At 40.0% G+C, this 70,323-nt stretch overlaps 5 protein-coding genes across 9 annotated transcripts; 2 read left to right on the forward strand and 3 right to left on the reverse strand.

Annotated features, from left to right (window-relative positions):
* Window positions 1-6,733: 6,733 nt before the first annotated feature.
* nhp2 (NHP2 ribonucleoprotein homolog (yeast)) lies at window positions 6,734-9,123 on the reverse strand. Its single transcript, XM_058414760.1, has 4 exons — window positions 8,853-9,123; window positions 8,593-8,662; window positions 7,591-7,696; window positions 6,734-7,451 (listed from the first exon to the last, which is right to left on the reverse strand). Exons 1-4 carry the CDS (start codon window positions 9,004-9,006, stop codon window positions 7,326-7,328), a joined length of 456 nt encoding a protein of 151 aa, XP_058270743.1. The 5' UTR covers window positions 9,007-9,123; the 3' UTR covers window positions 6,734-7,325.
* A 2,849-nt stretch (window positions 9,124-11,972) lies between these two features.
* On the reverse strand, window positions 11,973-17,975 carry grpel2 (GrpE-like 2, mitochondrial). The gene is made up of 4 exons (XM_058415302.1): window positions 17,810-17,975; window positions 15,605-15,764; window positions 15,272-15,353; window positions 11,973-13,984 (listed from the first exon to the last, which is right to left on the reverse strand). The coding sequence occupies exons 1-4, from the start codon at window positions 17,887-17,889 to the stop codon at window positions 13,659-13,661; spliced, it is 648 nt and encodes a 215-aa protein (XP_058271285.1). The 5' UTR covers window positions 17,890-17,975; the 3' UTR covers window positions 11,973-13,658.
* A 2,364-nt stretch (window positions 17,976-20,339) lies between these two features.
* Window positions 20,340-43,441, reverse strand: afap1l1b (actin filament associated protein 1-like 1b). 3 transcript variants are annotated; one of them, XM_058415300.1, is made up of 19 exons: window positions 43,308-43,441; window positions 33,371-33,496; window positions 33,189-33,287; window positions 33,010-33,098; window positions 32,533-32,644; window positions 32,327-32,443; window positions 31,323-31,513; window positions 31,067-31,246; window positions 28,409-28,501; window positions 28,239-28,317; window positions 27,107-27,262; window positions 26,093-26,304; window positions 25,866-26,011; window positions 25,578-25,650; window positions 23,474-23,582; window positions 23,210-23,377; window positions 22,871-23,046; window positions 21,988-22,116; window positions 20,340-21,899 (listed from the first exon to the last, which is right to left on the reverse strand). In XM_058415300.1, exons 1-19 carry the CDS (start codon window positions 43,330-43,332, stop codon window positions 21,873-21,875), a joined length of 2,307 nt encoding a protein of 768 aa, XP_058271283.1. In that variant the 5' UTR covers window positions 43,333-43,441; the 3' UTR covers window positions 20,340-21,872. The 3 variants fall into 3 exon arrangements, with proteins under 3 accessions (XP_058271283.1, XP_058271282.1, XP_058271284.1); XM_058415299.1 differs by lacking the exon at window positions 43,308-43,441 and adding an exon at window positions 36,427-36,542; XM_058415301.1 differs by lacking the exon at window positions 43,308-43,441 and adding an exon at window positions 36,427-36,541 and having other exon boundaries at window positions 32,327-32,413.
* A 3,107-nt stretch (window positions 43,442-46,548) lies between these two features.
* Window positions 46,549-56,877, forward strand: LOC131369545 (porphobilinogen deaminase-like). The gene is made up of 14 exons (XM_058416306.1): window positions 46,549-46,863; window positions 48,784-48,837; window positions 49,086-49,158; window positions 49,395-49,444; window positions 50,764-50,819; window positions 50,956-51,033; window positions 52,368-52,445; window positions 52,570-52,645; window positions 52,780-52,893; window positions 53,171-53,209; window positions 53,334-53,453; window positions 53,590-53,643; window positions 53,885-53,971; window positions 54,828-56,877. Exons 1-14 carry the CDS (start codon window positions 46,828-46,830, stop codon window positions 54,999-55,001), a joined length of 1,089 nt encoding a protein of 362 aa, XP_058272289.1. The 5' UTR covers window positions 46,549-46,827; the 3' UTR covers window positions 55,002-56,877.
* A 1,056-nt stretch (window positions 56,878-57,933) lies between these two features.
* On the forward strand, window positions 57,934-65,359 carry snx12 (sorting nexin 12). 3 transcript variants are annotated; one of them, XM_058415787.1, is made up of 6 exons: window positions 57,934-58,284; window positions 60,575-60,670; window positions 61,199-61,323; window positions 62,880-62,970; window positions 63,929-63,939; window positions 64,605-65,359. In XM_058415787.1, exons 1-5 carry the CDS (start codon window positions 58,117-58,119, stop codon window positions 63,932-63,934), a joined length of 486 nt encoding a protein of 161 aa, XP_058271770.1. In that variant the 5' UTR covers window positions 57,934-58,116; the 3' UTR covers window positions 63,935-63,939; window positions 64,605-65,359. The 3 variants fall into 3 exon arrangements, with proteins under 3 accessions (XP_058271770.1, XP_058271771.1, XP_058271769.1); XM_058415788.1 differs by lacking the exon at window positions 63,929-63,939 and having other exon boundaries at window positions 62,880-62,978; window positions 64,618-65,359; XM_058415786.1 differs by lacking the exon at window positions 63,929-63,939.
* The last annotated feature ends 4,964 nt before the right edge of the window (window positions 65,360-70,323 follow it).

Below are 70,323 nucleotides of genomic sequence, written 5' to 3' on the forward strand. Positions count from 1 at the left end.
ATATCTATACTCATCTACATATATGTAATAATATCTAATATATGTATATCTAGTGAGTGTGTGTGTGTGTGTGTATTGTGAGTGTGCATAGATAGAGAGGGAGAGAGATATTCTTGTACTAATACAGAAATAGCATGTACAATAAGTTCAATAGTTCAGTAGTAGGTGAAAGTTCAACAGTAAGTCTATAAGCTACAGAACTTTTGGGTATCTCCCCAGTTATAATTCTCCTGCCCCAGCCTGCCTCTCTTTCGCTCCTTACACAGCAGACCCCTATAACTCATCTCCCTGCCCGTATCTTATGTTACCAGTCCCACGGGTTTGCCTCGAGATGTCAGAGTAAACAAACACACATAAACACACTCTCCAGAACATCACCATGGTCACAATACCATGAAACCCCAGTTTCCATGAATTCTATCGCCTGGAAAGAAGATTACAACGGATTTAGGGTGTAGGTTAAAAAAAAAAAAACCCTCTTGACAGCTCAGAGATAATGCTGATATTCTCAGTGATGCTTGCACTGGGTCAGAGAAATTGTAACTGTCTAGATACTTCAACTGTCTGAGATCCACAAGATTAGATTAGAATGGTGTGTTGAAATAAAAGTTTGTGACTGATCGTAATTCTGATCACAAGCATGTGACACGCGGTACCTGGATTTATACCACGTCCATTTGTTTTAAACCTTTTGGAAGTGTGTGTGTGTGTGTGTGATTATGTTGTGGTTACAAGGCGTAAGAATACAATGCAGTGAAAACAAGGGGTCTAATGGTGTCTAAGAGTTTATAAAACAAACAATAATTCAGCCTGCACATGCGGAGATGCGGTACGAATAAGGCTTTGAATCAGTGCCCAAAAAATAAAAAAGGCAGCTAGAAAGTTAACAGAAAGTGTTGGGTGAAAGCTGATAAAATAGACATGAAAGTGCGTCAAACTGCGTTACAACACTGGCTTCCAGACACACATTTACATATGCTGATGACACATTCAGTTCAGATCGCACCGACTGTACTGGGCCATGGTCTTCAGTTAAAGCCTGCAGCTGTGTGGAGCAGGGGGGAGGTGACTGCTGCTTACTGTGGAGAAAACCAAAAAGTCAGTCTCCATCATCACTGGCCACAAAGTCTTAAATGTCCTAGATCCTTCCACATAGCCCATAGCACCTGCGTGACCTTTTTAGCCTGGTGGCCAACTGTCTTTTAGTTGCCTTTCAGTCAGCTTTCATATTTATATCAGTCTAGGTAAGGATTAACATATCGGATTATTATTATTATTATTATTATTATTATTATTATTATTATTATTAACCATTGACGTGTTGTTCTGTTATTCATGTTAAAGCACATTATTGACTCATTCTTTATAACTAGGTGGGGGTTGTAATTATTAGATTGTTGAAACAGTTGGAAGACTCTGAAACCTAACCGAAGAGTCAGAATATCAGCAGAAGATTGATTCCAGTCTGACATTAATACCAGCGTAACATGAACCGAAATGTCTGACTTGCTTTGACCGAACGTTTAAAGTTAATGATTAGCGAGGTGACTAAAAGCAAAAAAGATGCTTGTGTCAAACGGGTGCTTGACACCAGGAGTTCATCGGTTATCAGTAGCTTACTCTACGTTAGAACAACAATAGATGGCTGCACTGATCTCCGATGGTGAGTGTACTGTTTCAGTGCACTCAAGTGTAGACCTGAGCTGACAGGAGTTTATGATCTGCAAAGCTGTCAAAGTCATGGAACAAGCCCCCACAAGCCTCCAGTGAAAGGAGAACACGTTGCCCCAAGGCTGGCCTGCAGACGCTCGCATAACTCGACACACACGCATATACTCTCACACACACACACACCATTTAAATGTCAGTCTTATGCAAATAAAGGTCAACCAGTAGTTCGTCTAAGTTTGACACCAACTTTTACATTTACGTACTCAACTGTCAGAACTGTTGTCTTCCCACAGAAAATCCTTATCATGATTTACAAACCTCGCTTTGCCCTCAGTACCAATCAACAGCGCAGAGAAGCTGCTGAGAAATTGTTCCGTTGACTGAAGGAAGCGCAGCACTGCATCTGTCCATCCTGTCCCCCAGGAGTAACAGAGTGTTTGCTGGCAGTCTTCAGACTCGGTTTCAGAAGATGATTAAAATCAATAAATCTCTTTCTACACCTGCTTTGTCACCTGCAACTGGCTGCGACATGCACTGCACCAGATTAGGAGGAAGAAAGTGAGGCAGAGAAAGTGAATTGCGCACCACAAGAACAGGCGTGGGGAATTTACTATTGGCTCATTCATGGTTTTGAGAGTAACTAAACTATGAAATGCATGATTATTTCCTGTGGATCAGAACTGCGCAGTGAGGCCCCCCTTTCGCTCTCTGAAACTGGTGGACGGCTGTTAAAGTGATAGTACAAAATGTGGAGCCAAAGTCAGGGAGTGGTAGGCGGTGAGGGTGTCACGATGGCGCGTGCTAATGCCAGCGAGACGAGGACAGGCGGCAGGTGCTCTGTTGACACAATAAACACTCACAAGGACAGTGCCAAACTCCAAATAAGACATCCCAACTTCCAAGAAGTGCTGCAGCCAGGCCTGGGCTCAGAAGAGGAAGTGTAATTACACACGCACAACATCAACTGCATGATTCAAGTGCTTTGCCTGCATCCTCCGTTCTTTTCCGTCTTACACGAGCAGCCTGGTACGTTAAGCGGGTCAACAGAGCAATGGAAAAAAACCAGAGGAAAATATGAAGAGATATGAAGTAGATATAAAGAGAGAGAGAGAGAGAGATAGAGAGAGAGAGCTTGGGGTTGTGAAAGAGTACAGTGCTTTGTAACTCCGAGCTTGTTTTGAATTACAACATCTTGATCACTGAGGCTTGTCACACATGAGCAATCATGTGAAAGGTCTATTATTTACGATGTGACAGAGAGAACAGTTAGAGCATCTGCACAGAACCTTAAATAAAAAATAAAAAAAAGGATAACCAAACAACACAGAAGAAAGACAGTATGAAAATCTTATGGACATTTATTACATGATTTCCTCACACCTGACAGAGGAACTGACGTAAGCTTGTTTAGCTGAAGAGTCTTGCTTAAGGGCACAAAAGTGACTCTATGGCAAGTTCTGGGGCTTGAACCTATAATCATCCGCATAGAACCTTAACCAGAGACCACTTCCGCTTAATGCTGAGCTTAAAACCCTCGAAACAGTGCACTAAACTAAAGATATCTGTTAATGAAATATCTGGTACACCTTCGTGGTGTGTTTTTCACTGTGGAAAATAACTATAGTGTTCCTTAAGTTCCTATTTTTATTATAAGTTACACACAAAAAAAAACATGACAGTGGGGGTTAATGAAAGTAGACACTCAGAGCTTTGGTAAATTGTAGTTTTGCTGTATTACTGTTTAAGTATTTCTGTTTTGCAATATATTCAAAGAAAAGTAAAATCAAATGTTTTTATCTGTGAAGTAAACGGCGATATTAAACCCATTTCTGCTTTCTGTGATCATCTAAGCATCTAAGATTTGAAGGCTTTATCTTCAACCTCTTAAATTACGCTTAAGGTAAGAGGAAAGAAACGTCTCACACAGAAAGACAAGTCCTGACTCATTTCATATCAGACTTGCCGTGTTAAAATAATCCATTTGTAAATAAACCAATTGAACTAATTGAAAATTGCCCCCTGAACGGAAAACCAGTTTTCTGAGAGCGAATTTTTAGGGAACAAATGACAACACAACCAAGAAATCCTTCTTGTCACCTAGAAACCTTTCTCTGCCCGCATTCAACAATGACAAAGCATAACAGTACGTTCACCAAAATACCGCCTAAGTCGTTTAGTAAACTGTTGAAGCTATGGGTGCTGGCTATGTCATTGTGCCCCTGGACAAAACTGACCCAGGGGTGTTTAACTCAGAGCTGTGTGTAATGTTGAGAGTAAACAGTGCAGCACAAGCCTGTCCACATGCCTGATATGTCCTTTTGACCGGGACTATGATCTCCATTCCTCATAAAAGTGCACTTTTCATGACGTTCTACATCTTAGTGTCCGTGAAAAGTACAGTGTCTATAAATCCACAAGGTTTGACTTGACACACACACAAAAAAAGAAAGCTGATGCTCAGTTTTGTTCTTCATGAAAAGAGGGTCCTGCTCCTTGATCCAAGCTTCCACATGCATCATCAATTCACTGAAGCTTAAAAGTAATGAAGGTGGCATATTCCTCAGTTATAATCCTCTGTGATCATAGAGAACATTTAAAACAAGAACCAAAGTGTATCTCATGTGTTTTCATCCAATGGAACCGTCTCATCCAGGGGGCATATTTCGTTTAATTCCACATTTTCCCCTCAATAAAAATCCTTTAGAGTACAAATCCTCATGATGAGCAGTGCTACTCTCAGGATTTGAAGCGTCTGACAGACTGAGAACTCCTCTCTTGTGCTTTTATACATGATTTGGGTAAAATAAATGCTAAAACACAACAAACATCATGAGACCGAGACCATTAATGACTATTTCAGCATGAGCTATTTAAGATGTCAACAGACAAAAACAAAGCGCCAGGCTTGAGAGAAATGAAAGCCAGTAGAAGTGGGGTCTGTTTATCAGTTTCAACAGCTAACACACAGATTGTTTCTGCACTAAACACAGCCATTCTATCCTAATTGTACTCATTGTGTCATCGTGGTCATGATTGTGTGTGTGCACAGGGAGAGCAGAGGAGAGGACTGCAAGAGAGGATCGTTTTTAAAATTCTTGCATTTAAACCATCTTAACTAAGTGTCTGACACTTAGTTAAGATGAGCAAAATGAGCAAAAGAGAGAAAGGACAGGGATAAGGGTTTTTTTCCTGACTGACACGATGCTGCCATCAAGTGGACTAAAGCACTGACAGACCAACAGGTGTTTGCTTCACTCTGACCAAAACCTGACCACACTAACCCAGGCAATGTATATACACAATCCGAATAATAATTTCACTGTAATCAAACAATTTAATTATTAAATAGTTATAATAAATTACAGGTGGGTGGCACACTGATGCAGTGGTTATCATTTTATTGACTATGAAAATGGCCTTCTCAATCTCCTAATGTGAATCCTAATTTTAAAAAATGGCACATGTACCAACAATCATGTTCACTGTATGTGTTTTAATCTTTTACCTCATTTTACAGAAGTGTGCCAATAATTCTCAGTGGGCTCTGTGTATGATGTGGTTGATGATGGTCCAGGTTAATTGGCTCAAGTCTAGATCCAGACTTGTCTCATTTACACGTCTAATGTATTGAGTAGTATGTATTAGAGTACTGTATAATAATATGCTATGCAAATTAAAACGAAACAGCGGTGTATTTTTGACATAAGTGGCCTGGGAAAATGTTTATCGTAGTTTAACAGTGATAGACGAGGAGCGAATGGAGGTCACGTGACTTCCGGCCGCAGTACGGAGGCTAGACACTACTGTCCTACATACAGTTTCTGCGGCACCTACATACAACCGACCCTATGGTTATCAGTTCATGACATTTCACTAAAACCGAAATAAAAAAAAAACCCGATTCGTTTATACCCAAGTAAATAAATCCCGTGGAAGTGCGCTACAAATTTCTCAATAGCTCCGAGCTGGAGCTCCATGTCGTCTTTCCAAGATGGCGGCTGCTATAGTGGTGCAAAAAGAAAAGCACGAAAACGGGCGGGATTTAGAAACCTTTCTAATATGCCGTAATATCGCAAGTCATTTTAGGGGTAATTCGTTCTGTACGTGTTTTTTTTTTCTTTCCTTATCATTCACACTTAATTACCAGACAGAATAATGTAGTTACAAATAAACCTAAGCACTAAACCATCCCATCGTATTCACTATCTATTTACACCAAGCAGGCATAACATTATGACCACCTACATTAGATCCCTGAACGTGAGCCAGCATTAACTTCTTCAGCAATTTCAGCAACAGTAGTTCATCTGTTGGATCGGATCACACGGGCCAGCCTTTGATGAGTCTCGGCTGTCCATGGCCCTGTCTCCTGTTCACCACTGTTCCTTTCTTGGACCACTTTTGATAGATACTGACCACTGCAGACCGGGAACATCCCACAAGAGCTACAGTTTTGGAGACGCTCTGATCCGGTGGTCTAGCCACCACAATCTGACCCTTTTTGGTCAAACTCGCTCAAATACTTACGCTTGTCCATTTTTCCTGCTTCTAACACATCAACTTTGAGGACAAAATGTTGACTTGCTGTCTGATATAGCCCACCCACTAACAGGTGCCATGATGAGGAGATACTCAGTCTTATTCACTTCACCTGTAGTGCTCACAATCTTATGCCTAATTGGTGTATATCCATACAGAAGCCCAAAGTTTCCCAAAACCTGTCCCTGGATTATCCCACGTCCTACACACTTAATCAAAATATAGTGTTTTCACTGTTCTACACACACCGAGTCAATCGATCAGATCATTAATTAACAGCCTAGTGGATGTGTGAGAGCAGAAGAAACACTTATATAACATTTATATAAGTATGGAAAAAAAAAAAAAGCTTAAGTTTACACTTTTCTGTTTTCTTAGGTCACATCTGAAGCAGTTCATGAAGTCTTTTTCAGATGGCCTGCTGTAGTCTAACCATTCATTAAAAAGTTATACACAAAAGAATAAAGCAACATAAGTTAATACAGAGTATAATAACCTTTTCTTGAGTATTTTACAAACAATGAACAAACAATGAGTTGATTTATTTTTCTTACACTTTATAGCGATGTTATTACACTCAGCTTTCACAGTTAACACAGATGATGGACAGATTATGGGCAACCTGTCAAAATGTGTTACATGTACTGCCCCCTACTTCGAATCAACAATGTGCTGGCATAACCATGGGCCATTTTTTTTGCACAAGAGTTAAAGTTAATTAACGTGTTTTAGAAAGCACCGATTTGAAGATTTTCCTACATATCTTCTCAAAAGGCCCAACAGTCCAAAAACAATAAGATATTCTTCCAAATAAAAGCAATAATCTAAAACAGATGCTGAAAATAGTGACAAAACAAACACTCTTAATACAAGAGGACAGATTCAACCCATGTTTCAGCCAAAAAAAATATATATATAAAAATGAATCGGTCACTATTTCTGCTGATCATACGAGAAAACCTGAGGTCATTGACCAAATCAACAACCTTCAATAGTCCATGAAGCACAGAGGAAGTGAATTAGGTGGTATAACTTCTAAACATCCCACCAATTCAATAATGACTTAATGTCTAAGTCACATACAGTGTGCATGTTCACGCAGAACAAGCAGAAACTCATAAAGGCTTGGGCAGAGCAGAAACTTCCTCCAGACACTCATCATAAGCCTCCTTGTATTCTTCATGTGGTTTGATCATGATCACACAAGTGGGCCTTTTTGAACCAGCTGAGGATCCCAGGTCCTGGAAAGAAATAAAACGCACACGTTAAGTCCGAACGTATGAAAAGTGTTTCAGTGGTAGGAGTTTATGAAACACATCATTAGGGCAGTTAGTCAAGTCATGATTAAATGGATATTTCAGCAAACATTCTATCACTGACCACTTTCGATGGAATGTAAGCATAGGGCAGATTTCTGTCCTCACACATGATGGGTAAGTGGCAGTACACATCAATTGGAAGCGTATCTCCGGCGAGGACCACAATCCTGAAAAGAGTAAGAATACTTAGTGATGGAATAAATGATATATTATGCCAGAAAACCGACTTTCACCCTTTAAAAAATGATGTTGCAATATATGGAAAATGTGTGATGCAAATACTGACTGGTTAAATCCACAACTGTGGTTGATATCTGCACACACTACCTATCTATCTGTCTGTAACACTTATTCAGCACAGACCCATTCAACAGAGGGACAAAAATGTGCAGTGGGTGTTTTTATGTTAATGTATAGCTTGATCTCATCTGGATTAAAAACTTGGACAAATGGGAAAATTGACACTAAAAAGTGGTTTGCATCAACTAAATCTCTTCCACTAGACTTGTAGTAAACAGTCTAGGCCTAATTTCACTGTCAAATGCAATAACTTGGTAATGAGGGTAAATAATCAACTTCAACTAAACACAGTTTTATATAAACAACTAAAAACAAATGACAAAAGTATTGTTTATATTATAAACCATCTGAAATTTGCTCCATCTCTGAAATATCTGCATTATATTCATACAATACAACCTGGTGCAAAAGAGAGAGAGAGAAAGATAGATAGATAGATAGATAGATAGATAGATAGATAGATAGATAGATAGATAGATAGATAGATATTCTGGAATTTCCTTTGGGATCAACTAAGTATCTATCTATCTATCTATCTATCTAGAGAGAGAGAGAGAGAGAGAGAGAGATAGATAGATAGATAGATAGATAGATAGATAGGAATTCTTCTCAGAGAGAGAGAGAAAGATAGATAGATAGATAGATAGATAGATAGATAGATAGATAGATAGATAGGAATTCTGGAATTCTGGATCAACTAAGTATCTATCTAGAGAGAGAGAGATAGAGAGATAGATAGATAGACAGACAGACAGACCCTTACCCCTTTTCTCCCTTGTTGATGAATTTCTGTACTTCTTTCACTCCTCGGCGGATCTGTTTCTGCTTGGCCGCTGAAAAATAATAATAAAAAACATGTACATGACTAATAGCTTGAATTTCACTAAACATGCAATAAACTATTTTTGCTTAAACGCATGCGATATTTTTTCATATTTCAACAAGAGTGCGGCTTCAGTTCCTATATTCTGTTCGGAATGATAGTTTTAGTTAAATTTATAATAAGGATGCAGAAATTCTCACCTTTTTTCACACACTTGTACAACTTCTTGCTTAATTTGCGCGAGGCCAGCGGGTTAGCTATGGGGTTTATATTAGCTAGTAACTCCTGGTAGGATTTCTCCGTCCCTCCCGTCTCCTCCTCGGCAGCACTCTTCTCTTTCTTCGTCTTGGTCATATTTACAAGAATAAAAATAAAGACAGAAACTTTAACAAGTTCCCTCAACGATTGTTGTTTCTCTGAAGAACACACACGTGCTGCATCTACTAGTGTGCTTCCGGTTCTCGTTCTCAACTTCCACACACTGCCCCCTAGCGCCCCGGGACAGACCACCACCCCCCCAATCTATACTATATTGCCAAAAGTTTTGGGACGTGTGCCTTTACCTGCACATGAATGTAATATGGAGTTGTCCCGCCCTTTGCAGCTATAACAGCTTCAACTCTTCTGGGAAGGCTTTCCACAAGGTTTAGGAGTGTGTTTATGGGAATTTTTGACCATTCCTCTAGAAGCACATTTGTGAGGTCAGGCACTGATGTTGGACGAGAAGGTCTGGCTCACAGTCTCCACTCTAATTCATCCCAAAGGTGTTCTATGGGGTTGAGGTCAGGACTCTGTGCAGGCCAGTCAAGTTCCTCCACAACAAACTCACTCATCCATGCCTTTATGGGCCTTGCTTTGTGCACTGGTGTGCAGTCATGTCGGAGTTCAATTCAATTCAATTTTATTTGTATAGCGCTTTTAACAATGAACATCGTCTCAAAGCAGCTTTACAGAACATAGGAAACAAAAAAAATGCAAAAAGTCCTAGATGTTATACAAAATCATCCCTAGTTAGCAAGGCTGTGGCGACTGTGGCAAGGAAAAACTCCCTTAGACAGTATGTGGAAGGAACCAGACTCAAAAGGGAACCTCATCCCCATTTGGGTGACACCAATGAGTGTGATTATAAATGATTATAAACACCGAAGAGTGTGTCCTTTCTGCAGTTATGTACAGTCTACAGAATGTTAGTGTGTGTATTAATTAGAAGGTTGTTGTCATCCTTGAAGTCCACATAGTGTCAGCAGCGATGCTTTGATATACCCAAATCCTCACGAAGCAGAACCCAGCTGGAGCTGGTCCATCTCTGGATGCCTCAGGATCCTCGCAGAGTTGGCCTCTGTCTACTGGAGCTAAAAACAAGTCATTTGTGATTTTAACTAGCGCAGTTTCTGTCCTATGATGGGGCCTGAAACCTGACTGAAATTCTTCGAAGATGTTGTTTTCCTGTAGGAAGGAGCATACTTGAGCTGACACCACCTTTTCTAATATTTTAGATATAAACGGAAGGTTTGAAATCGGTCTGTAATTTGTTATTTCATTAGGGTCTAAATTCAGAAGAGGCTTAATGACTTAAAGAGGTTTAGGGACGTGACCTAAATATAGCGAGGAATTAATAATGTTTAGAAACGGCTCTCCAGCTGCATGTATCACATCTTTCAGTATTCTAGCTGAAATCAGATCTAACAAACACGTTGTTGATTTAGCCGTGGTGATAAGTCTATACAGCTCTTCCTGTCCTATACCTGTGAAGCATTGTAGCTCTAGATGTGGAGCTTTAGACTGGACTGGATCACTGGGATACTGTCAGAGGGTGAACATCCATTATTTTGTTCCTTGTACTATCAATTTTTTCAGTGAAGAAGTTCATCACTACTAAACTGTGATGGAATACTCTCTCCAGATATCTGAGGTTTTGTTAGTCTAGCCACTGTACTAAATAAGAATCTGGGATTATTCTGGGTTATCAGTTTGCTCAGATGCTCAGCCCTAGCAGCTTTTGGAGCTTTTTCGCTCGAGGTTACGGGTTGCCCTCTTGAGGGCGTGAGTATGACTATTATACCATGGTGCAGGTGTTTAATCTCTGACCTTTTTTAATCGGATGGGGGCAACAGTGTCTAGCGTGCTGGTGAAGATAGTGCCTATGCTGTTAGTCACTTCATCTTGATCATCTGCATTTAGGGGTCTGGTAAGAATTTGAGACAGATCCGGCAGATTACTTGTGACTTTAGTGGTTGGATTAATATTTCTACCAAATCGATAACCTGGGGAGACGCAGCTAATATGTTCTACAGGTAGAGTGTACACCACAAGGTCTGTGATATCATCAGTTTGAGGTAGAATATCTATATCAGTGACATCAGTTCCATGTGATATCATTAAATCTAGCGTATGATTAAAATGATGACTTGGTCTAGTAATGTTTTGTTTAACCACAAAGGAATTTAGTAGATCCAAAAATGCGAGTCCTAAAGCATCATTAGCATCGTCTACATGAACGTTAAAGTCTTCTACACTTATCAAATCAAAATGAATCAATAAATCTGACAGTAGATGTGCAAATTCTTTAAGAAAATCAACGTAGGGCCCGGAGCAAGATATAGCAGGGAATTATGTATGTCAGTAAGGGCAAGCACTTCAAATGAGTTAAACCTGGGTCCTGTTTTCTGAGTAACGGTAAGAAAATTGTTATAGATGGTTACAACACCACCTCCACCACCAGTCTGATGGGGCTCATGCTTATAGACATATCCTCATTCAGACCAATGTAATCATTTGGACTAAGCCAGGTTTCAGTAAGGCAGAGTGCATCAAGACCCATGCATCATGAATTTCCCTTTGGGATGAATGAAGTATCTATCTATCTATAATCTGAGATCATTTCATTAACAATAAGTGCTTTAGGTGCAAGGGATCTAATGTTGAGAAGCCCAAACTTTAGAAATAGTTTTCTTGGTTGCTTATTAGACCCTTTTCTGGTTTTATGGCGATTAGGTTATTTTGAGCACTATTCGGGGAACAGACACAGTTTCTATAAGACGAACTACGTGTGACAAACGGTCATCCCCAAACTGTTCCCACAAAGAGCATGAAATTGTCCAAAATGTCTTGGTATGAAGCTGGAGCATTAAGAGTTCCTTTCACTGGAACTAAGGGGTACAGCCCAACACCTGAATTCAATGATCTGGAGGGGTGTCCCAATACTTTTGGCAATATAGTGTAGCTTATGAGTTCTATTAAAACATGAAAAGCACACTTGTGTTTGTTGTAACGTAAATGTTTTATAATCAGAGCGACACTGATAGAATACGGACAAATAATTACACGCCGTTTTACATTTTAATATTACTTTAACAAACAAAAAAAATAATGAGTGAGAAACATGTCATACATCACTGATATCATGCACACAAAATACAAATTTCCCATATGCAACTTCAGGCAAAGTCTAATCCACACTGGACTGTGAACTACACCAGACTGTAAAACTTAAAGATTGCATAAGTTAAAATATAAATATAAACAAACAGGGTTTTTCTCTACCTCGTGTGGACTTCATATACCAATGTAAGGTGCACCGTATGTTCGAAGCTAGACGATTATTCATCAAGCAAACGCTAAGGTGTGTTATTCTGACAATCCTGATCCATCATTAAGGCACAAAACCATAAATGTTTACAAATTGTCAGTATAAAGCATCATTACTCATTTTGTCCTTCTTCTTCCATCATATAGAGGGGAAATATTCTCCTAAATAGAAATATCACCATAGTGCAAGCCTTTGTATTAATACTAACAAGGGGGTGTTTAACTTTTTGATAACTAAGGGGGGGGGGTTATCCCAAAAATAAACAAGGTCCAGTGAGTGACGCTAGTTTCAATTTAAGGTAGAAATAAATATAAGCCAGTTTTCAGAAGGATTGGCCTCTTTTTTTTCCCTCATATATATATATACACAAATACTGTCTTATTTTCAGTACCAAATGAACCACAAAAAATAAAAATTATATATATAAAAAAAAGGGATAATACAAAACGTAACAAAACAATATGTTCAAGAATCAAACCTGTAGACTGCAATAAATTAAAAATAAAACCTTATTGTAAACTACACAAATGAACAAGCATCATAGGCCCTATTTAATTTGGCACCAAGAAGCTAAAATCATCTGATAACATCTTTTCATTTAATAAAAGGAAAAACAGAGCTATGTGAATGCGTGGACCAATCTTCAGACACGATCAAGAAACGAAGCTTATTTTGTGAATGGCATGAAAATTGCATGCATATTAGGAGATCTGCGTGGCTGGTATGAACGTGTATAGATTAGAAATAGAGATTAAATAAATATATTGTTAGCAACACATTCAAGCGATGGGGGGAGAAAGAAAAAAAAAAAAATCAGCCTGTTATAGACATGAACAGCATGTCCGTGTAGCTCAATTCAGTATGAAAATAGTGAACCTGCCAACACTGGGCAGTTTACTGAGGTCGTCAGGGGCGGATCAGGCTACGTTGGCGTTCGCATTATAAATGAAACGCGGCCAGTGCATCTCACACCACCTCCAAAAGATGCCTTCGACCCCGTTCACACTTGTACTCGTCATCGCCCACGTGTGCTCTGATTATCCGAGGCAAATGTTATGATGCAGTGTTTCAAAAATGCTATATTTATATTTACATATAGTGTGCGTGTGCGCGCACACATACATATTCCCAAATTTCCTCTAGGGCAGGGGTGTCCAATCTTATCCAAAAAGGGCCGGTGTGGGTGCAGGTTTTCATTCCAACTGAGCAGAAGCCACACCTGAGTCTACTGAAAGCCAAGATCAGTTGATTAGACAGTTGGAATCAGGTGTAGCTTCTGCTTGGTTGGAATGAAAACCTGCCCCCACACTGGCCATTTCTGGATAAGATTGGACACCCTTGCTCTAGGGGATCAATAGTTTGGATGAAAGCAGAAAAAGGACAAGAGTTAAGTCAATACAAAGTTATTTGAGAGTAATCAAGAGTCCTGCGTTTTCACAGCGATCCCCACACTTGCATGGCGAATAGTGCGCCCATGCAGCGTGTAACCGTCTAGCTTCACAGTGGCAATGGTACCGGGTTCGAGTCCTTCAGCTGGCGTATGGCACACTATCTGATGCTGGTAAGGGTCGTATGCACCGCCCACAGGACTCATCTTCTCCAGCCCATGCTTGGTAAACACCTGCTGCAGTTTGTCCTTTATTTCAGTCAGATTCTGAGTGCCCTGTACGACGTTCATGCCTCCTGCAGCATTGTCCAGCAGGTCAGCCACCTCCACTAGGTCACGGCAGAAACTTTGAATTCCTTTGAGAGCCATTTAAAAAGAGAGAGAACCATTAACATTTATGCCGGCAAAAAAAAAAACATTAGACATCTTTTCACTGGAGAACTTTAACCACAAACTGCTCCTCTTGGTGATTTTCTAGCACCACAATCACACCAACAAGAAGAGAAATCACAATTGTGATTTGTTTCAGATATTAGAGACAATAATTTGTACATAATGATACCATTAAACATTGGGTGTGTGGGACGGATCATCCGACTTCACATTATTTCCTACAGGAAAATTCACTTTGCTATACGAGCTTATTGGATTACGAGCACTTTTCCGGAATGAATTATGCTCGCAATCCAAGGTTCCACTGTACATAACTGGTTTTGCATGGCAGCTTTCAAAAGCTATTTTAAATGCTTGCAACATTTCTGTTTTTGTTCGAAACAGTGCTCCATTTCCTAAATACACTATATTGCCAAAAGTTTTGGGACACTCCTCCAAATGATTGAATTCAGGTGTTGTGTTTCAGGAGTTTGGGCTCCACCCCTTTGTTCCAGTGAAAGGAACTCTTAATGCTTCAGCTTCATACCTAGACATTTTGGACAATTTCATGCTCTTTGTGGGAACAGTTTGGGGATGACCCCTTCCTGTTCCAACATGACTGCACACCAGTGACCAAAGCAAGGTCCATAAAGACATGGATGAGTGAGTTTGGTGTGGAGGAACTTGACTGGCCTGCACAGAGTCCTGACCTCAACCCCATAGAACACCTTTGGGATGAATTAGAGTGGAGACTGTGAGCCAGACCTTCTCGTCCAACATCAGTGTCTGACCTCACAAATGCGGTTCTAGAGGAATGGTCAAAAATTCCCATAAACACACTCCTAAACCTTGTGGAAAGCCTTCCCAGAAGAGTTGAAGCTGTTATAGCTGCAAAGGGCGGGGCAACTCCATATTACATTCATGTGCATATAAAGGCAGATGTCCCAAAATGTTTGGCAATGTAGTGTAGCATTATGTATAAGATTTACTCTCTATGTTAGGAGGGTAAATCATTTAGACATTAACCCTAGAATTTGTTGAATATGCACTGGAGGTTCTACACAATGTTTTCACACAGCTACAAATTTCCCAAAATGTGCACTGTGTATAAAACAGGCTACTTTTGCAGACACACACTTCCCATTTTGATGATGTCAGCATGCGGATGAAAAGTTCAGTGCATTGCTAACTTACTAAAAAATAAACAAACATTATATAACCGTTATCATGCATGCACCAGTGGAAAGGTGGCTCAAAGCACATAGCCTTACCAAAGGTCTTTGCGTCCTCCACAAACTTCTGAGTTCTTCTCCGAACGGTGTCCGAGTCAGCCAAGGCTCTTTTGTAACGTTGCTGTCAAAAACACAGAAACTTCACATTAATTCAAATTATGAATCTACTCACAGCTTGTACAGGTGATATTTGCGTCGTTACTTGATTTGACCGAGAGATCGGGTCACCACAAACATTTTGTAAGCAAAAGTCTTACAACGTGGAACATGCAAGCTCACATCGATGTCTTTAGAGTGTATTTATTCATTCAAGGGGATACTAAACGAAGGAACCTTTCCAAATAACCGCTGTAACAGACAGAAGTAACTCACAGTGAGATCCCGGACCTGCTCCTCCAGCTTATTGGCTTTCATCTCCAACATCCTGACATGTGTTACAGAGAGACTCTGCTCATCATCACCATCGTCATTGTGGCAGTCGTCTCCCGTAGTGCGCCTCTCTGCAGCGGTGCTGGAGAAGCCAATACGAGTGCTAGTGTACAAAAAGGAACAAAAAAACACATATTTACTCAAGTAAGAGTGTTCTCAGAGGTTAATGTGTACAAAGTGATAAGGACACTGAGATAAACAACACCGGTTGGCTATTAACAGGAATACAGAATCGTGTATATGTGGACACACAGCGAGGTCCGTGAATATTTAGACACTGACAAACTTGTTTTAGTTGTCTAACACTGTATTCTGAAAAAACGAGGGTTTTATAGTACTTTATACAAAATCTGGCCATCTGTTATGAAGAGTATTTTCTTCACCAGGGAACGAATCTAGCACAGTGCTACCAAATAGTTGTAATGTTATTGCTATCCCTCTGATTAGTTTGTTTGGATTTTTCAGCCACGTTACAGCTTCGATTTATCGGCAGTGACAGCCCTTTAGACTTCACATGGAGAGTACACAGCAACACAACACTTGGAAATCAAATCTAGACTTTTCCAACTTCAACATACTGTCGTAGACTGATAAGATAAAAGAATAACATTGTCGATGTCCATGTATTTTTGGACCTTCCTGTATACAAAGTCCCCTCTGAAAGTATTGGAACAGCAATAAAAATTCAGCATTTTCAGATGTTTCAGTGTGGACAAACAACTTTTGGGAAAGACTGAAAACGATAAAGTGGACACTAAGCGTTTTTTTAGACCCGGGTTATAGTGCAGACGTAGCCTAAACGTGTTGCTGAATCTAACAGCCATATTTAGCAGAATTAAAACATTCGTAAACCTGGAAAAAAAAGCCATTCTATCTATTGTCTAGTGGATCTGAAGGACAACAGTGTCCCCAACATCAACCGCTAAATTATAAAGCGCTTATCAGTCTCACACCCCCTTAAAAAACAGGTTTACGCCTAATTCTCAGCCTCGCTTCAGTGACTAAATCTCATAAGGAAACTACGGATTTGTGCTTTCTGAGTCCTGCAGGTCCTTTGTCCTTAATGTAGTCTCCTGGAGTTTGTTCCTCACCGCTGTCACACATCCAAATCTACATCTGTAAAGCTGCTTTGTCACCAGGTCTATTGTTAAAAGTTCTACACAAATTAAATCGAATTGAATCGGTCAGGTAAAACCGAGCGAATAGGTCATTTTGTCACTATGGACAATTTGTCACCCCCCTTTACACTGTCCATTAAGTGAAAAGGACCTCCCACAGGGCTACTTTCTCAACACAGCAGTGACACCGACATAGTGCGCGTGTGTGTGTGTGTGTGTGTGTGTGTGTGTGTGTGGTCCTGGTATGAGTTTATCAGGCACAGCAGTATTGCTGGCAGTCTTAAAATACTCAGTGTATACCGAATGCCAGTTTATTAGGCACACCTTGACTAGACATTCTAACTTAAATAAGAGTATATTTCACTTTTACATTAATACATTACCGTCGTTTTAAATCCGGATCACATCTAATTTTTTTAAAATAACCTCTACGAAAAGGTAGACCGGATAGAAACAGCAATGAAATTACAGCCTATAAACATGTTTGCACGTTTAGCGCCCTGTGTTGAATTACGTGAGCTAATGTTGCTAAGGCCATAACATTACTATTTTAAGTCTCGAGACTCGGCTAACTAGCAACGTCGTAAATTTACTGGCACCGACTTCGAAATAAACATGTTATCAGGACACATGCGGGTTAAATTTGCAAACCGGGGTGTTTTGTGGATAGTTAGACATTTTACATTTGGTTTAAAGCTCGTTTGTTGGTTAGCCGTTCCGATTCTGTTTATTTAGCTAGCCGACTAGTTAGCGTTACACGTCCTCAGCGATTAGCCTCGTGAAATAAGGTTTTTATAATAAATGCATTTTCTGATGGTTATCGCAACACTATGGTTTACAAATACGTTTATATATATGAATATAAATGCATTTATATATAAACCCGCTAGCTTATAACGTTATCCATGTTATTGAAGGTCACACAGTCTAATAAAGTGGCGTACAAGAGTGTTAAAAAACAACTATGTGAGTTAACGGATTTGGATATTTACATCTGTCTATAAACAACAACAAAAAAGCGTTTCCTTACCTGACTCTGCAGAGTTTTGTCGGTAAAGTACCTAAATGGATCGCTTTTTTCCCACACAAAGACAGAAAGCAGACGGCCATTTGTCGCAAGCTCAGTTCGCTAATGCTACATCAGGGTCTGAGGTGGCGAGGACGTGTCTCATTCACACCCTGAGGAGTGCGCACTTCAGCCAGCACTGCGCCCCTGGCAGACTTTAAACCAACAAAGCTGACCAATAACGCGCTGTTCTGAGAGATGTCCGAGGCGAATATGTAACTGACCATCAAAACGTGACGTTTTGTCATGTGTCAGTCAGCACTGACTTATGGCTTGTGACTGTAATTTTAGTTTCATATTCAGACATTTCGGGGATTTACAGTCACGACATCTGGTCTTAAAATGGAGACTCACTCAACTCCCAGTAGTTTCTACAGCAGCTGCATGATATTGTACAAGCCATTTCAAATGTATTTCATATTAAATCATTAGAGAGCTGTGGAGAAGGTGCACAATACTGCAGATTGTTTCGGGAACAAGCATCTTGAGTGTTCAGAAGCTATTCTGACCATATAGTGGAGGTGGTAGCTCAGGTAGTTAAGGCTCTGGGTCGTTGACCGGAAGATTGGGTTAAAGCCCCAGCACCGCCACGCAAGGCCCCCAACCCACCCTGCTCCAGGGGTGCTGCATCATGACTGACCCTGTGCTCTGACCCCAACCCTTAAGGATGGGATATGTGAAGAAAGCATTTCATTGTGCACTAATTTATATGTGACAAATAAAGACAACTTCATTTTTTCTTTCCAAAAAAAAAAAAAAAAAATCCATTAAAACTCTATAGTAATAGTTCAACTGAGAATATTTGCTAGAAGATGAGAAGAAGAGTATTTGCTTTATAAGGAGATGTGTAATGTTGTCCAAATTGTTTTAGATCAAGTATTCAGAATGAATATTTTTACAAATAAAAAATCCATGACATTTTGTAATAAAGAGTTCAATTCACTAAATTAAGACGTGTAGCGCATTAGGTGCACACTGTGCCACAACTTGTTTCTTGGATTGTCATATTGATTATTTATATAGTGATTATTTTTTTCTATATTAAAAAACAATGCATTACTTGGGAGCAATTTCTTTGTTTACATTCCTTGCAAAAAATCAATTTTTGTACTTTATCCTATCTATAAATCAGAGTAGTGACACAATTAGGCCACTATGATGCAATACATTTACATACATAGACACAAATATATACAAACAAATAAAACAAACAAATAAAAACATGGAAATATTCGAACTACATTGTGATATACATAGGATTCAATTCAGCCGTGCATTAATGATTAGACTGATTACCTTGAGGACACTGAGGGCCATTCTCAGTATTATAGATCTACATAGAAATCAATATATTCTCAGGATTATAAACAGCATCAATTACCAGAAACAGCCAAAGGTCCAGCAACTGAAATCTAGTGAAGACACAAAAAATATGAACGTTTATTATGAATGAATATTTCATAATATGAATGAATATTTACTAAATAAATTGAAAAAAATGTATATGGCGCAATTCGTGCTCAAAAAGTCACAAGAAGTCTCAATATAATAACGTCAGAGAGTATTTTCCATATTCCCTGAATCATCGTGGCCTTTTGTGTATATTTTCCGTGAGAGATTTTCTGAAAACATTCACAATCTAACCAACAGAGGAGAATAAAGTTTTATCAGAATAAGAAATTAATAGTTAATCACTTTCTGGAACCATAACTAACTATTTACATATTTACAAAATGCTTTAATTTCTATGAAGTATAGTGACCAGTGCTCGGTTGTTGAGATTGTAATCAGTGATTGGTCGTTGAGAACAGTGTTGATCAGTGATTGGGTGTTTAGTCATTGTGAACAATGGTGATCAATGTTTAGTCGATAAGAACAATGGCTCATGCAAGAGAAACTCTCTCAGTCTTTACAAACCGTTGGTGAGATAAAGATTTGACCAGCAGCTTTTAGAGCAGAACCGAGTGCAGTACAAATGACTAGCATTTTTATTTATTGCATTTTATTTATGATTTCTACCATGTTCTGTTCAACAGTATTATCCTTCACTTGTTTTTTCATGTTTTTGGCACAGTGGTGATGAATCAACAAATGAATTAAATCTTAACATTTATTCCTGACCTCAACCCCATAGAACACCTTTGGGATGAATTAGAGTGGAGACTGTGAGCCAGACCTTCTCGTCCAACATCAGTGCCTGACCTCACAAATGCTCTTCTAGAGGAATGGTCAAAAATTCCCGTAAACACACTCCTAAACCTTGTGGAAAGCCTTCCCAGAAGAGTTGAAGCTGTTATAGCTGCAAAGGGCGAGACAACTCCATATTACATTCATGTGCAGGTAAAGGCAGGTGTCCCAAGACTTTTGGCAATATAGTGTATGTTTCTTGCAATTCTTCTCATTTTACTTGGGGCATTTTTAATGAGTTTTCTTTTTAATTGGTGTTGTAACGTATTAACTAAAGCCTCAACAAATGGCACCAAACAATTTATGGTGAAGCTATATAACTCATCTTTATTTGTTCAAAATGTAACATTTATACATATTTGCTTGAAGACACAGACCCATATATCAACATTGAGATTATGGATATGGTTTTATGTACAGTGATAAAAAATAAATAAATAAACACCGTCAATTAAGTGCCATAGTGTAAAAGAAAGAAAGCAGACTTCTCAAAATGACTTCTCAAAATGACTCACTAGATACAGAGTTTGTGTATAATAGAAAGGCATGCCATGACACTCTATTCCAGTCCCAGTGGAGGGATTTAATAAATTCAGTGCTGTAAACACAGACACAACACACTGCTGCTGCTTTTATAAAATCTCTTTCCCTTTTTTAGCCTTCTTATACACCGACCAGGCATAACATTATGAGCACCTGACCCGTCCTGCACTGTGTATTCTGACCCCTTTCTATCAGAACCAGCATTAACTTCTTCACCAATTTGAGCAACAGTAGCTCGTCTGTTGGATCGGATCACACGGGCCAGCCTTCTCTCCCCACGTGCATCAATGAGCCTCGGCTGCTCATGATCCTGTCCCCGGTTCACCACTGTTCCTTCCTTGGAGCACTTTTGATAGATACTGACCACTGTAGACCGGGAACACCCCACAAGAGCTGCAGTTTTGGAGATGCTCTGATCCAGTGGTCTAGCCATCACAATTTGCCATCCCTTCGTCAAACTCACTCAAATCCTTACGCTTGTCCATTTTTCCTGCTTCTAACATCAACTTTGAGGACAAAATGTTGACTTGCTGCCTAATATATCCCACCCACTAACAGGTGCCATGATGAAGAGATCATCAGTCTTATTCTCTTCACCTGGCAGTGGTCATAATGTTATACCTGATCGGTGTATTTTCCATAAAATTATAACTACAATACACTTTGAAAATACAATCTTTTTTCATTTCAGCATCTTTGATTGGTTTTCTCCAAAAGGGTCTATTAGTTTCTAATCCTCTTGTGCAATTTATATGCCTGTATAATTAATGATTATTATTATTAGTAGTATAATAAACAGATGTGCTTTCTGTCTTTGTACTGTGTGTGTATGAACAATTTGTGTTTTTAGGCACTGCTCAGAAGAGAGTGTTATTACTATCTACTGTCTCAGATGATGTTTTGCCTAAGATCATAGTGACTAATTATTAAGTATCATCAGATAATAGATAAGACAATAGGCTCATTGTATTTCTGGTTCAATTTGTATGGGAACTGCTAATTAGGTGGCCAGTATGGCTGAATGATAATGAACAGTTAACCAATATGCCTAGTGAGAGAGAAAAGAAACAGAGAAGGAAAGCCTCTGGCCACAGGTGGATCAGTAGTTTTGGAGCATATATATATATATATATATATATATATATATATATATATATATATATATATATATATATATATATATATATAAATTTTACACAATCAGCTGCTGAATCCCAGGAATCCACTGACTCGTATCAGTCCACTTTACTGAAGTCTCTTCAAACAACCAAACAGTCCTTACAGACTTTACATCCAGTCAAGTCCCCTTCTTTGATTCCCATTCCTAAAGATAGATAGACAGAATATATGTAATATTTGTTGGATTGCAAGTCTCAATTTGTTTGTTTAATTGTTAGTTTTTGTAACAGTACCTTGGCTTTCTGCATGACATTTCCTCTGGTGGACGCACAGATGGAAGGTGGACGTTTACGCATCTCAACTGCACAGTTCACAGGTAAGGAGGCCTCAACGTAAGTCGTTTCAACTCTTCTGGCATGAACCTGTGACAAAGGATAGTAACAGGGATAAATTTCTAATGCATAAGGCAAAATCTAAGCACAATACAACATGAAATGCAGCTTTATTTATATATCCAGAAGTCCTTCAAAAGATTAATTTGATTTTCAATAAAAGTTTCTTCATTTTAATTCCCTATTTCAGCTCACTGTTATCACCAATAAAAATGGTTAACAATCCATCAACAAAAGTTGGTCAAGGAAAGGGGTTCTGAAAGTTTTTGGTGACAGAGACCCTTTTATCTGTAAATAAATTTCTCATAACCTTTAGCACAAATTGATATGATGACCATAAACCAGTGTTTTGTTGGTTGCTGTATCGTTAAAGCCATAACGTTAAAACCACTGACAAGTGGAGTGAATGACATTAAAATCCCACCACTTTACAGATGCCACATGTTTACTGCAAAACATTTCCTGTGTAATGTAATAAGTATATCCCCGTGCCTGTGTGGGTTTACTCCCAAAAACATGTACATTAGGTTGATTGGTGATTCTAGATTTCATATAGGAGTGAGTGTGAGTGTGTGTGGTTGTCTGTCTATGTGTGTGTGTGGCCCTGTGATGGTCTGGTGACCTGTCCAGGGTGTACCCCTGCCTTTCCCCCAATGTGCACTGGGATAGGCTCCAGCAGATCCCCATGACCCTAATTAGGAATAAAGCGGGTATAGAAAATGGATGGATGGATGTAATAAGTATGCGATTTGAGACAAGGTTTCAGGTTTTGAAGAACACACACCCTGTTTGCAGGTTTGCTCTCAGCAGGAGCCCCCAGCTCGCCACTCGCCACAGACTTCTTCAGATTCTCCTTCACTTCAGTGAGACGCAGCTCCAGATCCACTCGCTCAGCCTCCTTCCCTCTGCAGCTCTCTTCAAGCTGAGCCAGTTGCTTTTCCAAATTTTTCTGCCGTTCACCTATATTCACATCGCACACAAAGATTTAGAATTATATGCCACCCTTTTGCCAGTAGGTGGCACCAGCACATAGTAACCTTTTCATGTGGTCGCTCATGCATGGCTACCAATTTCACTACTCTTGAAACTTTAAAATGTATTGATGTTTTAGTTGTAGTGTCACCTGTGGCATCCTTAAGCTGCTCTTTCACCTCCTTTCTCTCTTTGCGTAGCGACACCAGCCTTTTTCTGATCTCTTCCTTCTCTTTCTCGAGCTGCTCTTTCTCGTTCAGGTATCTCCGCGCATCTTCTTCTGCTCTCGTCTTCCCGTATTTACCGTACTGAGTCACAGCTGAGAGGAAAAGATAATCAGATAGTAAGACAGCAAGATAAGTGACCGGTATTCATTCAGAAGGCCGGTTTATTGAAGAAGTAAGTGGAGACTCACAAGAGCCGTGTCTTTTCACTGTGACTTCGGAGTTGCTCTTTGTTCTGTCAGTGCTGGAGAAAGAAGAGCGCTTCACCCGAGTGCCTGATTTGGGCTGAGTCTCCTCTACCTGATAAAGTCATTATGGCAGATGGAGAGAGCAGAGAGACAGGATTATTTATCACAGACATCATGAGTAGGAGTAATAGGAAACAGGATTTATTAGAGAGTGTGGGGTAAAGATGAATAGGCGTTGGAAAGAACATTGAAAAAGCATGTTGCCAAGTATTACACTTACAAGCAATCATTATTTCACAATGTACGCATGTCAGCCTGGGGAAACACTAGGGATGGTAATCTTTTGACACATTCATTTCTGAAACATATTTCTCCTTTGAACGTTTCTCAACCAGAAGTAAGAAGTTTTATTATTATTTTAATAACTGTTTGAAACAAGTGAAAAGGTAAGATCACATTTACCTTCTCAACCAGCTATGCTGTTGATTTTTACCACCAGTAACTGATTATAATTAAATCGATTTCACTACAACTATACAGCTACCCAACAACCTTCTCAAGCATGGCATTCACCGTATGAGGAAATCATGCTGAGTTCTAAAAGATTTTAGTCATCTTTACACAGACTGACTGGTTTTTATTACAGGTTATCTTTTGAGGAAGATAGCTAAAGTGAGTAACATTTTTAAAACGAAAGGAAACAAAAATGAAATACAAATTTCTGTCTCACTGTGGTGACAAATACACTATATTGCCAAAAGTTTTGGGACACCCCTCCAAATCATTGAGTTCAGGTGTTGTTTTTCAGGGGTTGGGCTCGGCCCCTTAGTTCCAGTGAAAGGAACTCTTAATGCTTCATACCAAGACATTTTGGACAATTTGTGGGAACAGTTTGGGGATGACCCCTTCCTGTTCCAACATGACTGCACACCAGTGACCAAAGCAAGGTCCATAAAGACATGGATGAGTGAGTTTGGTGTGGAGGAACTTGACTGGCCTGTACAGAGTCCTGATCTCAACCCCATAGAACACCTTTGGTATGAATTAGAGTGGAGACTGTGAGCCAGGCAAAAACTGGGACGTCTGCCTTTACATGCATATGAATGTAATATGGAGTTGTCCCGCCCTTTGCAGCTATAACAGCTTCAACTCTTCTTGGAAGGCTTTCCACAAGGTTTAGGAGTGTGTTTATGGGAATTTCTGACCATTCCTCTAGAAGCGCATTCATGAGGTCAGACACTGATGTTGTGATGACGAGAAGGTCTGGCTCGCAGTCTCCTCTCTAATTCATCCCAAAGGTGTTCTATGGGGTTCTGGTGGGCAGTCATGTTGGAACAGGAAGGGGTCATCCCCAAACTGTTCCCACAAAGAGCATGAAATTGTCCAAAATGTCTTGGTATGAAGCTGAAGCATTAAGAGTTCCTTTCACTGGAACTAAGGGACCGAGCCTAAACCCTGAAAAACAACACCTGAACTCAATGATTTGGAGGGGTGTCCCAAAACTTTTGGCAATATAGTGTGTATGCAGTTTCTTAAAGTATGAAATTTCTTAACCCTAACCCTAACCCTAGGTATAAAAACATAATCTTATGCCAAACAGTTTTTTTGGCATCCAACTGTTTTTTTTCTAGACTGCTACACATAGCGTATAATAAAAGTAAGATCTTTATCTGAAGTACCGTATATCAGTTATACAGTATAAACATAAGAATTGACCGCAAACGGCATCTGTTACACAACAACACTTAATACACAGATGCAAAAATGTCTTCTACATACTTTCAAAGCATTTCTTGAGCGCTCTTATTTTCAGACTAAAGGATATCAGTTACTGAATGTTCTTAGATAAGATTACCAAGTTGGAGCCCATGTGTTAAACTAAAGAAAACAAAAGGCTGTGAAAGATGTAGGAATGTTAGCTGTGTATCCGATTTCGATGAATCACAACAGTGGCCTCGATTCAACAATCTCTCGCTGTTCCTTTAAAAAACGTCAACATGAACCATATGGTGGTGAAGAGAGAGAGAGAGAGAGAGAGAGAGAGAGAGATGTGGCATTTCTGAGATTGAGAAGCAGATTTACATTGCATTTGACATGTTTGTCATACCATCACGCTCTCATAAGGAACTTCATCGTAGGTGCGAGAGTCTGTGGAAGCACTGCTGGAGGAAGTGGCCCAGCTAGAAACATCAGAAAATATAATCGTGTTATGACATTTTTGCTCCAAGAGCATTACAGATACAGACAAATGAACAAATATTTGAGTGTACAGGTTTAACTTTTCAACACACCTTTATAAATAGTTCAATAATTAATGCAAAATGATAGCCAAGTTCATCTTCATTTTCTCTCCCTGCATTACTCATAGAGTGAAAACAAAAGAAGCTCTACTAACAGGAAAGAATGTCGAGCTGCTGATTTGATACTGCTGATTGTGTCCACATCCACGTAGTCATAGTGCAGAGCCTCTGGGGTCGTAGCACATCCTGCTTCCGCCAAAAGCACGCCAAGCCAGCGGCCCATCTCTTCCGAACAGCTCGCCTGAGACGCACGGATTTACATTCAAACTTTCATTATAAATGAAATTGTATACTATAAACAAATGCCAGAGTATTGTAGCACCTCCAGAGCGGCCACTTCGCTGCCATCTCGCATTATACGGAAAGCGAACGGGTGCTTGGGCCCCAAACCGGGTAAGACCTCGATACCATGAAGGACCAGAGCTTTAACGTGAGTGTGCACGTCTGATCTGTCTTTGTGGAAATACAGAGTGCCGCTCCTCACACAACACCAGCGCTCCTTCCAGCACTGGTTTACCAGGACATTTAGATAACCTAAAAGGACAGAAATACTTCAGATCACACTCTCCAAATTATTAAAGTGTTATTAAATATTATTCATTTCGTATACGGTTTTTAACAACCTTATGTTATTGGAGCACAACTGACCAAATTGTACACATTAAACAATATATTGCCATGTTTTTAATTTTTGTTTATTTTGCAATTATTAAAAAAAACTTGATTTATTGTTCAGATTTTATATATACATATACTATATACTTATATATACATATACTCTAATATATATATATATATATATATACATACATACATACAAAAAGTATATATACAAAATTTGAGCAACTAAATAAAATCATGAAATAGACTAGCTAATATTGTATTACGTTAATTACATTATTAAAACATAATTTTAAAAAATTATATAGCCATATTTTATTATTATTATTATTATTATTATTATTAGCAGTAGTAGTATTTTTAGTAGTAGTATATTTATATATTTATTTATTTACTTATATTATTATTATTATTAGTAGTAATATTTTATTTCTATCTATCTATCTATCTATCTATCTATCTGTCTATCTATCTATAGGATTTTTTTTTTATTCAGAGCTGACCTGCCTAAATAACAAACTATGCCCTTAATTTAACTTGTGTGAGGTGATGAGAGCTGAGAAAAAATTTTTCTTCTAAATGTAAAGAATATTCCCCACAACTTTTATTATTTCCACCCGAACAATTCTACATGCTGGTGCCAGATTAATATGAGGATCTATGCTCCTGACAGCAGCATGCCGACTGTGCTGTATTTCTTAGGAAATGTCCTCACCACAGCGTGGGTTGTCATCAGTGTGAGACTGGTTGCTGGTATCTCCAGGCAGAGGAGGCTTCTTCTTTGAAAAACTGATTATACGGTTGATTTTTCGGCCAGCAGCACGACTCATGGAGCCGGTCAGTTCAGAGAAAGCCCCCCTTTTCCCCTTCCCTTCAGGAGTGAAGGACAGTCGGGTCAGGAATGTGAAAACTAGCACATGGTTTTATGTAACAGAACTACATGGTTGTCTGTTAAGCATTTTAATTCTGTGAAGTGTTAAAAAAATAATTTGTGAAAAAGCCAAAAAAACTAAAAACACATTCAACAAACTTCATGATCCTTTTAACTGCATACAACACAAAGACAAAAAAAAGCATGTAGCCAAACAGATACATCCTTCCTCTGTCCCTCCTGCCATTGTCTCAGACTGAGGTCACACACACAATTCAGGGGAAGCAGGTATGTTTCTTGAACACACACACTTTGCACTTTAACCTCAGGGGGGTGGGTGATGGATGGGGGAAGGTTTCCTAGCCAAGACTTTTTTCCTCTGAAGTGTAAATAGATGGCGATAGAGTAGCATCTGCTTTGTGTGTTGCTTATCCTAAAAAATCCATCCATTTTCTATACCTACTTTATTCCTAAGTAGGGTCACGGGGATCTGCTGGAGCCTATCCCAGCACACATTGGGTGAAAGGCAGGGGTACACCCTGGACAGGTCACCAGTCCATCACAGGGCCACACATATAGATAGACAACCACACACACACTCACGGGCAATTTTAGAATTACCAATCAACCTAATGTACATGTTTTTGGACTGTGGGAGGAAAATGGAGCACCCGGAGTAAACCCACGCAGGCACGGGGAGAACATGCAAACTCCACACAGAAAGGCCCCTGCCTGTTCGAACCCGGGATTCACTTTATAAATAATTTCCATTTTGGTTGAAATAGAAAAATGTTTAAAAGCCCAAAGAGCAAATAATATTATTCTTATTCTTTCTAAATCATACAAAGCGTCTCCTAAGGGTCCGTATCATGTTCGGCGTTCTTCTGCTAAATCTATTTGGTCTTGAATTGAAATTAATAAATGCTTGTTTCTACACGCACAAACAACACCAAAGCAATACATGACGAGGGCTCACCATTTTCTCCGCTCTCCCGTGAACAGTCTCCATTAGCAACACTATCAGAATCTGAGGTATGTTTATCAGTGTGTATCATCTGCAGTCAGAGACAGAAAGCACAGCTCAGGGAGTTGTTCAGAAAACCTTCAGTCTGTATTGCGTCAGTATGTGGTCTGTAGGTGATTCACCTTCTCCAGTTCTGTCTTGCGTTGAATCATGGGGGATGAGGAAATCTCCAGTCCGGTGGTGCCATTCGCCACTGTTTTAACTTCCTGTATGGCCTAAACAGATTTATATACATAAAGAAGACAGAAAACGGTATCAGCCATGTTTGTCATGAATCCTAACTCTATCTATGATCTGATTGGATTGCTTTGCTTCCTTCCAGCTAAGAGAATTCAGCAGGAACTTTGTTGGGTCAACTGTCCAGATGGATTAACAGAATCCTGGAGAGAATGGCTTAAAGTCCTGGAAAAATTGAATAACCCAAGTATCCCTAGATGCCTTAAGCCACCAAAGTATGGAGAATTACAAATCCTACAACTAACATACATTGATGTTTGTAATAGTGGACACAGTAGAAGCTTTGTGAAATTCTTTGACAATTAGATACATCCAGGATTTGATGTCATGTGCATAGAAAAGTATGTGTAAGTTGTATTTACAGCATACACCGATCAGGCATAACATTATGACCACTTGTGTTGGTCCCCCTTTTGCTGCCAAAACAGCCCTGACCCGTCCTGTACTGTGTATTCTAACCCCTTTCTATCAGAACCAGCATTAACTTCTTCAGCAATTTGAGTAACAGTAGCTCGTCTGTTGTATCGGATCACACGGGCCAGCCTTCTCTCCCCACGTGCATCGATGTGCCTCGGCCACCCATGACCCTGTCGCCGGTTCACCACTGTTCCTTCCTTGGACCACTTTTGATAGATACTGACCACTGCAGACCGGGAACACCCCACAAGAGCTGCAGTTTTGGAGATGCTCTGATCCAGAGGTCTAGCCATCACAATTTGGCCCTTTTGGTCAAACTCGCTCAAATCCTTACGCTTGTCCATTTTTCCTGCTTCTAACATCAACTTTGAGGACAAAATGTTGACTTGCTGCCTAATATATCCCATCCACTAACAGGTGCCATGATGAGGAGTGATGATCAGTCTTATTATACTCTGTTACTCTTGATACTAGAATGCTGAGTCTGCAACGTGCAGATTCGATGATAAATTAAATAACATGGAGTAAGAAAGAAAATCAGACAATCACACCTTTTTTCCCCACCAATTTAATCACTTGATAATTCCCACCCCCTGTTAGCTCTCCTATCATGCAACACCTACGAACTGGGGATGGCAAAGGTTAACACATGCTTCCTCAGAGGAAGGACATAAAGCCAGCCAACTCCATCTTTCCAAACTCATGTTGCATCACTCTCAGTGACAGACACCCGATATCTAGTGTTGATATGATGGACAGATGAGAGAGTGCTGCTGCTCCCTCACTGAGAGCATTATCATGGCTGTGGCCTGGCAATCCTCTGAAGATAAGGCAAGTGCTTTTCCAGTGTGAACAGTCAGTGTTTTATTTTATTTTATTTTCCTACATGTTCCTGGTAGGGAAGTGACCCTTTTGGCTGGAGTCATTACTTTACAGCAATAAAATAAAATACACAGGATCGTGATTCATTCATTTCCCAAACTAAGTCATGCCAGTGCATCTGGTGGAAAACTACTATTAGTAATTTGTAGCTAAACTGACATGAACCTTTTGACATGACATGAACATATATTCTTCTGCTTCATAAACACTCCTGAAGCTGCACTTTTTCACCATTAATTTAAATGAGAAATCTTTAATAATGTGAAATGAAATATTACTATAATAAATAGTAAAATGACAGATGACAAAAAATGACAGAATCTTCTGCTTCATTTTATGAACAAAAACACACATTGCTTTGCTGTCTGGAATAGTGATGTGTCATTCGTTTTGAATGCATCCTTACTATGACTCGGAAACGAGGAGTGGTCTCAGAGAGCGATTCGTTCGTTTTATATTGACCGCACATGAGCAACATCCTATAGGTTCTGACCAGCAAACATGATTAGTTCATCTCCAGAGTCATTCCTTCGTCATGGGACAGCCTCACAGGCTTCGGCTATGCAGTCTGTGACGGAAACAGAAATGATTCATTCATCTCCCGAGTCTTCGGGCCCGAGTCGTTCGTTCGTTCATCATGTGATCACATCCTGGATCGGTTTCTTACAGACAATAATACTAATGTAATGTTGTATAATATTTAGGAATTATCATCAAATTATCAAAAGACAATTAACATTTTCTGAAAAAGTAAAAAAGTTCTGTTCTTGTTCCTGTCAGTCTCGTTTAGGCCTTGGTTGATTTATAGTTTCGTCTTATTCTAAATGTGGTCAGTGTTTGTGTAAGTAGGTGTGTCGAGGTCATTGGCTATTAACACGTAACACTGTAATTATATTCTGCTGAAATGTACCAAATGACCAAATGAGCTGAACGAGATTCAAAGATCCGAGTCAGTGAAATAATCCAGTCTTCCCGTCACGAGTCTGGAACAGTTTCAGGAGTGGAGAAGAATAAGAGGCGCACGCTGATGACATCAGGTACCAGGGACTGGATAAATTGAGCATTGTTTCAAAAACAATAAAAGGATGTCGATCCCAGAAACATGTTTACACGACGTATGCACGAAGTCAGGGTAGAGATTAATGTATGTAACTTCTCGGCACAGTTCATTTATTAAATAAAAACAGTTGTAAAGAAATGTGGTTGTTTAGTTAGAACTGAAAATGAAGTGTTATTGGGATTACCTTAAGCCAGCTCTCAGCTTGCTCCTTGCTCTGTACAGCTAACACCAAAGACTCTCCTCCGGGAATAGAGAATTTAAGCTCATGCCTCTTGCGTTTTCCATCTTTACACACATACACAACACTGCACTGATTCAGAGGCAGGTCAGTGTGGGGTGTTCGGTCCTTAGGGTTCTTGAAACACTACAGAGGAAGGGATTGTTAGGATTGTTCTCCAACACAAGTGTGAACTAAGTAATCTGTTAAATTCTCAGCTCACCTGTAGTCTGTTCTCACGGAGGACGGTCAACTGTTTCGTCCATTGGCCAAAGCGTTTCTTACGCAGCAAGAAGGCAAATTTGCGGCAGTCTTTTACCGGGCCCACGGGAGTTGTCCTCTCTCTGATTTTCGTCTCGTCTTCCTCTTCATCGTACGATTCATAAGAGCTACTCAGAGCATCCGAGTCATTGTCTGGGACAAATGTGGTATTTTACTTTGTTTCAGAAGCAGTTTTTAGAAAAATACAATAAGATTTCTTAAAGACAAAGAGGTTGAATTAAATCTAATTTAAATTCAAATTAAATTTTACATTTACACTGATCAGGTATAACATTATGACCACCTGCCTAATATTGTCTTGGTCCACCTTTTGCTGCCGAAACAGCCCTGACCCGTCCTGCACTGTGTATTCTGACCCCTTTCTATCAGAACCAGCATTAACTTCTTCAGCAGTTTGAGCAACAGTAGCTCGTCTGTCGGATCGGATCACACGGACCAGCCTTCTCTCCCCACGTGCATCAGTGAGCCTCGGCCGCCCATGACCCTGTCGCAGGTTCACCACTGTTCCTTCCTTGGACCACTTTTGATAGATACTGACCACTGCAGACCGGGAACACCCCACAAGAGCTGCAGTTTTGGAGATGCTCTGATCCAGTGGTCTAGCCATCACAATCTGGCCCTTTTTGGTCAAACGCTCAAATCCTTACGCTTGTCCATTTTTCCTGCTTCTAACATCAACTTTGAGGACAAAATGTTGACTTGCTGTCTGATATATCCCACCCACTAACAGGTGCCATGATGAGGAGATCATCAGTCTTATTCACTTCACCTCTCACTGCTCACAATGTTATGCCTGATCGGTGTATCTAATCAAAATTACAAGTTGAATCTAGTCTTGTAGTCTTGGATACAAATTCAAAATGAGTAAATAAGTGTATTTTAAAAACATGGAAAAAATCAAAAGAAGATTTTCCTAAACAGACAAGAGACTGCTTTCTTTCTTACAGGAAGGCCCATTAATGCGAGTTAATGGATAGTTCTTATCAGCGTCTTCATAATATGCATCCTCGTCCTCAACTGGGCTTTGGTTTCCTGCAGCAGACACCAACGTCAGAGAGTTAGCTAATGTAGAGATCAAAACAGAAATCACGCTTATTATCTCCATTCTTGCAGTGTGATTTTTTTTGTTTCGAAAATACGACAGCACTGACTGTGGGTAGTGATGTACTGAGGCGTGGTGTCTGGCTCCAGTGGAACTGCTTCCTCATAATAATCCTCAGGAGGCGGAGTAGTGGGCAGTGGAGGTGGCGTGTCCGTGGGGCTCTAAGGAATAAGTTCCAGTCACATTCAATATACATATTGTGTACCAACGGCCTGTGGTCATATTTTTGATGGGGAAGGAGGACACTGATAATGACAGAGATACAAAAAAAATAAAAGATCTGAAACTAGCTCAAATATTTGGCCATAAGAAAAGGGAGACACATATTTCTAAATGTGGGATATAAAGCACATTCATTATCTACTCCCTTATTACACGTATCCCTTACAGTCATCATTTCATCCCCATATTGTCTTTGAGATTTTACAAAAAATTATTTTACAGCATGATACGCTTTTTAAGCATTACTAGGCATTTCTACTACCAGAATAACTGCTGTGCTGGTTCTAGCTTCAACGTGTCTTACTGATTTTGTGGGTAAGTGTTTCAACGTCTCTTCCTCTTCCTGTTTTTTCAGCTCCTCAGGGGAATCTCTTAGCTCCTTCAGGTCACAGTCTGAAACACAGAAATTAGTGTCCAAATGTTCAGTCATTCAACTGACCCTTAGAAGAAAACATTACAGAACCGTAAGTTAAATAAACCTACCGAATTCCTCGAACAGGGATTCGACAAAGCTGGTACCGTTTCCGTAGAGGGACGTGTTCATGTATATGAAGTCGCTTCCGGTCACTCTATCGACGTACGCTATATAGAAAAACAATGGGACTACATGTTTTGAAATGATAACCTACTAAACAACAGAGATGGGTGATTTCTGCACGGTTTACCTGATGGTTTTAACTGTCCCAGGAGGTTCCTGACAACACTCATCTTCTCTGCGGTGGCTGAACTTACATGTTCGTGCTCCAGCAGCTTCAGAAGCACGTTTAACTCCTTGACCAGATGCTCCATGGCTGTGGAAAGAAGAATAAGTGTAGATTTGTCCCTAAGATCTGCTGCGGTAATGATAAAGACTAGTACTCATACACAAAACATGCGAATACAGAACATCCTTTCAACGGATGTAGAAGTGTAATGGTTTTTAATCCTCTCTTTCAGTGTCACTCAGAAGAGTCTGGGTTCTCTCAAAGTTTCCTCCTCATGTCGCATCAGGAAGTTTTTTCTCACCAGTATCGCATCTGGCTTGAGCACGACAGGTCTAAATATACACGTATGCTTCAGTAAAGCCGCTTTGTGACAACGTCTATTGTTCATTTTTTAAGTGGATTCTACCGGCGTAGTATAATACAGTTCATAGTTCATAGTACATAGTAACAGTACTGCAATACAGTTCATCTATGCATGCATCTAATAATAAACATTTGAAAGCACTAGCCAGCAGCGTGGCAGTGAGGGAAAAGGTCTTCAGCTGTTGAAACTGGACATCTGGTTATTTTGGCTGGCTGATGGAGAAAACTAAAGCAACCAAAGCAACAAATGTGGCTTAATGCAATAAACAGGCAGTGATATGAGCATGACCTGAATTGGGTTCATATGTCATCGCGTGTTGCTCCAAAACTGTGCACAGTTCACAATAGGAGAACTGTTATGAAATTCCTAACAAATGCAGGAAACAACACACCAGAGGGTCGTATTTTATTTATGGTAAATCCAACTTTCTTAGTAATCTAGGTTTACTGTAAACAAGGGCTCCATCTGAGGCGAGATCCTGCATCTTAGCTATCACTGATGCTGTATCAGTTATCCTGTTTATCACTGAGATTTAATCCCATCCATGTTTTTTTGGATTTATATGTAATTTTGGATACTTTAAATATACGAAACTACAGTAGGATGGCTAATTAACTACCTGGTTAATATGGGTTTTCCCTATGATTTTTCTTTTCTTCAGAATTAGAGATGACACTGCTAGTTGTACTTCTGCAAACAGTATCGCAAACACTTCTGTACTTCTGCAAACACTACCGTAGCAAGATCTCGCTGCCAGAGGTTTTGCTAGTGCAAGTTCCAGTGTAAAATATGTTAAATGTTGGAATTCATCTGACTAATCATAATCACTTCACCTCCACATGATCACCTGACTCCACCAAACTCTTTTTACTATTTGACCACTGCCTGTAAATCTGTAGAAATTTCAGGCATAACATTATGACCACCTGCATTATATTGTGTTGGTCCCCCTTTTGCTGCCAAAACAGCCCTGACCCGTCCTGCACTGTGTATTCTGACACCTTTCTATCAGAACCAGCATTAACTTCTTCAGCAGTCTGAGCAACAGTAGCTCGTCTGTTGGATCGGATCACACGGGCCAGCCTTCTCTCCCCACATGCATCGATGAGCCTCGGCCACCCATGACCCTGTCACCGGTTCACCACTGTTCCTTCCTTGAACCACTTTTGATAGATACTGACCACTGCAGACCGGGAACACCCCACAAGAGCTGCAGTTTTGGAGATGCTCTGATCCAGTGGTCTAGCCATCACAATTTGGCCCTTTTGGTCAAACTCGCTCAAATCCTTACGCTTGTCCATTTTTCCTGCTTCTAACATCAACTTTGAGGACAAAATGTTGACTTGCTGCCTAATATATCCCACCCACTAACAGGTGCCATGATGAGGAGATCATCAGTCTTATTCACTTCACCTCTCAGGGGTCATAATGTTATGCCTGATCGGTGTATGTATATTAGCATTAATCTCTTCCACCACAAGCTTTCAGAATCACTACAAACTTTGAAAAGAGGGCGTGTAAGCTTGAACTTTACTTGTAATTGAAACCTATTCAAAAGTTCAGTTCAGGACAGTTTGTAGCTGTGAAAACGATGTCAAAATGTCTAAGCAGTCCAGAGTTGCAATCCACTGGGGTTGGTTTGGGAGCAAATTTTCCAGATAAGAGAAAGCGTCATTCTTTACACTAAAATAATATGAAATATACAAGATTTCCAATCCTAATTCTTAGATAAGGGTGATGACTGCTGTCTTTACATTGTCTCTACCATTTCTTTCTGTCTTGTAAGAAACTACAGACTGCCTCAACCAGATTCCACTCCACAGAACACATCTGAAAGAGCTCATTCCCAAAAAAGGCTTACATATCATATAGAAATATCTTTAATTCAAACCAGTTTATCTATTTTGGTATTTTACATTGGCTTTAAGCAGCCTTACCAAACATTTAGAACACTTAATCCAATTAATTATTAGTCTGGGAGTGGCAGCAGGACATTAAGAACCGTCCCAGAACAAAGGGTATACGTGACCATGATTACCATTTAGTATTGCCCGACCATTTGGGTGATAACAACTAGAACAATACCTAGCCAAGGTGTACGTGAACGTGATTACCATTGAAAGACATCTGGCTAGACGACAGTATCATCCAGCCCTTGCGAATACACAGTTCTTACACTGATTTACATTTAAAGTGAAACTCATTTAAATTACACACACAGGAAACACTCTATAAAAGGTTGGAGCAGGATTTTCCCTGCGTTCTTTTTGACGCCGATGAACCCAAAGTACTTTATGTATTTTGTCACTGCAACGCTGCAATAAACTTCTACATTAAGATCTTCAATGCCCTCATCGTTTTATTTTTCTTACAGTCTAACTTTGCTCAACATGTCAGACCCACAACCCATTTAAGGCAGAATCGCACAAAACTGCTGTGATTTTGGAAAGGAATAGTGGAACCAATCAATAACAGAGCTTTATTCTGCATGATCAATCAAAAGGTCACTGAAGGACACAACAATCCAGACCCAGGACAAACCAGTCCACGTGTCTCCACCTCAGAAAGGCGTTTCAAATCCCGCATTAGTCTCTTCACTGAGAAAGCACAAAGCTGCCAAGAAAAGAAAGCATGCTAATTATTTAGTGCTTACCAAACTCGACAGCTGACGGAAACGAGGAGATGACCATTGTCCAGAAACGATATGCAGTCAGAGATTCTAATATAAAGCTAAGACTGTTCACTGTGTATTTCTCTCTCGTTATAACATCAAGCTAGTTATAATCGTTCAATCCGCCTTCGCTGTGGCATTATCAGAAGGGTCCTGCTCACTATTTTAATCACCACTCCCTTCCTACTATGTCTGTCCTCTTCCTGTGGCAAAATGTGGGAGAGAAAATGAAAAATAGGGATGGCTTCATATTTTTAAAACGAGCTTTTTCTTCGCTTAAATTCGACAGGATCTTTCATCAGTCACAATTTTCATTCACTCTGACCGTAAACAAGCTTAAAATAATATTTAACACACACAAATTTTATTATCACAGCTTACACCTGAAGAAGTTAATGCTGGTTCTGATAGAAAGGTGTCAGAATACACAGTGCAGGACGGGTCAGGGCTGTTTTGGCAGCAAAAGGGGGACAAACACAATATCAGGCAGGTGGTCATAATGTTATGCCTATTCTGTGTATCTATCTATCTATCTCTCTCTCTCTCTCTCTAAATCTCTCTCTCTCTCTCTCTCTCTCTCTCTCTCTCTCTCTCTCTCTCTCTCTCTATCTATCTAAATCCTAATTAAAACATTTTGGCACACCTTGTTCAAGGAAACAACCAGCTTTAGGGTGGTACAGTACCAGTAAATCTGCTTCTCAGGCAACATCACACTATCACTGATTAATTTGCAATAAAATGACACACCCAAAAGTGTATCATTACTTATACAATCTAATTCATTAAGGCCCCTCACCCCTATCTGACCTGTTTCCTATTCAGGACTTGTTTTGTTTTGTAGTAGTCCATGAATTTTTTGGAAGAGACTAAGGCCCCAAATTAAGCCTGAGGCTAAATAACATGACTACACTGATAGTTTAATAGCTGAGATCTGTTCTACTTCAATACAAAGCGTCCCATATATACAGTATAGCTAACTAAGTATGAATAATTTTGCATTCCCCTGATGTATGGAGACTTCTGGCACACCCTGTATAGAATACTCATGGACTTTTGCAGACTCTCCCTTTAATATCGGATGTCTATAGCAAACAGATGTATTCTCGCAGAAAAAGTCCTTATGTGAAATCAGAGTGAAGACTCTTTACCATTGTTTGGCACTGAGACCGCTTAATGGACAACAGGTTGTTTCCTCAGGACTCGGGTTTTCCTCTCTCCTTGAAAGAAGGAAATGGAAGTGTGCACATGTGGGTGGAAGCCCAGAGGAGATAGGATGAAGGGGAATAGTGGGCGGAAGCTCAGCGAGTGGAGAGTGGGATCTCCCTTGTTGAATATGGCACAATTACAACTCCACAACTACAACTCTCCAGAGGGCCATTGTCTGGGAGTGCACTCTTTGGCTTGGAAGAGGGAGTGACCGCCCTATTTGTGAGGGACAATTCCCACACAACTCCCTCCAGCCCCTGGGCATCATCTGGCCCCCACTGAGCCAGTCCAGGAACAAGGTCAGATTTGCAGAAGTCAGCTTAGATAGAGTTTATTCATTTTCTATTTTCGATTCTACATAATACCAGTGGCTCTACTCTTAGACATCTTCATTTCAGACCCCCCCCCCCCCCCCCAAAATGTAACCTGTTATAATCTCATACTCTTAAGACACCTTTAAACAATGCAGACTTTATAAATCTTTTAGACAAACACTGGAAGAAATTCTGTCTACGTTTATCCCAAAGCAAAAATTACAAGGTGACTATTTAAGCATGACAAATGGTTTGACCAAAATCCTAGCCTGAGGTCTCCTTCAACAATGTGCTATTATGAAGACCAAAAATAGGCAGCTGAGATCACTCTTGAGGAAAAAATAAGACAATGCAATGTGGAGAACTGAAAAATGCAGCAAGCACCAACAATCACTCGCTCAATCACACACAACACACACACACACACAAAACACATTCAAGAAGCAAGGCAGTCCAGAGCAGCTGTGATACCCAGAACTACTGGCATTGTGGGTCAGAGGATATGTCCTGCAGCTGTGGTTTCCTGTCTAAGCTGACGAAAGCACTTTCTATCAATGCCAACCTTCTGCTTCCTATTCCTCTCTGCTCTTTAAATGACTAAAAATGACAAAAACGATGTAGGCTCTCTTTTAACCACCAATGCCTCATATCCATCTGAGCCCTGTTAAACATGATTACACACTTGAAATAAATTTCTACACGCATCTTAACTGCATGATATGATATCCGTTGATCATTTTTGGGTACTCTCCATGAAAGAAAAACAGGGGGTTGTGACATATAACAGGTAAGAGGACTGCGATGTGTCAGAAATAAAAAGCACTACACACAGAATGCCACTCACTCCCTAAGGAGGCTGAGCAGCTGTTCAAGTTATATTCTGCGGGTGGACGTCACGTGCACTAAGCTCCTGAACGCACACATGCAAGTGTGGCGCATAGTAGGGGCTTTTGTACACACCACTCAAGGTCATATGGCAGCCTGAGCGGACGGTTGGCATAATTTAATGCTGACTCTTTTAGAGTTACTGAATGACAACTTACTGGGTGGAGTCAATTACAGGCAAAGCAACAGGCCACATAACTGAAAAGGGAGGGGATGGAAGCTTTCAGGGATTATAGTGTAGGCATTATTGGCTCAGCAATCCTGGGAAAACGAATGATCTGAACTGTAAAATGAGTGCGAAACCAAAAAGCAGGCTGATACGATGATAACAGCCTGATAAATATTCCCATGGGTTTTAAAAATAACGCTAATAAAGCTGTTTTGGTCCACTGGATACCTATTATATTTTTTCAAGAGGTTCATGTGAGAGTAATGCATCGTGTAAGACAATCTATGCTTTGTAAAAAAAGATTTAGCAATTTCCGTGCTTGATTCTGGACTGCCATCATAAGAGTCACATTTATACAACTACAGTCTATTTACAACAACCTCGACTAAAACAAGCCCTTTCCCTGGACGGCCTCGGGGTGTGAACACACAAGTGGCACAGAGTGGCAGCTGTTGCCCTATCAATTGCACCCCAACTCCATCATCAGTTTATTTACATTTGGACTGGAAAACACTCTGTTGTAGGGTTTACTTTTCAGGGTTTCTCAGAAAGACAAGTTGAGATCGAACATTCTTTAGTGCAGTTGCATTCACGGCATTTGGCAGAGACCCTTATCCAGAGCGACTTTTATCTCATTTTAGTCAACTGAGGGTTAAGGGCCTTGCTCAGGGGCCCAGCTGTGGCAGCCTGGCGGACCTGGAACTTGAACTCACAACCTTCTGATCAGTAGTCCAACATCTTAACCACTAAGTGACCACATAGTATATAAAGAACTACTGTATAAAGCATCTACGAGGCTGATACCCCTTACACAATCCTGTAATCCTGCACAACACTGAAGTGCATTTTCCATGGTGCATGTCAAGGCACAACACAGTGAAATGCACTTTCACCCATTTTGTTCCAGGCGGTCATGTGAAATCATGCACGCTGTTTTCATAGTAATTTCATTATATCATTATGGCAGTCATTCTGCACCAAGAATCATTCATTCATTTCATCTGCACTGCTTTTGCCATGCAGGGTCGAGGGGAACCGGGAGCTTATCCCAAGGGGACACAATGCAGGGCACACACTGGACAGGTTGCAGGACACAATTGCACTGTAACAGATGCCAATCATCCTGCAATGCATGTCTTTGGACTTGGAGGAATCAGGGGTACCAGGAAGAAACCTCTGAAATATATAGAGAACGTGTAAACTCCATGCATGCAGGAAGGAAGTTGGATTCGAACCCCTCAACCTTGAAGGTTTGGGGCAAAGTTACAGAACTACAATATTCTTCCAGTGCAGCTTCAGCCAGTACATTACATGGTGATGCCACTTGACTTTGCCACTTGGACCTAACCTTAACACACTGCTGTACCCTCATAAATGACTCCTCACCCTGGCTCATGAGGCAGAACTGTTGATGGAGATCAGGAGAGATCGAGCTCCTTCCTTCACTGTTGTTATTAAAGCACTGACACATTGGCCAGTAATCTGCAGTCAACCCCTGTAAAGTTCTGCTTTGATTTCAACTCTTTGAAGAAGTGAGTCAAACAGGGGGTATCAGTGAAAAGACAAAGGCCATTTCAGTCAGAGCTTGACTAGTCATGTCCTCCACTAACCCTTAATGCGTTATATAGAAGAGCTACTCTTGACAGACGCCGTCCTCTCCTTCATGAGCTGAGGAATGCCAGTGGAAGAGACACTGTGTGGCCTGTGTGGACCCATCAGGGATTGCAGGCGGCAAATGAGTGGAGCCTTTGTCTCTCTCAAACTGTGGGTATTTATAGATGCGTGCAATGTGGAGAAGACATGAGTGCAAATATCCAACCAGGCTTCCACTATCGGCCAAAAAGGTCTTACAGACATGCCTTTGAAATGACTATAAATTCTAAAGGATGGTACTGAATCTGATCAAGGTTTTTTTTTCCAACACACATGTTGAGTCGCCCACTATTGAGTGGTCAAAAAATGTGGAGGGTCATGAGATTGGCAAGTTAATGACAGGTTTTTACTGCTAGTTTAAAGAATACTCCACCAATGTAAACACCTTGACCCATAGCAAACAATCAGATTAGTTTATGTATGCGTCATGTGATGAGCCTTAAGGTGATTTTAAAATTTCATCATGCTGCATCACACAATGTCCATCATTATGAGTTCAGGAAAAATAAATTTAATGTGTAGCTGTGGTAAGCCAGTCATAACTGTGCTGAAAACTCAAACAACCCATGAGCTGAAACGTATGAATGTGAGGATTAATCACCACAGCTACCAAGCTTTACGTACTCATCAACGATAAAAAGTCTGGAGGAAGTCTTCAAATGAATCAGTAACTAAAACAAGTAACCGGCATTTAGTTGGAGGCCTGTTTTTTCCTGGCTTCCACACAACCAGGCACTTGCACGTGCTCTCCACAGCGGATTTCCCACATGAGAAGGAAGGATGTTTTCACTCAGGTCGTAAATAGCCATCCCACTGCCCTGACCCTTAACCAGACTGAGGACTGATAGCTAGGTCAAAGCTAAGACTAGGGTGAGGGGGATTAGTCCAAAAGGATTATAATAAAGGATTACAGAAAAAGTGTTCCTCATACTGTGCTTGTGTAGGACCAGTGATGGGACTTTCTCATTCCTTCATGTTTACTTCATGCATCCAAATGACCTGACGAAGCGAGAGTTAAAACTTTTACTTCCTATCTGTAGCTTCATAGCACAGAGTCTTATGAGGCATAAAACTATTACACACACACACACACACACACTGTTCATGCTGGTTAGTCTTTTAAGTGATGCTTTTCAAGTCTATAATCATGCTCTTCAAATAATAGATAAGGTAAACATAAAGCATCAGCATTAGCAGTTCAAACCACACAAAACATTACAGTTCTAATATCAGTTCATGTCATTTGTACTTTGTCTGACCATGTTTTCCTCACCTGTATACTTCTGATGTGTTATGGGTGTGGCTTAAATACACCGATCAGGCATAACATTATGACCACTGAGCGGTGAAGTGAATAAGACTGAGTATCTCCTCATCATGGCACCTGTTAGTGGGTGGGATATATTAGGCAGCAAGTCAACATTTTGTCCTCAAAGTTGATGTTAGAAGCAGGAAAAATGGACAAGCGTAAGGATTTGAGCGAGTTTGACCAAAAGGGGCAAATTGTGATGGCTAGACCACTGGATCAGAGCATCTCCAAAACTGCAGCTCTTGTGGGGTGTTCCCGGTCTGCAGTGGTCAGTATCTATCAAAAGTGGTCCAAGGAAGGAACAGTGGTGAACCGGAGACAGGGTCATGGGCGTCCGAGGCTCACCGATGCACATGGAGAGAGAAGGCTGCCCCGTGTGATCCGATCCAACAGACGAGCTACTGTTGCTCAAATTGCTGAAGAAGTTAATGCTGGTTCTGATAGAAAGGGGTCAGAATACACAGTGCAGGACGGGTCAGGGCTGTTTTTGGCAACAAAAAAGGGAACCACGTGGTCATAATGTTATACCTGATTGGTATACATTCACCATGATGCTCACAAAATCTAGGGTTTCTTTTTATTTTGATAACACTAATAGTGTGAACAAGTCTTTAGTCTGGGTGCTGCTGCTGCTGCTGATGGTGGTGGTGGTGGTGGTGGTGGTGGTGGTGTTTTTGGTTCCTCAGGAGTTAAAAATAAAATCTAACCTTATTTTTATGTATTTATGAGAGAGAAGGCAGTTGATACCGGAAAGCATGAAACAGATTAGAGTGTCATCTCACCTGTCTCATACCTGATCTGTCTGTTTTAAATATCATCTCAGCTTGATTCCATTACATATCAGTGGTCAGCTGAGTAAATCTCACCATGTTATAAATCACTGGACATTCAATCAACTCAATTTTTTTTTATAAAAGTACAGGAAACCAGTAATCATGCCTTTAAAAATGCTTCATGGTACATAGATGATGCTTAAATTAGACTACTTTTAAGATTTAAGCTAAGGTGCACTTCTAAGAAAAAATAGGAACCCTTCAAAGCTCCAAATGGGGGAAACCCGTCTCTTTTTCTCCTGAGTGCATTGTGATGACATCATCACCTCAAACAGGTCTCTCTGCCCAGGTGTAGCTCACATTACGTCATCAGATGTCAATACAGATGAAACTGTCTCAATCTAATCACGCGGATATTAAACATTACGGAAAAGCACAATAATACAGATGATGTTATTAACGCTGTACATCATTTAACCTGTATTAAGGGAAACAAAGAAAATGGTATCTTTCAAAATAAAATAAAATAAAATAAAATAAAAAAGAGTACTTACAGTTGGATTCCGAAACCTCCATCATATAGAATAAAATGATTTTTTTTAATTTTTTTTATTACTACATACAACCACTATTACAACAAACCCCTTCCCACGTGACTGGCAGCGGCAGCAGCCAACACTACACTGAGACGATGTGAAGAAGCGCGCGCTGAGACCGAGAGAGAGAGAGAGAGAGAGAGAGAGAGAGAGAGAGAGAACACGCAGGGTCCTAGAGCGCGCCAAGTTTCACTATTATTTTTAGCAGCGGTCAGTCAGTTGGTATTTTGGGCCAGTCTTGGTGGAACGTTTACAGCTAAATTGTTCATTTTGTGGATTTGTTTTCTTTTGTTTTCACAGTCCAAACAAATTAAATGACCCATTAATGCCACGCAAAACTCATTCTTCGTAAGTATATAGCAAATTAAACGCACATTTATTAAATGCACTTAGAGACTGACTAAAAAATAAACTGCATTTGGGGGAAAAAATCTGTTTGATTCAGACAGACTGAATGCTGTATATACACTATATTGCTAAAAGTTTTGGGACACCCCTCCAAATCATTGAGTTCAGGTGTTGTTTTAGGGTTTAGGCTCGGCCCCTTAGTTTCAGTGAAAAGAACTCTTAATGCTTCATACCAAGACATTTTGGACAATTTCATGTTCTTTCACAGTCTCCGCTCTAATTCATCCCAAAGATGTTCTATGGGGTTGAGGTCAGGACTGTGCAGGCCGGTCAAGTTCCTCCACACCAAACTCACTCATCCATGTCTTTATGGACCTTGCTTTGGTCACTGGTGTCCAGTCATGTTGAAACAGGAAGGGGTCATCCCCAAACTGTTCCCACAAAGAGCATGAAATTGTCCAAAATGTCTTGGTATGAAGCTGAAGCATTAAGAGTTCCTTTCACTGGAACTAAGGGGCCGAGCCCAACCCCTGAAAAACAACACCTGAACTCAATGATTTGGAGGGGTGTCCCAAAACTTTTGGCAATATAGTGTATATTATCCTTCCAAACATATGTGGACACCTGACCTGAATCATACCCATATGAGGTTCCTTCACAAACTTAACCCAAATTTAAAAAGCACAAAATGATATAGAATGTCTTTGTATGCTGGAGCAGTGCAATTTCCCAAATCCATACCTGTTCCAGCATGACAGTACCCCTGTGCACAAAGCAAACTCCATGAAGACATGTTTTTACCATTATTGTCCTGCACAGAACCCTGACCTCATCCCCCACTGATCACATACATCAGTTTACCCCACTTCAGTAATACTCTAGTAGGTGAATGAGCAAATCCCCACAACAATCTAGCAAAATCCTTCTCAGAAAACTGGCATAAAGTGCCATGTGATGGGCACAAACCTTTGGTCATACACTGGCCAGCCATAACATTATGATCACCTGCCTGATATTGTCTTGGTCCCCCTTTTGCTGCCAAAACATGCCTGACCCTCCATGCACTGTATATTCTGACACCTTTTTATTTCATGGAAATAAACTTAAATGAGAGTTAATATTTGCTAGTGCTTCATTAAAGAAACAAACAAAACTTCAGAATTAATATTTTAGATTTTATATATATGCATATTTTGTGTTAGGCAAATACAGCTAAAGGGTCCCTGGGTGTTCTAGTGCTCCAAACACACATGATTTAAGTAATCAGAAGGCACTTCCTGGGTTGAACTTGGTGTGTTAGAGCAGGCAAGATATTACAATATGTAGGTTCAGGGTTAGGAGGCTGTGACGCCTCCTACTGGACTGACTGTAGAGCTACAGTAGTGTAGTTGGTTTTGTTACTAACATTAACTTAGTGTCAGTACCGTATTTACAACAAGCATCCAGCCCAGAACATGACCAGACCTTATCAACCGAAGACCAACACTACTGTACAGTTACAAAGAAAAGTCCACCATGTGCATGTTCTTATTTTGTAGCCTGAAACTGAAACAAAGCTACACTTAATACTGGCACAAAAATCAATCTAGCAAATGCATAAATATTGCACAACCACGGAGAAGGCTGGTCATTGATAGTCTGTGACTATTACGGAGACACAAACAAGGGCCAAGGGGGCCACTCAACATAATGCTCCCAATCCATCACCATGCTTCTCTTCTCAGTGTGATGAGCAGAGTGTTTTTTTTGTCAATATTTCTGCATTGGTCCAATCAGACCAGACAGTACTCCAATATCCAAAAGATTTCACATAGATTGCTAGTTTTGTTCCATAAATCCTATCTCCAGCTCATTCAGAGTTACTTTTGAAGAAGCCCTCTTGGTTGCTTCTGTAGCTGAAGCCCTCCTTACACCTGACTAACATCAGACTCTCGGCATATTTACTAGTTTGTCACATTTTTTTTTCCATTTTTAAATAATGGAGTTCTGCAGGATATTTTTTTTTCCAGTCAAACCCTGATTGATACCTAAAGGCATCCAGAGATGGACCAGCTCCAGTTGGATTCTGCTTTGTGTGGATTCGGGTATATCAAAGCAACGATGTCGGCCCTATGTGGACTTCGAGGACGACAACAACCTTGGTGTCACCCAAATGAGGATGAGGTTCCCTTTTGAGTCTGGTTCCTCTCAAGCTTTCTTCCTCTTACCATCTAAGGTAAGAGTTTTTTCCTCACCACAGTTGCCTCAGGCTTCCTACTAGGAATGATTTTGTCTAACATCTAGGACTTTTTGCATGTTTGTTTTTTTTGTTTCTTATGTTCTGTAAAGCTGCTTTGAGACGATGTTCATTGATAAAACTGAACTGAAATCGAATTTAAGCTTGCTTTGAAAGTTTCATGATATTAATGTATGGTGTTAAATTGTAAACACACACCTACTGTACATTATGTAACATATATCAGTGCCAGCGTTTACATTTTTGGCAGACACCCTTATCCAGAGTGACTTATATTTTATCACAGTGAGCAACTGAGAGTTAAGGCCTTACTCAGGGGCCCAGCAGTGGCTCGGTATCTTGGTGGACTTGGGATTTGAAGGGACAACCTTCTGATCAGTATTCCAACACCATAACCACTTGGTGCTGGTTTCTGAACGGCAGATCTCCTGGGATTCTGTGGTCAGAAATGTCTTGTTAATGAGAGAGGTCAGAGGAGAATGACCAAACTGGAGGAAGCTTACTGGAATACAAACAACTGAAAAGGTTATAGACTTTTATTTTGAAAACGATGTCGTCACCAAAGCCTGTATTTTGGAAGGATTCCTCCTTCCAGCGTGTCTGTTTCCACGCGTGTTTTCTCGCACGTGTACCGTGATGTGTGTTTCAGTTCAGTCTACACTAGGTGGTAGTAAACAAGAATATCCGCTCTTGTAAAAGTAACAGAAGAAGGAGGAGGAGAAGGAGGAGAAGAAGCACCATCAGGTGCTTGAGAGTCCTCACTTTACCGCAGGGTTACGGAACTGTGTGGTGATATTTAACGCTGGAGGAGAGTAGCATTTAAAAGTCGGGGATTGTTCAGGTGCTCGTCTTAGTGATTTTATAATAAAGTGCCGAAACCTTGGGGGAAAAAAGATGTCTGATGCCAAAAAAACAGCAACAAGTTCTCAGGTAACACCTTTACCTTTATTTTTGAAAGCACGTGCGCGAGCCTTAAACAATTCGGATTTATTTAGGAAGGAAAGTTGATTAAACTGTTTATTAAAGATAAATGAATGAATGCTTAGTGAGTGTGCAGAGAGAGAGAGAGAGAGAGAGAGATAGCCTAACTGATATAGGTGTAAAGGAGTAGACATTTTGGCACGTGACCTCTTAACATCCTGAAGTTGATGCTTTCCAGTAACATCATTCTCCCATTGTCTTGTCTGTCAAACAATCCGCTGGCACTGGAGACTCCTTCCATAAAATTTCAAATCAACATTTCCTTACAGAAAACTTCACCGTGACAACAATTATACAATTTTTCATTAAACAACAGTTTTGTCAGTTTCATCAAGACGCTCAGTAAAACATACGATCTAATTTCATTATAAACCTGCAGAAATTGTACTACTATTCAGGAAGGTTTTATTTAGCTTCTATATAATCGAAAGATTATTATTTTGTGAGGTCATCATCTTGACCTCTGACACAGCTCTGTCTATCTCTGTCTGTGATCTGTTAGTACAGAAATATTAAAGCTATTAGAACAAGCCTGTGATTTGAATTATGGCCGTTTCACTTGTCAGAAATTCTGTTATAGAAAAATAAACCAACACATTCCATCTGCTCATGCAGCGTCAGGGTTTCTTGAGTGATCCAGCTGATGTGTGCAGATGTGAAAGATTATCAGTGCGGTCGTAACGGACACAGTGAACAGGCGGTCTAATCACCAAGGCCAGGGGCCAGGCCCAAGGGTGGAGGCCCACAACACACACACACACACGCACACACACACAACCCCACCCTGATAATGTCACCCTGTAGCTTCCATCACATTCTACTGTTCTTTGTCTGAACAATCACCCAATTTACACCGATGAGGTTTAACATTATGACCACCTGTTTAATATTGTGTTGGCCCACATTTTGCTGCCAAAACAGCCCTGACCCGTCCTGCACTGTGTATTCTGACCCCTTTCTATCAGAACCAGCATTAACTTCTTCAGCAGTTTGAGCAACAGTAGCTCGTCTGTTGGATCGGATCACACGGGCCAGCCTTCTCTCCCCACGTGCATCAATGAGCCTCGGCCGTCCATGACCCTGTCACCGGTTCACCACTGTTCCTTCTTTTGACCACTTTGATAGATACTGACCACTGCAGACCGGGAACACCCCACAAGAGCTGCAGTTTTGGAGATGCTCTGATCCAGTGGTCTAGACATCACAATTTGGCCCTTCATCAAACTCAAATCCTTACACTTGTCCATTTTTTCTGCTTCTAACATCAACTTTGAGGACAAAATGTTGACTTGCTGCCTAATATATCCCACCCACTAACAGGTGCCATGATGAGGAGATCATCAGTCTTATTCACTTCACCTCTCACTGCTCACAGTGTTATGCCTGATCGGTGTACATCAACATCAGTACATTATCGGACCATGGCAAAAGGACCATTTAACCTTTTTTAGGGACAGTGGTGGTTCAAGTGGTTAAGGCTCTGGGTTGTTGATTGGAGGATCAGGGTTCAAGCCCCAGCACCACCAAGCTCCAGTGCTGGGCAATTGAGCAAGGCCCTTAACCCTCTCTGCTCCAGGGGGCACTGTATCATATCTGCCCCTGCGCTCTGACCCTGACTTCCTCAGCTAGGATGTGCGAAGAAAAGAATTCCACTCAGGTTGTCTTCTTCTTTTAACCTGTACGCTTGCATTTCATCCCGCTGATGGAATGGAAATCGACTTATCGGACATTTTCAATAAGTATAAAGAAATAAAGGTTCTGACTGTGAGTCTGTTGGCTTTCAGGGTGTTTTAGACGTGCGTTTTTCTCATGGATAACCTTACACTGGATTTATATTTATATTTAAATCTATGTTTATATATTTTGCAGGATGGAGACGGTAAAGCCGGCAGGGTCATCCGCATCGGGACGAGGAAAAGCCAGGTATGTGTGTCGAATGTGACTGTACCTCTATCTGTCCACATGTGGACCGAGTTTTAGTTAAAACACGGAGCTTTGTGTAATTCATTTGAATTCAATGATTTGGAGGGGTGTCCCAAAACCTTTGGCAATATAAGTGTACTTTATTGTACATTTTGTACCTTGAGGAATGAATGCACTGAATTGCTGTGATGATGCCTAACATGAACATGATCTCTGATCTCACTCTCTCACTGTGTTTTGGACGTAAGCTCGCTCGGATTCAGACAGACAGCGTGGCAGAGAAGCTTACAGACGTGTATCCTGACGTTCACTTTGAAATCGGTAAGAGCTCACCACTCAAGCCTGAAACACTAACACAGTGCCTGTTTAGCTCTGAACTGATGGAGCTTGCTTAAATTCGTCATGAGGTTGTCATCGGTCAGTGTACATATCTGTTCTGTGACTCCGGGTCCTGGTTTAGTCGTCACTGTGGAGTTTAATGATTAAATGAGAGAATGTATATAAATCTTATACTCTGGATTTGTCGTGTTTAATGACATTGCGAACGTCTGTTACAGTGGCCATGTCGACGATAGGAGACAAAATACTCGACACGGCCCTATCGAAGGTAAACCTTTTTCTTTTCCATGGACTTTTTCCAAGTCACTTCTAGACTTCTCCAGAAGTGCCTGAAATTTAAGAAGCAAGCTTTCGTAATACTTCTCGCTGCATGTAATAAAATCAACAACTGGATTTTATGTCTTTCTTTCTGTTTGTCTTTCACTCCCTTTCTATCCTCAAAGTATATAAATGCTCTGAATCCCTGGGGAGGTTTGGAAGATGAGACTACACTGGTGTTCAGCATCGAATTTCGAATGAGACTTGATGAATGGAAAAGGCAGCTGAAGTTATTATACACATAATCATGTAATTGTCCACAATTCATTATTCGATTCCGCAGAATGTAATGTCCATCCAATATTTACTCTCCACTCTTAATGTAATAAGATAAGTCATAATCGTGGCATACGATTGGTCAGAAGGTGTTCATTACAAGTGTATCAGACAATCACAGGTTCATATCTGCATGCTCATGCTGTGTTCATGGTAACAACTGAGTAATAAACAGTATAATAACCATGCTGTTAAGAAAGAACATGGAGTAACTGAGACATCACTGATACACTATATTGCCAAATGTTTTGGGACACCCCTCTAAATCATTAAATTAAGGGGTTGGGCATGGCCCCTTAGTTCCAGTGAAAGGAACTCTTAATGCTTCAGCTTCGTACCAAGACATTTTGGACAATTTCATGCTCTTTGTGGGAACAGTTTGGGGATGACCCTTTCCTGTTCCAACATGACTGCACACTAGTGACCAAAGCAAGGTCCATAAAGACATGGATGTTTGAGTTTGGTGTGGACAGTGCACAGAGTTCTGACCTCAACCCCACAGAATACCTTTGGGATGAATTAGAGTGGAGACTGCGAGCCAGACCTTCTCGTCATCACAACATCAGTGCCTGACCTCACAAATGCGCTTCTAGAGGAATGGTCAAAAATTCCCATAAACCTTGTGGAAAGCCTTTCCAGAAGAGTTGAAGCTGTTATAGCTGCAAAAATCATCTTCTTGATCTAAAATTTACAATCTTTTACTCCATAATCCAGCATTTATTTTACCAGCATAGTGTTTGCCATAATATATATGTAGTTTATACAGGTTTATAGTGTACATTTGTTCATGCTCGTCTTTTAAAATCCAGCAGAAATCTTGATGAATAGCTGTTTTAAGCATCAGTTTAAGAGAAAAGACACAATACGTGAGGAGAAACTGAAATGTCACGTGATCACCATGAACTGAAAGAGAAACACGTTTGCCATTTATTTTCTGTTGATTTTTTTTCCCTAGCATATCATCTCACAGCTTTTCCTTTTTCTCCATCAAAGATAGGTGAAAAGAGTCTCTTCACAAAGGAGTTAGAGAACGCTTTGGAAAAGAAAGAGTGAGTACGCCTCTGATGACCTTTACATCTGCTGGGTCTTCTCTTCAGTACCTTGTACGTAACCAGGTGTTTGATGTGTATGGAGACAAACCGGGTTTTTATTTTTTTTCTCCTTGTGATCCTTGTGTCTTCACAGGGTTGACCTGGTCGTCCACTCTTTGAAAGACTTGCCCACGAGTCTTCCTGTGGGGTTTACTATAGGAGCCGTCCTCAAGTGAGTGGAACAAAAGTGGGCTCTCTGTACTGAGAAAACACAAGTACTGACTTGAAAGAAAGGCTTTTAGATGTTCCTCAAGCCTTTGGTTATTTTCATGAAGTTGGTTTGAGAGGATACAGATGGTCAGACAGCTGTAGGGTTTGTTCATTTATGTTATATATGACAGGATTGACCAGCTCCAGTACTGGAGATTTTTTTTTTTGCTTTCATTTCTAATAAAATATTCATTTAATTTTTTCAATTTCTGTTTTATTTGTATAGCGCTTTTAACAATGGACATTGTCTCAAAGCAGCTTTACATTTATCCCTAATGAGAAGCCTGAGGTGACGGGGGTGAGGAAAAACTCTCTGAGATGATATGAGGAAGAAACCTTAAGAGGAACCAGGTTGAGAGACAGTAAATAATGTAAATGTCCTTTCTACAACAGCAACCAAGAGCTCTTGAGGGACTAATAGCTATATACGCCGATCAGGCATAACATTATGACCACCGAGAGGTGAAGTGAATAAGACTGATGATCTCCTCATCATGGCACCTGTTAGTGGGTGGGATATATTAGGCAGCAAGTCAACATTTTGTCCTCAAAGTTGATGTTAGAAGCAGGAAAAATGGACAAGCGTAAGGATTTGAGTGAGTTTGACCAAAAGGGCCAAATTGTGATGGCTAGACCACTGGATCAGAGCATCTCCAAAACTGCAGCTCTTGTGGGGTGTTCCCGGTCTGCAGTGGTCAGTATCTATCAAAATTGGTCCAAGGAAGGAACAGTGGTGAACCGGTGACAGGGTCATGGGCGGCTGAGACTCACTGATGCACGTGGGGAGTGAAGTCTGGCCCGTGTGATCCGATCCAACAGACGAGCTACTGTTGCTACATATAGTCTTAAATGATGCCTAAAATAATTATTTATTTAATGTATTCTGCATTACTGGGTCAATACAAAAACATTGTGGATTTTGGTTTGATCATGTAAAGGGTTTTTTCAGACTGATATACATATATAATGTATAAACTGTGGTTGCGTCAGTCAGTTTTCGACAGGAAGGAATTAGTGCTGAGTCTGTAATTAACTCAGAAGCTACACTGACCTATTAGTTCCTCAATAGCTCTTGGTTTCTTTTGTAGAAAGGACATTATCACCAGTTACATTACTGTCCAGTGTCACCCAAATGAGGCTTCTAAGGCCTGGTTCTTCTCAAGGGTTCTTCCTCAGGGATAAATTCTCATTAGGTATAAATGTTAGAGATAAATAGTAAATTGAATTGAATTGATGTATAAATGCACATAACTGATGATGACCACATGTTTAATGTAAAATTCTTTTCCTCCGAAGGCGAGAAAACCCCTCTGATGCTGTAGTTCTGCATCCCAAAAATGCCGGAAAATGTCTTGAATCACTACCAAACAAAAGGTATGATGGGTCTTCCAGATACAACAGGTTCCTGCAGAGGTTCTTTATCATCTATGCTCTGTGTTTCAAGGGGTTTTGTTTATTTGTTGAATTTTTGTGGATGTCTTGAATATTCCTCCTTTAGTATCATAGGCACCAGTTCCCTTCGCCGGGCAGCGCAGCTGAAGAAGCGGTTTCCTCACCTGGAGTTTAAGGATATTGTATCTTTCTAATGCATTGTTTTCATTCAGCGGAGTGCTTGCTTGAGAGAGTGTGTGTGTGTGTTTGTGTGTGTGTGTGTGTGTGTGTGTGTTTGTGTATATAAATCAGTACGCTCCTTAACAAGGCATCTTAGAGAGGTAATCTCAACACTCGCCTGAAGAAGCTGGACGAGAACAATGACTTTGCTGCTATTATTCTGGCTGCAGCTGGACTGAAGAGGATGGGCTGGGAAAGAAGAATCAGCCAGGTATCTCTGTGTTTCCTCTCTTCAGAAAGATCAGTGTTCTGTCTTGTGAGAGCAGTTTACTATACACTGATCAGGCATAACATTATGACCACTGAGAGGTGAAGTGAATAAGACTGATGATCTCCTCATCATGGTACCTGTTAGTGGGTGGGATATATTAGGCAGAAAGTGAATATTTTGTCCTCAAAGTTGATGTGTTAGAAGCTCTAAAGTGTTATACAAATTAAATTATATTGAGTGTTTCTTCAGTATTTTTGTGTTTTCCGTGCTGTTGCAGATCCTCGGTCCTGATGATTGCATGTATGCAGTTGGACAGGTGGGTCTCCATCAGGCTAATCGTTCAGTTAATTCCTGTTTATTTAGTTAGAGCATTGACACATTGTTACTATACATTGGATCTGTGTAGTAACATGTCAGTTATAGTGTGTGCTGTGTCTCAGGGAGCTCTGGCTGTGGAGGTGAGGGCTTGTGATGTGGACATCTTGGAGATGGTGTCAGTGCTGCATGATCGGGACACGGTCCTGCGCTGTATCGCTGAGAGAGCTTTCCTCAAGCGCCTGGTAACAATTCTACTGTCGCCTGTGACCTTTCTGCATTATCTCACTCATTCATTCTCTCACACACACACACACACACACACACACACTTCTTGCTTCTTAAGTTCTTCAATGTGTAATGTGTTGCTTCACATTACAGGAAGGAGGATGCAGTGTTCCTGTTGCTGTTCACACAGAAATTAAAGATTCTCAGGTAGAGGAACACACACAAACACACACACACACTAAGCTAAGCTAACCCTAATCCTAACCTAATCATGGACACTAGGCAAATGTCCTTACAAAGTCAAAAGTGTAAATGAATCCTATCCACATCCCCCTTATCCCTGTTCTGAATCATTACCAGTCAGATATTTTTCTCTGTGTGTGTATGAAAGAAACTAAAAACAGCCACAGGAAGTTATTTTTCCTGCTCTTGTGTTTGTGTTTTTCAGTTGTATCTGACGGGAGCGGTGTACAGTTTAGATGGCTCGGACAGCCTGAAGGACACCATGCAGACCAGCATCGAGTCTGAGGATCAGGTTATTTATCCAAATATTACACTGTTCCACATTATCATTATTTCACACTATAGAGAGAAAACGGTACATTGCGTTATACAGAGTAGGTTACGCTTTTATTTAGGTTGTACAGACAGTGATAAACTGCAGAACAGGTATCTGACTGAACTCCATGAGAAGAGCATTTGAATAAAAGACAAAATCATCCCTAGTGAGAAGCTTGAGGCGACTGTGGTGAGGAAAAACTTCCTTAGATGGTATGAGGAAGAAACCTTGAGAGGAAAATTCAAAAGGGAACCTCCTCATTTGCGTGACACCGGAGAGTGTGAGATTATAAATGATTATAAACAACAGAGTGTGAGATTATAAATGATTATAAACAGCAGAGAGTGTAATTATGAATAATTATATAAACACTGGAGAGTGTGATTATGAATGATTATAAACAGCAGAGAGTGTAATTATGAATAATTATAGAAACACTGGAGAGTGTGATTATGAATGATTATAAACAAGAGTGATTATTCATGTCCTTTCATGTCCAAGAGTGATTATTCATGTCCTTTTTACAGTCATACAGTCAGTTGAAGTTGTGTGATGGAAATACAGCATGTGTAGGATGCTATTATGTGTGTTGATTAGGAGGTGGTTGTCCTCCGAATACGAATGATTATAAATGAGCGATTATAAATGATTATGAACAGCTTGGCGGACCTAGGATTCAAACCCGCAACCTTTTAATCAGTAGCCCAACACATTAACCACTATGCCAACACACACCCATTGATCTCCATGAAAAATCAGAATTTGCATAAAGGACAGGGAGCTTGTCTAGTGAACTCACGCATCATTTTTATTTTGCCATCGCCTGGTACAGGAGCAGGAGAAGGTTGATGAGAGAGTGCAGCGTGTGGGAGTCACGGCACTGAAGGTCTCAGGAGCGGCTCAGGACGCAGCCGAGAAGCTCGGTGTCGACCTCGCCAATCTGCTGCTGAGCAAAGGAGCCAAAGAGATTCTGACTGTGGCCAGACAGCTTAATGACGCCCGCTAGATCGGTCTATTCCATCATCCAAGCGTGAATGCCGTGTCAAACACAAACATTCTTTATTATATCTATACACTGGCATGCTGTTAGAGGAAAATAATCAACAACATTGGTTGTGTGAAGCAGAGTTACCGCTAGCTCGCTGAAGTTCTAATTATCGACATCGTTTTTTATTCCTATTATACAACAGCAATTTGACAACACTGAGAAATGTTATATTTATATTTTATATATATATATATATATATATGTGTATATATATGTATATATATATAAAATAACGCTGCATACTTTTCATCCATTTATAGTTATATTGATTATTAAGGAACGCCACACTTACGGTAAAGCTGTTAAATACAGATGTTTCCTCACCCATCCTTTCAGCGTTCCTCTCTCTTGAAACAGCAAAAAAAGCCATTTCTGAAGTTGCCAAGAGACCACAATGTCCTGTGTCGTAATTCTTCAGTTTACAGCTTTACACTTTTACAGACTGTTATGAAGAGCTCTGACACTGGAGACTCCTTCCGTGAATTTAAACTGAACATCTTGACATCTTTTAGATTAGTTTATGTGGAGCGTCTGCCATACAAGGGATTTTTTTTAGCCTATTAGAATGAGGGCATTCATATAAATTATGTGATTTAGATGACTGGACTACTGTCAGAGCTGCTATAATCCAAAACTTAATCACCACCATAATCTACCTACTTGACGTTTTATATATCTGAAAAATGTTAAAAAACATAACCACATATTCGTTCAATGAGAAGACTTTCAAGTAAAGCTGCTTTGTTTAAGTGATAATCAATTACGAGCTGAACATCATGTCTCTGCGTACCTGATGATAACTTCATGTAGATTGAACATTGGCTTATTTTTTACATAATGCTATTAGAAGTTGAAATCTGGGTTCTAAAACATTTCCTGCTATGGTGTGTAAAGTCTTTCCTAGAAGCAGCTGTGTAAATGAAACTGAAATCACTAGGGAACTTTTTTTTTCTCCCTTAGTATTTTTGCTTTCACATATGAAACTCTGGGGAGATGTTAGTTCCTTTTTATGAATGTATTATTACCGCTTAATGCTCATGTGATCATACCTTCTCATATTCTCAACCAAATATTACAATACTATAATATTTTAATGATCTATGTGATCGCTTGCTATTGTTTCATTATTGTATGATTTTTAATTGTTTTATTTGGCAATGTTGTTTTGGCTTATTGTGTTTATTGCTCCATTTATCTTCCAGAGCAGTATTTCTTACCCCACAATAAAAGCATTCTGGTGTTTAATAAAAGTCTGATAAGGAACAACATTATATAGTTATATAGAATAACATGATATTTGAGTGTGCTTAGTGGTTAGTACTGTTGCCTCACAGCAAGAAGGTCCTGGCTTCGAATCCTGGGATCGAACAGACAGGGGCCTTTCTGTGTGGAGTTTGCATGTTCTAACCATGCTCCAGGTACTCCAGTACTCCAAAAACATGTACATTAGGTTGATTGGTAATTCTAAATTGCCCATAGGAGTGAGTATGTGTGTGTGTGTGTGTGGTTGTCTGTCTATATGTGTGGCCCTGTGATGGACTGGTGACCTGTCCAGGGTGTACCCCTGCCTTTCACCCAATGTGTGCTGGGATAGGCTCCAGCAGATCCCCGTGACCCTAATTAGGAATAAAGCGGGTATAGAAAATGGATGGATGGATATTTGAGTTTCACATTAATACCTTGTTTCTGACAATATGATTGTAATGTATAATCTTATGATTACTATTATGATTAGTTTGAGAACTATCTTTGTACAGAACACACACACTAAAACACTATGTCTTTCGTATACAAGTCTGAAAATGTACACACTATATTAAAGAATCCTACAGTTTTCCATGTTCACTTTAATGTCCTGTTTTTACACAAACCACAAGTCACAAAGATTGCTGGGGGATTTGTGTTATCGTCTACTCAGCCTACGCCATGTAGTATCCGACCTTTGACCTGTTTTAGTAGTGTTTTACAGCCCACCTCTTTGCTCCTCATACACCATGAGGAGGGAAAAAGCCTAGACAGCACAGCAGGTTGATTTGTTTTGAAACTAAACACTGAAGCATTATACACTATATAGCTAAAAGTTTGGAGCCTGCCTTTACATGCACATGAATGTAATATGGAGTTGTCCCACCCTTTGCAGCTATAACAGCTTCAACTCTTCTGGGAAGGCTTTCCACAAGGTTTAGGAGTGTGTTAATGGACATTTTTGACCATTCCTCTCTAGAAGCACGGTCATTTTTGAGGTCAGGCACCACTGTTGTGATGACGAGAAGGCCTGGCTCACGGTGTTCTATGGTGTTGAAGTCAGGACTCTGTGCAGGCCAGTCAAGTTCCACACCAAACTCACTCATCCATGTCTTTATGGACCTTGCTTTGGTCACTGGTGTGCAGTCATGTTGGAACAGGAAGGGGTCATCCCCAAACTGTTCCCACAAAGAGCATGAAATTGTCCAAAATGTCTTGGTATGAAGCTGAAGCATTAAGAGTTCCTTTCACTGGAACTAAGGGGCCGAGTCCAACCCTGCCCAATAAAACTCCCGAATCATTTTGGAGGGGGTGTCCCAAAACTTTTGCCAAATTAGTGTATCTAGTATAAAATTAAACTTAACTGAAATTAAATGCTTTTGAAAGTTACGTTACATAAATCTTGTCCCAAAAAACCCTCATCACTATCATTTATAGTTGTGTTCCACACGACAAGCCGGATGACTTTCCAAAGATTTGCTTTTTCCATCTCCAAATTCTTGCAATATTTCGTCTATGAACGTGATAGGCTTAAATCCCGCCCACTTCGCCATGTTTGCGTATTCTATTGGATCCTGGCATGTCAGTTATCGTGCAAGAAGATCTCTGATTGGCTGTAACCGGTCTCCGGGTTGATTCAACGGGCGTTGCGAAAAACCCCGCACACGGTCGGAGGGATTTCCTGTGCTGTTTGCTGAGCTGCAAGAAAATCGCCAATCGTCTCGGTGTCTGGGTTTTTTGTTTTTTTGCTGATTTCATGTCTTAGTAAAGAAACATTTACTGCGCGTGTCCTAGACTACACCCAGAAGTAGCTAGCTAGCCAGTAATAATGACGTCCGAAGCCACTGTGGCCGATACTCGCCGGTTAAACTCCAAGCCGCAGGACCTGACGGACGCTTACGGACCTCCGAGTAATTTTCTGGAAATAGACGTCTACGATCCTCAAACTATCGGAGTCGGGCGGAATCGGTTCACCACTTACGAAGTCCGGATGCGGGTAGGTGCGGGAATGGGTCTGAAGCTGGGTTTTGTTTTGGGTTAAACGGCAGCAAGTTGGTTAGCAGACCGAGAGAGAGAGAGAGAGAGTCTGGAATTCGGTTCGGCCTAAACTGCTATAGCTAGCTATATAGCTACAGGGTTAGCTTCTGCCTAAGGACGTGAAACAGTTATAATGTTATTGAAAAAACACCATTTTTTCTCTATTAATTCTAATTCAGTTGTAAATTTAGTTGCAATTCAGTACAGTTTGTTTCATTTTATTTATTTATTTTTTTAAGCTTAGCAGTTCGCTAAGCGCTGTTGCTTTCTGACAGACCGTTAGCTGCTTAGCGTTAGCTTTAGCGCCGTAACCCGAGTCTGATTAATTCATTAAAACTGGAAGGCTCTCGTGACCACGAAACAGCGACGAGCACGAGGAGAGAAAACACAAACAAAAACATCACAAACAATTAGTTTATCTTTAAAAAAATGATTTATTTATGTTTATAGATATTTACAAAAAAAAAACACATTTTACGTACATGTTTATGTTAAAAAAATATAAGCGAGAAAGTATACAAAGCGGCTGTGTACATATTTTATACAAAAAATTTAAAAAAAAAATTCTATGTAAGCACTTAGAGAGAAAAAATAAAATGGAATGCTTTTTAAAAGAAAAATATTTTTTAAAGTGAAATGCGAAATTTAAAAAAATACAAATTTTTACAAAAAAAGGTTAAAAATTAAATTGAATAGAATTTTTCAGTGAGAAAGAAATGCATCTCTTTTCATATATATATTTTATATTCTCATATGTGTGTATATATATATATATAGTGTGTGTGTACATAATTTCCCAACCTGGTGTAGCTCTAACATTTTATTTACTGAAAATATTAAAAAATATGAAAATATTTTTAAAAAAAGGTAATAATGAATGGGAGTGTGTTCTGTAACAACTCCTTAAAAATTTGTTATCTACATCTCACACTCAGAAGAGAGTGATCTTGGAACTTTTAATTGTTTAATTGTTTTAATTGTTTACCTGAAACACTAATCATTTATTTTCAAAATTTAGCAAAGATTGAGCGGTTTTTTTTTTTTTTTTTTGAAGGGAATATGCAGACTTGTGCATACAGCTGTAAATATTTTAGACATTTCTTTAAATGTAAACTCATTCATATATCCGATTGTCCCATTTGGTTTTTTTTATGATTAATGATGTTACCGTAAAGTTACTTAACGAACGGCGCGATTTTTAGAGGCAGCTTTACACTTACACTATATTGTCAAAAGTTTTGGGACACCCCTCCAAACCATTGAATTCAGGGGTTGGACTCGGTCCCTTAGTTCCAGTGAAAGGGACTCTTAATGCTTCAGCTTCATACCAGGACATTTTGGACAATTTCATGCTCTTTTCATGCGCTTTCCTCTAGAAGCGCATTTGTGAGGTCAGGCACTGATGTTGTGATATCGAGAAGGTCTGGCTCTCAGTCTCCGCTCTAATTCATCCCAGAGGTGTTCTATGGGGTTGAGCCCAATTCCTGAAACAACACCTGAACTCAGTGATTTGGAGAAGTGTCCCAAAACTTTTGGCAATATAGTGTATTTCTGTGTATGAAAACGTCATAACTAGAACAATGACTGAAATGGTTGAATATGTCGGTTTTATCTTGATAAAAATACAGCGTCACTAGATTTCTCTACTCCTTTTTGGAGACGTTGTGTGTTCATTATGTATGAATTATTATCATGTAGTCAGTTGATGAAGCTGTGAGCATCGAGCTGAAGACTTTTCTTTCCTCACCAAAGCTTAACAGTGCACTAGACCTGATGCACAAAGCTTTACTCACAATTTCATATGTTAATAATTTGCAGACAATTAGGTCAAGGACAAATATGGTTTAATGGCTCATATGAAAGACAGTCAGAGCTTTAATTATTTGCAGTTTATCTGTAAGTGCTGTTTTAAGTAGTGTACTAGGTTTGAATGTTAAAATGTTATTGTGGTTATCATCTGAAGTGTTTTACTAGCAGAGGTGTGAATTCTTTACACCCCTCCATTTTCCCATCAGCCAGCTCGTCATCACCTAAACATGGAGTTACAGTACTCTACCCACAGAAACCCAACTTATCTTATTTTATCGCTACAAGTCTGTTATAATTTGTTGGTTAATTCCCAAAAAGTCAAGTATACTGTTAGAAAGGGTTAACAAAGCTAACGTATCGTTATTAAATTCAACCTTGAGATAAATCCAGGCTTTGACCAAAGTGATAATCTATAAACATTTTGTGTTTTCTGTAAACAGACCAACCTCCCCATTTTCAAGTTGAAAGAATCTTGTGTACGAAGAAGGTACAGCGACTTTGAGTGGCTGAAAAATGAGCTGGAAAGAGACAGTAAGGTAAGATCCTAAAGAAACAGAAATACAAACGATGGCATGTATGATTCTTAAAATGTTGCTCATCTGCTTTCATTCATTTAGAAGTACTAAAGCAGAGATGTGGCTAGTAACGTAAGGGAGCTGAGTCACTTAAATACATCACTAAATCAGAATTTTGCTCTTCTGTTGGTGATGCACTTGGTTATATTACTGTTTAGCACCATAAATGTATCTAGAGGGTTTGAGCCTAAGTGTGTATTTAGTCGTCCTAGTTTTTGTGAGTCTCTTAATTAGGGTTATTGTAAGACCATCAAGATGTATTATCTGCTAGCAGTGTGAAAAGGAAGAGCTCACGCTGGAAATGAGCTTGAAGTTAAAAGTATGTCCACAGTGTTTTGAATAAACAAAAAATGGTACTGACAACCAACGACTAACACGCACAGTTGCACATAGTTGCTGATGGGTGGTTTGGTTTTGTTTCACCGCCTGCCCCCCCCCCTTCCTGCGTTTTGGTTTGAATCGAAACACGCATGTGTCACTGTCTTGTAGATTGTTGTGCCTCCTCTGCCCGGGAAAGCACTGAAGAGACAGCTCCCTTTCCGTGGAGATGAGGGAATATTTGAGGAGTCGTTCATTGAAGAGAGGAGAGTCGGACTTGAACAGTTCATCAACAGGTTAGTTGTGGAGACGACCCTTAACCAACGTCATAAAAAGATTAATAATGAAGTGTTGAAGATAACAAATAACACTGAAATCGGAAAAACAGTTATCTCAATATCATAGATACACTATATTACCAAAAGTTTTGGGACACACCTCATTGAATTCAGGGGTTGGGCTCGGCCCCTTAGTTCAAGTGAAAGGAACTCTTAATGCTTCAGCCTCATACCAAGACATTTTGGACAATTTCATGCTCTTTGTGGGAACAGTTTGGGGATGACCCCTTCCTGACCAAAGCAAGGTCCTGCACAGAGTCCTGACCTCAATCCCATAGAACACCTTTGGGAGGAATTAGAGCGGAGACTGTGAGCCAGGCCTTCTTGTCCAGCTTCAGTGCCTGACCTCACAAATGCACCTCTAGAGGAATGGTCAAAAATTCCCATAAACACACTCCTAAACCTTGTGGAAAGCCTTTCCAGAAGAGTTGAAGCTGTTATAACTGCAAATGTGCATGTAAAGGCAGACGTTTTGGCCTGGCTCACAGTCTCCGCTCTAATTCATCCCAAAGGTGTTCTATGGGGTTGAGGTCAGGACTCTGTGCAGGCCAGTCAAGTTCCTCCACACCAATCTCACTCATCCATGTCTTTATGGACCTTGCTTTGTGCACTGGTGTGCAGTCATGTTGGAACAGGAAGGGGTCATCCCCAAACTGTTCCCACAATGTGTTGGGGGAGAAATATCCAAAATGTCTTGGTATGAAGCTGAAGCATTAAGAGTTCCTTTCACTGGAACTAAGGGGCCGAGCCCAACCCCTGAAAAACAACACCTGAACTAATATAAATATATTTTTTGTGGAGAGTATTGTAGTTCCTGTGCAATCTTAAAGGCACTTAACATTGTAAATGTTTGGGATACTGAAGGTGTGTCATTAAATAAGCATTTATAAATGCTGGATACAAAAAATGTATATAGCCCTAACTATTTTTACTTACAGCTAAAGTTTTTATTCAGATTCCCATTGCTCATTGAAAGCTTAATATGGAGTTTTGTAGTGTAGTGTAGTCTTCAATGTGCCTGAAAGCATGCAGAATCTGTGCACATATCACATCTGGATTAATCGTTAGATTTAAACAAGCTTTATTCTAATTTCATTAAACTATCATAAAATAGTTAATTAACTATTTGGCATTGTTAGTTTTCTCAGTGAAGCACAGCAAGATCAGACGAAGTGTTTTTGTATTAGTCTGTGAGATGTATCATAGATGACCACATGCAAGTGATAAGTTATGCAACTGGGTTTAGTAGATAAAATACTTATAAAACACTAAAATAGTGTATAAAATGTAATGGCTTCTAGTGAGACACAGTTTTGCTCACACTCAGGCATGTTGTAATTTCCAGTGGTTTAGGATACAGTTGAGGGAAGAGCTAACTCTGACATCACCTTGAACAAATACTGTGCATTTCATATAAAAATATAATTAAGAAATATTTAAATTCACCACAGAAGTTAGATCTAAGGTTGCCATTTGGCCAAAATGTCCCCCCTCCCCATTTCTGTCTTTTTCAGAATTGCCGGTCACCCCTTGGCTCAGAACGAGCGCTGTCTTCACATGTTCCTGCAGGAGGAGAGCATCGACCGCAACTACATCCCTGGAAAAGTACGGCAGTAGGGCTTTACAAAAGCGGGACTCGGGGCGGGGTTCTTCTTTCTCCTGTTCTCAACTTCTGTTCCTACTCATCTGCAAAAAAACATTGCAGAGTAACGTTGATTTTTTGCACCAAGTAAAGCTAGATGCATCATAAAACAATGCAGGAGTTGACTCTATTGGCCAGATGATGTTTTGTACACGTGTCTGAGACTTTACACACACGGTGTATTTGTTTTACATCTATACAATGTACTTCTTAGAGTGTGTGTGTGTGAGCGTGTAATATATGATCATACCTGAACGCTGTAGCACTAAACAAAGATGGTTGGCTCATGTCTTTGTCCTCTCAGGCAGATGTTCCGGTCAGTACTAGGAGGATGGAGAGTGCGTTCCAGTAGAAATTTATAAGTGCTTACTTTTACTATGGAGAACACTTAGGAATAGAAATCCGTGATTATGTATGGCATGTGTGACACGTGGTAACCGCATCTAAAATATCAGAAGTATTGCAGTCACTGATCAAAATATTTAAGGTCTTAGCCTTCTGCACTGATAAGGTAAAAGTGTTCTGTGTATGCAGCTTGGTCAGAGAACATTATTTACAAAAAAAATACAAGAACTAAACTGATGTACCCTAAAAAACTAAACTGGGTGATGTACCCGTTGTGATGTGGTATCAGACGACAGCTGCTTGAATTATGTGAAGGCGGTGATGCTGTAGTTAGAGAGTCAAACATCGCTTCATAGAGGACAAAAGTATTTGCCAACTTTGTAAAAGTTGTCCTGCCAAAGTCGAGTCATTTCCCTCAGAATGACTATATTTGTTCTCTTCCTGTGTTAATAAGCCTGTGCCTGTGACGTTTGTCTGTAAATAAAGTATAACGAAATAGTCAGTGCTGTTGGGTGGAGATTTACTGAAAAGAGAAACCATTTACCCTTACCCTGTTTATTCTCTCTTCTATTTTAGGTATGAATGAAGTAAGTTTTTTGGGGTTTCTATCTTCACTTTTTTGAAAATCATACTGTCGTAAAATTATTGTTGGGGAAACCCAATGTCTGCATGGAACCTAATTATGTTCTAATGCTAAGAAACGCATACTCATCACCCATACTGACCTGCAGGCGCTGTAATTCCTGTCCTCCATTCTTGCTTTGCTAATTATTTCTGCTTGTCACTCATACCGGTCAATATCGGCTAGTTAAAAATGATCAGGAGTTGGTTGGTTTGTTTTTTCTTCTTCTTCTTCTTATTATTATTATTATTATTTTGCAAGTTGCATGTCTTGATTGCATGACCATTACATCAGGTAAGTTTTTATTTCTATATATTTTTAAACAGCAGATGGGTTATGCTTGGCTTATATTATTTTTAACTTGTCATTTACAGCACCATGATCGCCCGCTCTGCATTAACCTGAATGATCTTAATCGTTCAAACTAATACCATGGGATATGTATATATTGATGAATGTCTTATTCCACAAAGTAAATAAACCTTTGCTTAGTCCGTGTCAGTCTGACCCCAAGGTCTTAACTCTCTTAAGTAGCATTTCTTTATTTATTTATTACTGTTATGAGAACATGTATTCCTTCAGGTGTCATGTCATTATGGTCTTTTTCTTCCCCCTCACTTGTATTCTCAGATGCTACAGTAAGACTAAGGCGCCTCCTCCGCTCAGAAGACTGCCTCATCTCTGTGCTTATATTTGCCTAGCACGCTTACTCAGGTGCTCTAAAAACAAAACACTGAACCCCAATTCAAAAAGAAAAAACAGTCGGTAATTGTTTTGCTGTCCAGGCTTTAATTTCTTTTCTTCTTCTTCTTTTTTTTTTTTTTAAATAATCTTAGTGAAGCCCAGCTATAATGACTTGAATAGAGTATCTGCACGAGTATCTCACATTGCATGAATGATTCGTTTGTGCCAGATTCATGTCACTTTACAGTAAGGAACATTCTCTAACAAGTAGCCACGCCCCTGGAGTCTCTGTCTTTGCCCGAGTCCTAAACACGAACCTAAGCATCCAGCCTCATTTGCCACATGATTCAGAATGATCAATAAAATGTAGCAAGGCAGACGTGAGGAGCAAAATTGGGACCACGCATCGTTCCTGTTCGACATTCCATGGTTCATTTATGTACCTTCCGATCTATTACATACGTGTTTTTTTTTTCTTTATATATATATATATATCGAAGAGTAGAGTGTTAGAGCATTGTGTGTTTTCTTGGCTTCTCTGTGTGTTGGTGTTAGATCATGGCGCTTGGGACTATACACCTTCAATCACAATGAAAATCACTGCGGCTCCCCCATCCCTCTGCCGTGCTTTATCGAGATTATTTTTTGTTTTGTTTTTTTTTAAATAAATTTATAATATTGCTGATTCCAATCTATATACATTTATCGTGTACAAGTGTAGTATTTCTTCATTTTTCATGAATTGTCCTGTCATTCCTGCCCCTTGAATTAAAATCCCTCTGCCTGCTTTACTCCAAATAGATAAAGTTGTATCTTATTTGTTTTGTGGTGTTCACTTTATAACAGCGTGTCCTGCTGCACTGGCCAGCGTGATTCCTGCCCCAGTGGACCTCCAGCTAGCACATACTGTACTTCCCTGAGTGCTTCAATAATATCCCTATGGAGCTAAACTGGGCCTTGAGCGCTCTATCCCCTGTTTTGTACATCATCTAAGAGGATGGGCAAATTAATAGACCATCAACTTGTATCAGTAAAAAATGTATGGAGATGTGAATGTTACATGGCTATACACCAATCAGGCATAACATTATGGCCACCTGCCTAATATTGTGTCTGTCCCGCTTTTTCTGCTAAAACAGCCCTGACCCTGTCGAGGCACGGACTCCACTAGATCCCCGAAGGTGTGCTTTGGCACCAAGATGGTAGCACCACATCCTTTAAGTCCCGTAAGTTGTGAGGTGGAGTCTCTATTTGCCTCCATAGTAACTTAGAGGACTTAAAGGATACTTTTAATAGATACTGACGACTGCAGACCGGGGACACCCCACAAGAGCTGTAGTTTTGGAGATGCTCTGATCCAGTGGTCTAGCCATCACAATTTGGTTCTTTTGGTCAAACTCACTCAAATCCTTGTCCATTTTTCCTGCTTCTAACATCAACTTTGAGGACAAAATGTTGACTTGCTGCCTAATATATCCCACCCACTAACAGGTGCCATGATGAGATCATCAGTCTTATTCACTTCACCGGTCAGTGGTCATAATGTTATGGCTTATCTGTGTACATTTACAGTATAAAGGTTGATGATTCTGGTAACAATTGCATTTTTGACATTTATTAATCATTCATAGTTATATATAGTTGTGGAACATCTGCAAGACAAGTTAGTGCTTTCGTCACTTGTGTTATAGCAGCTATTAACAGTTGTTCACTGACCAGCTTCATTCCATAAATGTCAACTAAACATGTCCTTACAGAAAACTTAAAACTCTTAAGTTGGTGAGAAGCTGATGACCATTTTGTTGTTGTTTTTGTTTATGAACACATCATGATTTTTAATTTATAGTTACATGTACTCTTGTGAAACATCCACAAGACAAGGAAGTTCCTGTTATCATTTATGTTGTAGCAGCTGTTAGGGTTGATCCTCGACAGCATGTTTTCGGTTTCTCTCCAATTTATTCATGTTACTGAGAAAATAGAAAGCATAAAATCCTTCCCTAAACGTTCCCAAAAGACTCTCCTTACAGAAAGATTCAGCATATGATTATACATTTTTGTTAGTTATTTATACATCTTTGTTAAATTATTATTAACCGTAGCTCATATAGCTTACATAGATCATCCACCATACAAGTTCCTGTGAATTATCTGTTACTGTAGAAAATAACTGAATAGTCTTTAATACAATCCTGTGATGTGAATTAGAGTCAGAACTGCTTTCAGAGCTTCTGGTGTAGAAAATAAATTAACTCCCTACTTCTGACCAATCAGATTCAAAAATTCAGAAGCACAGCAATGCAAGTCATAGAATGGTACTGTATACTGTAGGCTACTAGGTGGAACTGACTGTGACTGCTAATATACACCGATCAGGCATAACATTATGACCACTGCCAGGTGACGTGACTAAGACTGATGATCTCCTCGGCACCTGTTAGTGGGTGGGATATATTAGGCAGCAAGTCAACATTTTGTCCTCAAAGTTGATGTTAGAAGCAGGAAAAATGGACAAGCGTAAGGATTTGAGCGAGTTTGACCAAAAGAACCAAATTGTGATGGCTAGACCACTGGATCAGAGCATCTCCAAAACTGCAGCTCAGTAGGGTGTTTCCGGTCTGCAGTGGTCAGTATCTATCAAAAGTATCTGGATCTGCTGGTGATCCAGATACCTCAGCACACTTTCAGGGATCTAGTGGAGTCCATCATGCCTTGACGGGTCAGTGCTGTATTGGCAGCACAAGGGGGACCGACACAATATAAGGCAGATAATATAAGACATTTAAGGCAGTGGTCATAATGTTATGCCTGATCGGTGTATACACTATATGGTTACATATTTACTTAATAACGACATGGTGTAGGTATATATAATAAAATGGAAACTCGATCATGACTTTGAAAACACATATTTGGCTCATTAGGGAAATGTGCTCATGGATGATCATTTTTCAGAGCTGCAATTTTCACTATGACCGCCAGATGGCAGTGTTTATAAGATTTAATTTGCTGCACCGCGTATGATGCAACTTGAGCATAAAATTGCAGTCTAACGCAGAAGAATTATACTACATTATAATACATATATACTTTTTTCATTAGAAAACACTACGCCAAAACACTAAAATACGTTTTTTAGTTGTTTTGTTCTAATTTCTCATGCAATGCAATTTCTTACAGGCTCTAAAACATAAATCTCTATAAAACTAATAATAAAAAAGGCCTTTGTTATTATGATTTATACTAACAATGTAAAGACTTAGTTCAGTGTTCATGTAAGTCCACACATTTCTCTCCTTTCCACTAAACGGTGATTATTTTTACACTTTCAGTCACAGCCTTCACTTCGTTCTCTCTCACTTACTCACAGGGTTAAGTTTGTGCATAATGCATGACTGACACATTAAGCCATGGAGTGGAAGTTATATCTGTAATCTGTTTGAGGTTTATACATACTGACACATCATTTCCAAAGTCAAAGGCCATGTCATTTTTTCCTGACCACAATTATTTGCCTGTCTCCATCCAAACCCAGACGAAGGGGCCAATACTGTGGGACAAAACTGAGATTTTAAGGTCTTTTGTTCACAATGCACAAGCTCACAGGTTGGGGACATAGACTGAGATTAAAGAAGGAGCGGATTTCGATATATAGGCTTCAGTCTGTTCAAAAGAAATGACAAGAAAACCACTTCTTGGAACATCTCACAGACTTCACACAAGGCCACCGAGTTCACAGTTCCATCATTAGTGTTTATTGTATTAAGCTTGACCCGCAACACAGGAGTAGACACCATGGTCCACCATCCTGGGTCAGCCCATTAAGAAGTTTCCAATAGTAGTTTCCAATTCTTTTCTTTTGTTGGAGTGCTGCCCAGCATGCATTTATCCATACAAACTCAGACAAAATATGCTTTTGTAGTCCCCAAAATACCCCAAAGCAAACAGGAAAATGTGTGTATTTTCACACACACAAGAGCAAAAAGCTGGAACAAACATGCGTTCAAAGATTTCACAATATAAATAATTTCGCATTATTCTCACGCTTAAATATAATGCACAACAGAACTGTACACAATACGTTAGGTATCATGTATAATAGGCATGTGAACCATGTAACTGTTGGTTGCTGTACGTTGTGCAGAGAAAATAAAATCCATCCATCCATTGTCTATACCTGCTTTATTCCTAATTAGGGTCACTGGGGTCTGCTGGAGCCTATCCCAGCACACACTGGTTGAAAGGCAGGGGTACACCCTGGACAGGTCACCAATCCATCACAGGGCCACATATAGACAGACAACCACAATTTAGAATTACCAATCAACCTAATGTACATGTTTTTGGACTGTGGGAGGAAGCCGGAGTAAACCCACACAGGCACGGGGAGAACATGCTCCACACAGAAAGGCCCCGCCTGTTTGAAACTGGGAACATCTTGCTGTGAGGCAACAGTGCTAACCACAAAATGCTGAACTTGTTTTATCCGGTAGGGCAACACTGATGCATTTCCAGTAACAATCTGAACTCACGCCCCAAATGGAAAGTCACAAACTCAAGACTTCAGTTTAACTATTAAAAAAACAAAGATGAAAATATTGTGACATTTACATTTGGCAATGGTGCACCATCTACTGCGACTCTCTCTTTATCTATTATTGCGAAATACCACTGTATTTTTGGCTGCATTTATTCCCCGAACCCTTTTGTATGTCATCAGAGCAATTATCATCCATCCATCCATTTTCTATACCCACTTTATTCCTAATTAGGGTCAGGGGGATCTGCTGGAGCCTATCCCAGTGCACATTGGGTGAAAGGCAGGGGTACACCCTGGACAGGTCACCAGTCCATCACAGGGCCACACATATAGACAGACAACCACACACACACACATACTCACTCCTATGGGCAATTTAGAATTACCAATCAACCTAATGTACATGTTTTTGGACTGTGGGAGAAAACCGGAGAACCCGGAGTAAACCCATACAGGGAGAACATGCAATTTCTACACATCCCACTCCCAAGCTCCCAGTGTTCTGAGTTTCCAACTCACTGATGCTGTGGATGGATCTGTGTGGACAGCCTGTGACCCAGGAGACAGCCGTGGACAGAGCCACTTGGGGACTTTCACACTGTCACGGATCTGTCAGCTTGCAACAGCAAAGGAATTAGTGCCTATAATGAACTCTGAAACTACACTGACCTCATGGGCCCTTGTGGTAGAAAGGACATTATTTAGTTACATTTACATTATTTACTGTCCAGTGTCACCCAAATAAGGATGAGGGAGTTTTTCCTCACCACCGTCGCAGCAGGCTTTGCTCATTAGGGATAAAATAAAATTTTACTATAGAAAACACTTCCGTGATTATGTACTGCATGTGTGACAAGTATCGCAGTCACTGATCAAAACTCACCGCTGGTTAAAGCTCTGAGTCTGAAGACTCCGTCCTTAAATGTTCAAAAGAATCTCCTTACAGAAAGATTCAGCATGTCTATGATTATACATTTTTCTTTGTTAAATAACACGTTTAAATCTGATTATTATTAACCTTAGCTCATATAGCTTATATACATCATCCAAGTTCCTGTAAATTATCTGTTACTGTGGAAAATAACTGAATAGACTTTAGTACAATCCTGTGATGTGAATTAGGAA

Source organism: Hemibagrus wyckioides, linkage group LG18 (genome assembly GCF_019097595.1).
Source record: "Hemibagrus wyckioides isolate EC202008001 linkage group LG18, SWU_Hwy_1.0, whole genome shotgun sequence".
NCBI classification, from domain to species: domain Eukaryota; kingdom Metazoa; phylum Chordata; class Actinopteri; order Siluriformes; family Bagridae; genus Hemibagrus; species Hemibagrus wyckioides.

Bases quoted from the DNA above. Each gene is read 5' to 3' on its own strand.
- snx12 (XM_058415788.1), top strand. From the start codon at position 58,117: ATGACGTCCGAAGCCACTGTGGCCGATACTCGCCGGTTAAACTCCAAG. The intron at 60,671-61,198 runs GTAAGATCCTAA...ACTGTCTTGTAG, and splicing joins AGCTGGAAAGAGACAGTAAG to ATTGTTGTGCCTCCTCTGCC. The intron at 62,979-64,617 runs GTAGGGCTTTAC...TGCTACAGTAAG, and splicing joins ATCCCTGGAAAAGTACGGCA to ACTAAGGCGCCTCCTCCGCT.
- LOC131369545 (XM_058416306.1), top strand. From the start codon at position 46,828: ATGTCTGATGCCAAAAAAACAGCAACAAGTTCTCAG. The intron at 52,646-52,779 runs GTATCTTTCTAA...AAGGCATCTTAG, and splicing joins ACCTGGAGTTTAAGGATATT to AGAGGTAATCTCAACACTCG. The intron at 53,210-53,333 runs GTGGGTCTCCAT...GCTGTGTCTCAG, and splicing joins GCATGTATGCAGTTGGACAG to GGAGCTCTGGCTGTGGAGGT.
- afap1l1b (XM_058415299.1), bottom strand. From the start codon at position 36,463: ATGGTCATCTCCTCGTTTCCGTCAGCTGTCGAGTTTG. The intron at 28,502-31,066 runs GTAATCCCAATA...AAATCTGTTTAG, and splicing joins AAGCTGAGAGCTGGCTTAAG to GCCATACAGGAAGTTAAAAC. The intron at 26,305-27,106 runs GTGAGGACATTT...CTGTCCTTTTAG, and splicing joins TGATGACAACCCACGCTGTG to GTTATCTAAATGTCCTGGTA.
- nhp2 (XM_058414760.1), bottom strand. From the start codon at position 9,006: ATGACCAAGACGAAGAAAGAGAAGAGTGCTGCCGAGGAGGAGACGGGA. The intron at 7,697-8,592 runs GTAAGGGTCTGT...TACTCTTTTCAG, and splicing joins ATCAACAAGGGAGAAAAGGG to GATTGTGGTCCTCGCCGGAG. The intron at 7,452-7,590 runs GTCAGTGATAGA...ATTTCTTTCCAG, and splicing joins CTTACATTCCATCGAAAGTG to GACCTGGGATCCTCAGCTGG.
- grpel2 (XM_058415302.1), bottom strand. From the start codon at position 17,889: ATGGCCGTCTGCTTTCTGTCTTTGTGTGGGAAAAAAGCGATCCATTTA. The intron at 15,354-15,604 runs GTGAGTTACTTC...TGTTTTTGACAG, and splicing joins AGCAGGTCCGGGATCTCACT to CAACGTTACAAAAGAGCCTT. The intron at 13,985-15,271 runs GTAAGGCTATGT...TGGCTCTCAAAG, and splicing joins GGAGGACGCAAAGACCTTTG to GAATTCAAAGTTTCTGCCGT.